The following is a 72,089-nucleotide window of genomic DNA, read 5'->3' as shown; positions in this document are numbered from 1 at the left end:
AGTGTGTGAATTTCGTAACAGAACAATTTAGCAGTGTGTCCCGAACCACAAACTGAATGTTAAAGCGTTAATAGCCTCCGTCACTGACCAAAATCTGCGACCAAAACAATGTAAACATACCGTACCGTCAGTTCCAAAGTCCGAAGCATGGTAGTCACTTGGAAGAAAATGCTCCTTGCACACAATGCTGCAGTTGGTAGCCTTCCAATTCTTCTTCTCCTCCTCCCGCTTCACTGCAGTTTCCCATTGTTTGCGACGATTAGGATCCTTTGGAAATAGATGTCCCGATCGATTCGAACATCCGTAAACACAACAACATGTACTCGGCATTGTACACGCTGTGTACCAAAATGGCAGTGCGTCACTCAAGCGCCTGGCCCCAAATTACCGAGGCGACACCGCGCGGCGCCAAGGGCGATAATTTCAGCAAAGTCGACCATTGAAGCCAATAAAATTTGAGTTGAGTTGAGTTGAGGGGGTTCAGACAAGTCGGAAGTGCAGAATGTCCTCCTCTTCTAACCAAGGACAGGTCGGAAGTGCAGAATGTCTTCCTCTTCTAACTAAGGACAGGTCGGAAGTGCAGAATGTCTTCCTCTTCTAACCAAGGACAGGTCGGAAGTGCAGAATGTCTTCCTCTTCTAACCAAGGACAGGTCGGAAGTGCAGAATGTCTTCCTCTTCTAACCAAGGACAGGTCGGAAGTGCAGAATGTCTTCCTCTTCTAACCAAGGACAGAAAGATACAAGAAACTTTGAACTGCGTTTTTTTTTTTTTTTATCAATTTGTGGTGACGTCAACATGTGATTTCAGACAGAGACCAAGTTTCACAGGCTGAATATTCTTCAGTGTAACTACATGTGAGTTGTTAGAATGAACAAGTGATTTGAGAGACGCAAAGTTATTTTTCATTTTCATTTCATTTTTTCATTACTTTATTGTCCCATTGCTGGGAAATTCGGGTCGCTTCCTCCCAGTGGAAAGCTAGCAGCAACGGAGTCGCGCTACCCAAGTGTCTGCGTGTTTAAGTGTATTCAGCCACCTGCACTTATGGCAGAATGACCAAGGTCTTTTACGTGCCATTGTGATGACACGGGGGTGGGACATGGCTTCCGTCTCTGGGTCTGCACATAAAGTTGACCCGTGTCCGTCCCGGCCCGAATTCGAACCTGCGACCTTTCGATCACAAATCCAGTGCTCTACCAACTGAGCTACCGGTTAAATCATCACCATCATCAATATTCAACTGAAGAGTATTGTTGCATGCGAGTTGTTACTGTTAGAATGAACAATCACAACATGAGAAATGACGGGTGACGGAGGCCGGGTAGCAGTCAACTACGGGAAACTCTATTTATTTGTCAGTATTTATTTTTAACATGATTAAGTCATTTGTGTAGCTGTTCTGTGTGTTCTGGGCCACTGGATCGACTTTGGCCGTTCTCTTGATTGTGTAGCTGTTCTGTGTGTTCTGGGCCACTGGATCGACTTTGGCCGTTCTCTTGATTGTGTAGCTGTTCTGTGTGTTCTGGGCCACTGGATCGACTTTAGCCGTTCTCTTGATTAGCTTTTATGTTCATTGTGTCAAGTGTGCTATTACAAGTTCCACATATATGTTGATTGTGTCAAGTGTGCTATTACAAGTTCCACATACATGTTAACATTGAATGAATTTCCATTTTGAAGTCACTTTATATATATATGTCACAGTAGAAACTAGAATTCAGTAGGATCCGGAATCCTACTAGTAGAGACTGGAATCTCAGTTTCTACTAGTAGATACTGGAATTCCAGTCTCAACTGGACTTTTTCAAGTTCAAACTGGAATTCCAGTATCTACTAGTAGATACCGGAATTCCACTTACAACTGGATTTTTTCCAGTTGAAAGTGGAATTCCGATATCTACTAGTAGAAACTGGAATTCCAGTTTCAACTAACAGCCAGTTCATGTTGGAATTCAGTTCAAATTGGAATTTCGCGATGGAGATGAATGTAGTTTCTTTTTTGTTTAAAATGAACAGTTGACTACTTTATTGAAAGCAAATCCATTGTTTAAAAAGACCCAACACCACAAACTGCATAGTCAAATCAATGAAAATCACATCAGACAACTTCAGGACATGTTCTTGCATTTCTTGCTGTGCGGGTGGCATTTGGTGCCACATGCAAGTTTGGCATCTTTGCACGGACACCTCTTTGTCATGCACGCGCCTGTGCACGTACAGACGGACCTGGCGACAGCTCCACGGTTTTGCCAACCAGTTGATGACCTGGAGGCTTGAATGAGGGACACTTCCTTAAGAGTCTGTGGGTTTACCACATTGAGATGTGGGAGGACCACACTGCTCATGTCCACAAGCTCCACCCCCCGAAACCAGTTTTTAACAATTCCAGTCGGGCAATACACCCGATAGACAGAATCACCGCCCCTCATCTTTGATTCCAGAATCTTGCAGGTCAAGAGCCGCACGTCAGTGTTGGTCCTGTCGGCACTGTGAAACAAATAAAATGCAGTTGTATTTGCAACAGACATTTGCAGTCATTCTTCTTCTTCTCTGTTGGGAAATGTGACATGATAATGTGGCATGTATGTGTACACATTAATCACTGTGTACTAGTGTTTCGACGTTGAAGTGATACAGGAAGAAATTCTGAATAATTCATTGCAAAAACATACACTTGACCCATTTTGACAGGAAAGTTTTTTTTGAAAGTTGACTGCTTCTGAAGAACGGTCAGCACCTGTGAAACAAATGAACTGTAGTTGTATTTGCATCAAATCTGCCATTAATCCCCAGAGTCATTAACCCTTGCCAGTGCACCTCCCGTCTCCTGCATTGTCTATCATTATCAAAATTGTGTTCATCATTAGTTTGTTATGGCTGCAAAAGGGTTAATGTAATGGAATGTTACTCCTATTAATACGACTAATACAGTAATGGGCGTCAACTAGTCCAATGGTTGCATGGCCAATATCTCTAAAACACAAGATTTTTAAAACCAATTCAGATAGAAGCATACCACATACCAGCAGTTGAAGGTCCGGGAGTTGGCAAAGAATTGTTGACTGGCTGCAGAACTGTATCAAAGACCACTTCACTCCACACAGTGATTCTCTCGTCGTCCTCGCAGCTGATGTCACTCTGGCTCCCTGACTGCACAACTGCACTTCTCTGACTCACGGCTGTGTCTTCTTGACTCAGAACTACACGCCCCACATTGTCCAGCCACACTGACTGCACGACTGCACCATCATGATTCAATGACTCAACGACTGCACCTTCCTGACTCAATGACTCGACGACTGCACCTTCCTGACTCAATGACTCGACGACTGCACCTTCCTGACTCAATGACTCAACGACTGCATCTTCCTCACTCACTGACTGCACGACTGCACCTTCCTGACTCAATGACTCGACGACTGCACCTTCCTGACTCAATGACTCGACGACTGCACCTTCCTGACTCAATGACTCAATGACTGCATCTTCCTCACTCACTGACTGCACGACTGCACCTTCCTGCCTCATTGTGGGAAGCATAACAAGCAGATCATTTGGCAAATCTTCTTCACGCACAATACCCTGAGCTGCAAATTCCTCCCAAACAGCTTGGTCCGAACGTGGTTTCTGACCAAATACAAGTTCATACGGTGTTGTCCCAGTTGCACTTGAAACTGATGTGTTGATTGAGTGAACCACAGACTTTAATCCCCTGCTCCATTGTGGGCCATTGGTATCCATCCATTTGCCTAGTTTCAATTGTAGGTCTCCGTTCCCCCTCTCAATGCACCCTGCACACAGTGAAGCAATCCCAGTTGGATACTGTCACCTTAAATAGAGGCCTTTTCAAGCCTAGGCCACTGCACTATGTCTGTAGCCCATATTTCAGGTTGTAAAGCTGATTTATAAAGCTGCTAGAGCAGTTTTAATTTGAGAAGTCGAGTGTATCATTCATCGAAAGGTTCATGGTACTGTCACAGTACCATTAAAGGGGTATGAAAGACCTAAACCGGAAGTAGAATTCCTTGAACGGCAGCTGATACATTACTCTATGAACTCTCATTATCCAGAAAATTAAGCCTGAAAGCCTGGTATTCGCTGAGAAACATCGGAAAACGCAAAATCAAAATAAACAATCCTTATCCGGAAGTGGTAAAAAAACAACGTTTTATTATCAAAAGGGAAGTGTGGCTTCGCGTCGGACATTGAGTTGGAATCTTCCAGGCTTCTCCCATCACATGGGATGATAAGATTCAGCCTTTAGGACCACTTCCGGATAATAATTGTTTAATTTGATTTTGAGTTTTCCGATGTTTCTGAAGTAATACTGGACTTACAGGCTTGAAACTTTGGATAATGAGAGTTGATAAGGTAATGTATCAGCTGCCGTTCAAAGATTTCTACTTCCGGTTTAGGTCTTTCATACCCCTTTAAGTGCCATGACCATTTCGACCATTTGGTATCAATTGAACCGTTATGGTGTGTAGTTTTTGAAAAGTGATGTAGTTGCAGCACTTTAGTACAACATGCCAAATGAACCCCTTGTTGCCCCAAAACGTCAAAATTTTGAAAAGTTCACTCATTCCCCTAATTTTTAAAAATGGCACTGTGTATTTCACTTTAAATGCAGTTAGACAGGCTTAGGAGATCAAACAGACCCAAATCGGTAACGTTGGATAACATATCGTTAATTTTGAAGAAAAAATAAGTTGGAAAAATGAAAAATGGCATTTTTTCCATATTTCACAGACAAGAGGTTAATTTGGACTTTTATGTAAAATTGAGGCACACCAAAATCACTTTTCAAATTTTACACCCCCAGACGGTTAAAATAACATCTATTTATCCATGTTAATCCATAGTTTGACTGATGTGATGAGAACGTTTTACCAAATATTGCTCAAATTCCATAATTTTTTTTAATACTTTTGATATATTCCCAGTCTTAATAACGCAATCCCTTCTCAAAATGCCTTAAAATACATCTGTAAAGGTCAAGGAAGTCAAACAGATTCATAATATGTTTTTAAATTAAAATTCAAAGTGCCGTTTTCCAAAACTAGGGGAATGAGTGAAAACTTCAAAGTTTCCTGGTTTTGGTAACAAGGGGTTAATCTAGCATGTTGTACTAAAGTGCTGCAACTGCGACATTAGTTTTCAAAACCTGGACATCATAGCGGTTCAGTTCATACCCATTTTAGCTTGTTATACCGCCAGTAAAAAAAAAAATCACAATCACAATCACCACTATGGAAATTTTAGATTAGACCTATTGCGTTAAATTTCGGTTTCATATTCCATGTTACCACAGGTAGGTCTGCCTCATTAACCCTTTCACTGCCGGGGTGTTTCAATTCAATGTCAGTAAAATGTGAAAAATGATCCGATTACGAAAAAAGCTGAATGTTTATCTTTTGACAGATGCAACAGACAAAACATGTTACCACCGGTAGGTCTGCCTCATTAACCCTTTCACTGCCGGGGTGTTTCAATGCATGGTCACTCTTCGACAAGAATGTTTTCTCTAACTGGCTAGAGTGCAGGACGGGTATACCCGTCTTGTAGGCACTGTAAGGGTTAATTTTCATTTCTGAAAAAAATACAAATAAAAACGAACACTTACCCTGACTTTCAGGATGTCTTGGGCGTCCATGGATGATCACTGTTCCAGGCCACAGATCACACACTTCACGTATCACGTTCGCCGTGAATTCTCTGCCATTGTCACTCTGCAGGAGGCGTGGTGGTCCAAAGGTGCAGAATTGGTCGAACAGATGACCTGCTACCTCTGCTGCAGTCTTGGATTCCAAGGGATAGGCCCAAGAAAACTTCGAAAAACAGTCCCTTGCATGCAGGATCCATTTAAAGTCCCTGTCAGGCCTGCTGCGGAAGTCAATGAGGTCGATTTGGACTCTGAGTAGAAAAGACAGATTGATCATTGCCTTTCCAGATGGAAGTGATTTCACCACCTGGCGCTGCCTGCAGCTGGGACAGGTCTTCAGGAACACACTGACTGCTGAGTGGTGGACTCCTGCGTAGTTTGCTTTGATTTCCGCCCACGTTTTATCCCTTCCCCCATGGCCAACATGAACGTGACATCGCGCAATTGTCGCAAACAATTCCTCTCTGGTCACAACCGGGCAGTTGGTTTTCTGGCAACATAGCATTGTCCTTGCCCCCACAACTTGTAATTTATAATGCTTTGCACACCTGTACTTGAATTTGGCACCTTCTGGACATTGCTGGCCCTTGTTCAGTTGCAGAGCTTTCACTATTTTTGTGTACTTCTCTTGGGCAATGCAGAAACATTCTCGTTTGCTGTCATCAAGACTCCGTATGTGTGCTTCTAAAAGAGAATAAAACAGAGTTTTCTGATCCTCTGACTCGGACTCCATCTTCAATCTTGACTGCTGTCTGTCACTGACACTTCACTCTGATCAACTGATCAAGACTCACTGTGAATAGAAGGGCCTCGGTTGTTCCATATTACTCTGGCTGGAGAACATTGGTCACTTTATTTGCAACAACAACTCAGATTCACGTGAAGAAGTCATTGTCACATCTAAGCTTTGTTTTCAAGTTGAACCCTCTCTGTGGATATGATCCCAGTTTCTTTTTCAGTTTTCAAATAATTCCAATTTCCATATTACTCTGGCTGGAGAACATTGGTCACTTTATTTGCAACAACAACTCAGATTCACGTGAAGAAGTCATTGTCACATCTAAGCTTTGTTTTCAAGTTGAACCCTCTCTGTGGATATGATCCCAGTTTCTTTTTCAGTTTTCAAATAATTCCAATTTAAACTGAATTCCAACATGAACTGGCTGTTAGTTGAAACTGGAATTCCAGTTTCTACTAGTAGATATCGGAATTCCACTTTCAACTGGAAAAAATCCAGTTGTAAGTGGAATTCCGGTATCTACTAGTAGATACTGGAATTCCAGTTTGAACTTGAAAAAGTCCAGTTGAGACTGGAATTCCAGTATCTACTAGTAGAAACTGAGATTCCAGTCTCTACTAGTAGGATTCCGGATCCTACTGAATTCTAGTTTCCCCTGTGACATATACATGTGTTTTTAACCTGTTGGTTGTGAACTTTCTGTGGGATATCATATGTTTTGTTGACGATGAATTTTGCCTTTCATTCTTCTTCTTCTTGTTGATCACACTCTATATTGTCAGGCCTGACAGCGAGACGAATGATGCTGTATGCCTTTCATTAAACTGTAAATAAAAAATAAAAAATATATTGGAAATTTGCAGTGTTCACCGGTGATTTGTAGACTGCTTATTTTTTTTAACTTTTGTAAATGCATGGTTGTAACACTTTTTAGGAGCAGACCACTCCTTAAATCATCACCATCATCAATATTGATAGTTTATAGTTCAATATCTTTGTACTTGTTAGTTCTGATGACAGAAATTTCTGCATGCTAAAGAATTAAGGAGATTTCTATAGCGCATAACTAAATGCACTATTTACCGTGGAATGCCTGAGAAACAGTCATTAAGAAACCCTGTATGTTGTTGTGCTGTCCGGTATTCTCTGTTCAACCTGCTGTCCAGTATTCTCCTTCGTGTATTGTCATTCTCTGTTCAACCTGCTGTCCGGTATTCTCCTTCGTGTATTGTCATTCTCTGTTCAACCTGCTGTCCAGTATTCTCCTTCGTGTATTGTCATTCTCTGTTCAACCTGCTGTCCAGTATTCTCCTTCGTGTATTGTCATTCTCTGTGCAACCTGCTGTCCAGTATTCTCCTTCAAGTATTGTCATTCTCTGTTCAACCTGCTGTCCAGTATTCTCCTTCGTGTATTGTCATTCTCTGTTCAACCTGCTGTCCGGTATTCTCTGTTCAACCTGCTGTCCAGTATTCTCTGTTCAACCTGCTGTCCAGTATTCTCTGTTCAACCTGCTGTCCAGTATTCTCTGTTCAACCTGCTGTCTGGTATTCTCTGTTCAACCTGCTGTCCAGTATTCTCTGTTCAACCTGCTGTCCGGTATTCTCTGTTCAACCTGCTGTCCAGTATTCTCTGTTCAACCTGCTGTCCGGTATTCTCTGTTCAACCTGCTGTCCAGTATTCTCGGTTCTGTCCAGTATTCTCTGTTCAACCTGCTGTCCAGTATTCTCTGTTCAACCTGCTGTCCGGTATTCTCTGTTCAACCTGCTGTCCAGTACTCTCTGTTCAACCTGCTGTCCAGTATTCTCTGTTCAACCTGCTGTCCAGTATTCTCTGTTCAACCTGCTGTCCAGTATTCTCTGTTCAACCTGCTGTCCAGTATTCTCTGTTCAACCTGCTGTCCAGTATTCTCTGTTCAACCTGCTGTCCGGTATTCTCTGTTCAACCTGCTGTCCAGTATTCTCCTTCGTGTATTGTCATTCTCTGTTCAACCTGCTGTCCAGTATTCTCCTTCGTGTATTGTCATTCTCTGTTCAACCTGCTGTTCAGTATTCTCCTTCAAGTATTGTCATTCTCTGTTCAACCTGCTGTCCAGTATTCTCCTTCGTGTATTGTCATTTTCTGTTCAACCTGCTGTCCGGTATTCTCTGTTCAACCTGCTGTCCAGTATTCTCTGTTCAACCTGCTGTCCAGTATTCTCTGTTCAACCTGCTGTCCAGTATTCTCTGTTCAACCTGCTGTCTGGTATTCTCTGTTCAACCTGCTGTCCAGTATTCTCTGTTCAACCTGCTGTCCAGTATTCTCTGTTCAACTTGCTGTCCAGTATTCTCTGTTCAACCTGCTGTCCAGTATTCTCTGTTCTGTCCAGTATTCTCTGTTCAACCTGCTGTCCAGTATTCTCTGTTCAACCTGCTGTCCGGTATTCTCTGTTCAACCTGCTGTCCAGTATTCTCTGTTCAACCTGCTATCCAGTATTCTCTGTTCAACCTGCTGTCCAGTATTCTCTGTTCAACCTGCTGTCCAGTATTCTCTGTTCAACCTGCTGTCCAGTATTCTCTGTTCAACCTGCTGTCCGGTATTCTCTGTTCAACCTGCTGTCCAGTATTCTCTGTTCAACCTGCTGTCCGGTATTCTCTGTTCAACCTGCTGTCCAGTATTCTCTGTTCAACCTGCTGTCCGGTATTCTCTGTTCAACCTGCTGTCCAGTATTCTCTGTTGCAACCTGCTGTCCGGTATTCTCCTTCGTGTATTGTCATTCTCTGTTCAACCTGCTGTCCGGTATTCTCCTTCGTGTATTGTCATTCTCTGTTCAACCTGCTGTCCGGTATTCTTCTTCGTGTATTGTCATTCTCTGTTCAACCTGCTGTCCAGTATTCTCCTTCGTGTATTGTCATTCTCTGTTCAACCTGCTGTCCGGTATTCTTCTTCGTGTATTGTCATTCTCTGTTCAACCTGCTGTCCGGTATTCTCCTTCGTGTATTGTCATTCTCTGTTCAACCTGCTGTCTAGTATTCTCCTTCGTGTATTGTCATTCTCTGTTCAACCTGAGTTGTTGGGAAGGAGTGTAGCACGTGGTAATGGTTTTGCGTTTATCAGTTTGTACATCTGTCAGTTTTCATCTTTTCTAATTAGTACTACATGTACTGTAATGACAGCTTGTTCATGCAGTGAGGCTTCATTGTTTTGATCATGGGAAGATGGTTGTCTCAAGATAATTACTCACTGTAATATCTAAATCATTGTCATGGTTTTAAATGATAGTACTCTAAACATGTTAAAAACAGAAGAAATAGTAACTCCCCAAATTGTGCTGTCTTTGTCTTGGCCAGTAAAGATTTCTTTGTCTTGGCCAGTAAAGATTTCTTTGTCTTGGCCAGTCAAGATTTCTTTGTTTTTTTTAACATTGCCTCATGTATTTATTTATTTTTTAAGAGTACTAAGTTAACTTATTAAAGAAGTACCTCTTTGTAATTGTCAGAGCTATGTCTTACTCATACTCATTGCAATACTACAGGCAAATCCAGCTAACTCACAAACGATTAAGTCAAAAATTCGCTTAGCACACAAAGAAATTCTGGTCCGGAATTATCCCTCTTTATCTATGTGTACAAAGTACCCTCAGCTCGAAATGGGATTTCTCTTACGTAAGTCGAAAGACGGATAGCACACAACAGAAAGTCAGTCCCAAAGACAAAGTTTACTCTATATTTACTACAGCAACTCGAAACACGAAACTTGGCGTCTCACACTAGCGCATTGTGTAACCTTATTCCCTTCTTCTCTACACGGACGCCACACCGACTGGTCAGTCGGCTCGCAATAAAGTATGAACTGAAGTTAGGAGGGGGCGAGGAGTAAGGAGGGGGCGAGGAGTAAGGAGAATTATCCAACTCCAAGAAAACATTCTGAAAAAGGCAGGGAAGTGGTGACAAGGCAGTGAACGCACTCACCATGCACTGACATCATACGAAAGCAGCCACACAAACACAGCACAGAGGCAGAGGCAGAGGCAGGTGTGCAGATGCTTTGTGAGAATAAGCGTTGAAAACCAGTTTGAATAAAAAAAACCAGCAGATAGAGCCGCATGTCATAATCATTCTTCTTGTCTGGCTTTATTGACTGCATGCCGATCTTGTGGCAGTGACTTTTCACTCTTCAGTCGGACTGTACACAAACCGCTCTCACTTTCCCTCACTGACTACCCTAAGCCCTGACAACTGATCCTTGGAAATTGTTTGGAAGAGTACACCTCTCTATTTCTCTCCAATGCTCTTCCTGCTGACTTCAGTGACACCGGACACCCCACTGAGTTTAGCCAGCTACCCCCCCCCCCCCTCTCTCTCTCTCTCTCCCCCCAGCCATGTACTGTTTGGTGCTGTGGCCAGAGAGGTGTCACCGGCTAATTGAGGCCAGCTGCACCGTGTTCACTCAGAGCAAAACTAGTTGACTGTGTCTAACTTTTGACAAAGCAACACAACTGAAGGGTTCACAGATTAGGTAACCGACTCACTGGTCAAGGCTGCAGGGAAACAAGAGTATCTTGTCAATGAAAGAGGTTACACACAGATACGCGATGCTGAGAACGGTGGCCGATTTTTCACTCTCTTTCTCGGAGGGCCTTCATCATTGCAGGGACTGCTGTAAAGAAATGCTTGCTCAGAAACTAACTCTTTTTGCATTGAAACATGCACCAGAACTGGTGGACACCATCGACAATGTCAAACATGAAATCGAAGCAGTTTGCTTGAGGAAACGGTCGTCAGCAACTCAAACTTCTCTTTTTTTTTTGGAGAAAATCTGAGGTGACTTTCTTTGTGGCCCCGCCCCCTCCCTCTGTAAGGACCCCCCTCCATAAGGACCGATTTTTGTCAACATTTTCAAGGTCGCTAGAGAGGGGTTCCACTGTACTATGACCAAGTCGAAATCTTCAATTTCGTCTTATCCGGATTTGCCTGTATTACTCAAGGTATGTATTCACTGGCTATTTGTGACCAGTATATTTATAAAGTGCATGCAGTGAACAACTTGTACAATGTATACTGTGCACAAAAAATATCGCATAGTTAGTTTGATGAATAATTTTATTGACATTTCATTCTTTCGAACAAACAATACATAAGTCGGACAGAAAAGTTTTTGAGCTTTTTCGATAGATGCATGTCTTTATTTGCTGGACTTTGCAGTTATTCATTGAGCGTGACCTTCACACAAACCAAGGTCAAAGTCAGTAACGAGTATGGCTTCCACGTGAGTCAATTTCAGCCTGGCATCTCCTTGGCATGGAAGCAATGAGTCTTCGCAAAGTCTGTTGGGGAATGTTGTCCCACTCTTGCTGTAAGGCCTGGAAGAGTTGTCTCCTGTTGGGAGGGGCGTTAACTCTCGCATTGAGCTTTCTTCCCAGTTCATCCCATGCAAGTTCAATTGGGTTCAAATCTGGGGAGAGAGAGGGCCAGGGCAGAGTGTTTACGTTGTTGGCGGCCAGGAAGTTTGTGGTGAGTCTGGCGGTGTGGGGTCTGGCGTTATCATGCTGGAACTGAGCCCGTGGCGCGGCCAGGAGGGGCAGGGTGTGTGGCTGCAGAATATCCTGCACGTAGTGCTGGGCGTTCAGGCGGCCTGGAACTTCCACAAACTGTCTCCTGCCAGTGTTGGTGATGGTCCCCCACACCATCACTCCCCCACCACCATGAGGAGGCGCCTCATCTACGCACTGCTGGTGGTAGCGCTCTCCTTGCCTCCTGTACACCCTCCTCCTGCTGTCGTGATGTTGCAGGAGGAAATAAGACTCATTGCTGAAGACAACGTGGCGGCGCCAGTTGTTGGCAAGGGTCCACTGGAGGTGCTGGTTCGCCCACTGCATCCTGGCCTAACAATGGCGGCGAGTCAGGACGTTACCCCGGAGTGGCCTGTAAGCGTGTAGACCAGTTGTATGCAGGCGGTTCCGGACGGTCTGCACGGAGATGCGACGGCCATCAGACAGTGCCCTAGCGGTCACCGAGGCTGACTCAACCGATGCCTGAGATGGGTGACCCGGATGTAGCGATCTTGCGCCTGTGTCGTCACTCTAGGTTGTCCTGGCCTTGGCGCGGGAGCTGACGACCCAGTTTGTTGAAAACGGCGCCAGAGGCGAGAGATGGTGCTCTGGGACACCCGCAGGGCTCTGGCAACCTCGGATTGGCTCTGGCCTGCTTGAAGGCGGCCAAGGGCGTTCTCTCGTACTGAAGCGTTGAGTTGTGACATTTTTCATTTCCTCAGGGAATGGCTGCATCAGTCAGAATTGCTTCGCTTGTTATTGCATAAGTTGGCACATGAGTTCAGCTAACCTTACGCGAAATTTCGAGAGAAATCTAAAAAAAAAACGTGCAGTACAGGAGCACAAAACAACAAAATGTGCTTTTTGGCCTCAAAATGCACATCTTGCACATGCGCGGTGAATGTTGGTCCCTCAATCGACTATCGGGTTCAACTGAACTGCAAAAGCTAGTTTCGAGGCGTTCCAATCAGAATGTTTGTCTGGGACTTAGAACTATTCACCTATGCGATACTTTTTTTGCACAGTATATCATTTTGCGTGATTTGATGTGAGTGATATGAATAAAGTGTGGAAATGGCTGCTTTCTTCCTGTCCATAATTTATTTCAGGACAGAGAGTGTCGTGTGAAGTATGGACAAAATTATTGGACAAAACTGCCACAGCCAACAAGTTAGACAACAATAACACACACAACTCCATGCAAGATGAAAAGTTGGTTCTTTGCTCTTCAAATTATAATATAAACAACTGTAGGCCAGTTGTAAACTGTTTGACATTCTTTGTTATATTCTCCTAAACCACTCATCGTTCAGTAATTTCATTCTTGAAAAAAGATAGTGTCAAAAATAAAATCAGCAAAGCATATTGACGGCAAAGCAGTAGCTTACGATTCATAGATGTACATACATGATCATAAAAGCGGGAACAACAAAACTTCCTGCAGAAAAGCAAAGAAAACAAAAACAGAAACTAATTACTTCTCAAACGCCTGTCTCAAACGCCTGTCTCAAATGCCTGTCTCAAACGCCTGTCTCAAATGCCTGTCTCAAATGCCTGTCTCAAACGCCTGTCTCAAAACTTGCAATCAGAACTAACACTAAACTAGCAACACAATGTACATGTAATGCATGTGATCGGACCCCTTGACAGTCAATACAAGTCAGGTAGTACTTTGTTGGAGACACAACTCAATACATGTACACAGACCAAGGGGAACAACCGCTTGATAGTGTCCTTTGAATTTTCAGCAGGCTGATTGTCTCCCCTGGGAAACATTTTCTTTGTCATACTTTGCATGTTGGGATTTGTTACTGATTATTTTAACTAAATTCTTCCAGCAGTCAAGGGGTTTTACCTTTCTGTACTGGTTGTGTTACATGCATGACGTTTTGTGTCCTTGACGTTTTGACATCACATCATGACACATGTCACTTGTAACATTTTCCACACATCAAGACAGAAAGGAAAAATGCTTGTGAATAACTCTGCTACACAAGTCACACAAACACTACACTCCACTGTCTACTGACATCAGCACACACAGCTCATCTGGGGACAGCTCAAAGTCATAATGCGCCATCACTTTTTTTCAGTGAATTATGACTCTTTAGGTAAACTCAGGGCTTTTTTGTGTGTGCGTCACAATATTGTTTCTAAATAGCTTTCACAACAGAAAGCCTGCCTCGTAGTTTTTGGACGCCTTCTGAAACAAGAGTTACCCAAGCAAGTAAATGTTGCTGTCTTCTAGAGTAATCATAGACGACTTCTGAAACAGATACACTTTGAAACATCCAAACTTTACTGTCTGCAAGAGCCATCAAGCATTGCTTGTTTAGGACGGCTCAAACTCATAATGCTGCAACACAGACTTTTTTTGGAAGGGACAATTTATACTCATAAGTCTGTGAGAGAATGTCTTCACATGACAATGACTCGCTTCTGGTAAATAGCATGACAAATAGGGCACGAGTTGCGGATATCGCCCATGGCAAGCTCTTCCAAAGTCAGCAAGCACGTCTCATGAAAAACATGTGTGCACGAGAGCAGCACCGTTTTTCTGGGGTTTGCCGCTTTCTTTGGCAACTTCTTCATCTCTTTTTTCCCCTTCTTCCTTTGAGTTCGCTTTGTTGCCTTTCCCTAGCCCCGCTTTCTGTCTCGCTGCCTGAGATTTGGTGAGGTTAAGGGAGGCGACTGCTGTGGTGGGACTTGAGAGTGGCTTCCCCTTGCTTTCACCAGCACCTCTGTCGCGGCTGGATGTGGGCGGTGATTTGTCGACCTCGGAGCAGAGACCGGTGTGGCAGATCGGGCACTCCTGGTTTGCCCGCTCCACCGCCTGCAAGTAAGAACAAATATTAAAGAGAATGTCACATATTTTTATTTACTGTGGTTTTATCTAGAGGTACAGCAAATGAAATTGAAACTAAATAAAACTGTCACTTTCTCTGAAGCAGTAGTTACTTTCTCTCAAACCACAGTCAGTTTTCAACCAGATCCATTCCTGCAATAACTGAACTAACAGCTAGATAACAGCTAGCGCCTGTTGTTGTTACCTTACAGTCACTTTAATTGTCTCGTTACCTTACAGTCACTTTAATTGTCTCGTTACCTTACAGTCACTTTAATTGTCTCGTTACCTTACAGTCACTTTAATTGTCTCGTTACCTTACAGTCACTTTAATTGTCTCGTTACCTTACAGTCACTTTAATTGTCTCTTTACCTTACAGTCACTTTAATTGTCTCGTTACCTTACAGTCACTTTAATTGTCTCGTTACCTTACAGTCACTTTAATTGTCTCGTTACCTTACAGTCACTTTAATTGTCTCTTTACCTTACAGTCACTTCAATTGTCTTATTACCTTACAGTCACTTTAATTGTCTCTTTACCTTACAGTCACTTTAATTGTCTCGTTACCTTACAGTCACTTTAATTGTCTCGTTACCTTACAGTCACTTTAATTGTCTCGTTACCTTACAGTCACTTCAATTGTCTTATTACCTTACAGTCACTTTAATTGTCTCTTTACCTTACAGTCACTTTAATTGTCTCGTTACCTTACAGTCACTTTAATTGTCTCGTTACCTTACAGTCACTTTAATTGTCTCTTTACCTTACAGTCACTTTAATTGTCTCTTCCCTTACCTTACAGTCACTTCAATTGTCTCTTCCCTTACCTTACAGTCACTTTAATTGTCTCGTTACCTTACAGTCACTTCAATTGTCTCGTTACCTTACAGTCACTTCAATTGTCTCGTTACCTTACAGTCACTTTAATTGTCTCTTTACCTTACAGTCACTTTAATTGTCTCTTTACCTTACAGTCACTTTAATTGTCTCGTTACCTTACAGTCACTTCAATTGTCTCGTTACCTTACAGTCACTTTATGTCTCTTTACCTTACAGTCACTTTAATTGTCTCTTCCCTTACCTTACAGTCACTTCAATTGTCTCTTCCCTTACCTTACAGTCACTTTAATTGTCTCTTTACCTTACAGTCACTTCAATTGTCTCGTTACCTTACAGTCACTTTAATTGTCTCGTTACCTTACAGTCACTTCAATTGTCTCGTTACCTTACAGTCACTTTAATTGTCTCTTTACCTTACAGTCACTTCAATTGTCTCGTTACCTTACAGTCACTTCAATTGTCTCGTTACCTTACAGTCACTTTAATTGTCTCTTCCCTTACCTTACAGTCACTTTAATTGTCTCTTCCCTTACCTTACAGTCACTTTAATTGTCTCGTTACCTTGAGTTGAATCACGTCCCAGTCGTCTTCGGTGATGACGCGATGTATGGCGTCAAAATGGCGGAAGATGTCACGACTCCTCTCCAGGCTGTTGTCAATCTCATGCAGGAAACTGTTGACGTCAAAGTCACATGATTTGATCATGCGGTCTGTGATGCCTTCCAGCTGAGGACACACAGATATAACACAGAAGATGGTGAATGGTCGGCCATCTCTTGAACTAGCCCTGTGGTCTGTGATACCCCCCAGCTGAGGACAGAAATAACACAGAAGATGGTGAATGGTCGGCCATCTCTTGAACTAGCCCTGTGGTCTGTGATACCCCCCAGCTGAGGACAGAAATAACACAGAAGATGGTGAATGGTCGGCCATCTCTTGAACTAGCCCTGTGGTCTGTGATACCCTCCAGCTGAGGACAGATATAACACAGAAGATGGTGAATGGTCGGCCATCTCTTGAACTAGCCCTGTGGTCTGTGATACCCTCCAGCTGAGGACAGATATAACACAGAAGATGGTGAATGGTCGGCCATCTCTTGAACTAGCCCTGTGGTCTGTGATACCCTCCAGCTGAGGACAGATATAACACAGAAGATGGTGAATGGTCGGCCATCTCTTGAACTAGCCCTGTGGTCTGTGATACCCTCCAGCTGAGGACAGAAATAACACTGTACACAGAAGATGGTGAATGGTCGGCCATCTCTTGAACTAGCCCTGTGGTCTGTGATACCCTCCAGCTGAGGACAGAAATAACACAGAAGATGGTGAATGGTCGGCCATCTCTTGAACTAGCCCTGTGGTCTGTGATACCCTCCAGCTGAGGACAGAAATAACACTGAAGATGGTGAATGGTCGGCCATCTCTTGAACTAGCCCTGTGGTCTGTGATACCCTCCAGCTGGGGACAGAAATAACACAGAAGATGGTGAATGGTTGGCCATCTCTCGAACTAGCCCTGTGGTCTGTGATACCCTCCAGCTGGGGACAGATATAACACAGAAGATGGTGAATGGTCGGCCATCTCTTGAACTAGCCCTGTGGTCTGTGATACCCTCCAGCTGAGGACAGATATAACACAGAAGATGGTGAATGGTCGGCCATCTCTTGAACTAGCCCTGTGGTCTGTGATACCCTCCAGCTGAGGACAGATATAACACAGAAGATGGTGAATGGTCGGCCATCTCTTGAACTAGCCCTGTGGTCTGTGATACCCTCCAGCTGAGGACAGAAATAACACAGAAGATGGTGAATGGTCGGCCATCTCTTGAACTAGCCCTGTGGTCTGTGATACCCTCCAGCTGAGGACAGATATAACACAGAAGATGGTGAATGGTCGGCCATCTCTTGAACTAGCCCTGTGGTCTGTGATACCCTCCAGCTGAGGACAGAAATAACACAGAAGATGGTGAATGGTCGGCCATCTCTTGAACTAGCCCTGTGGTCTGTGATACCCTCCAGCTGAGGACAGAAATAACACAGAAGATGGTGAATGGTTGGCCATCTCTTGAACTAGCCCTGTGGTCTGTGATACCCTCCAGCTGAGGACAGAAATAACACTGAAGATGGTGAATGGTCGGCCATCTCTTGAACTAGCCCTGTGGTCTGTGATACCCTCCAGCTGAGGACAGAAATAACACAGAAGATGGTGAATGGTCGGCCATCTCTTGAACTAGCCCTGTGGTCTGTGATACCCTCCAGCTGAGGACAGAAATAACACTGTACACAGAAGATGGTGAATGGTCGGCCATCTCTTGAACTAGCCCTGTGGTCTGTGATACCCTCCAGCTGAGGACAGAAATAACACAGAAGATGGTGAATGGTCGGCCATCTCTTGAACTAGCCCTGTGGTCTGTGATACCCTCCAGCTGAGGACAGAAATAACACTGTACACAGAAGATGGTGAATGGTCGGCCATCTCTTGAACTAGCCCTGTGGTCTGTGATACCCTCCAGCTGAGGACAGAAATAACACTGTACACAGAAGATGGTGAATGGTCGGCCATCTCTTGAACTAGCCCTGTGGTCTGTGATGCCTTCCAGCTGAGGACAGAAATAACACAGAAGATGGTGAATGGTCGGCCATCTCTTGAACTAGCCCTGTGGTCTGTGATACCCTCCAGCTGAGGACAGAAATAACACAGAAGATGGTGAATGGTCGGCCATCTCTTGAACTAGCCCTGTGGTCTGTGATACCCTCCAGCTGAGGACAGAAATAACACAGAAGATGGTGAATGGTCGGCCATCTCTTGAACTAGCCCTGTGGTCTGTGATACCCTCCAGCTGAGGACAGAAATAACACAGAAGATGGTGATTGGTCGGCCATCTCTTGAACTAGCCCTGTGGTCTGTGATATCCTCCAGCTGAGGACAGAAATAACACAGAAGATGGTGAATGGTCGGCCATCTCTTGAACTAGCCCTGTGGTCTGTGATACCCTCCAGCTGGGGACAGAAATAACACAGAAGATGGTGAATGGTCGGCCATCTCTTGAACTAGCCCTGTGGTCTGTGATACCCTCCAGCTGGGGACAGAAATAACACAGAAGATGGTGAATGGTCGGCCATCTCTCGAACTAGCCCTGTGGACATCACATCAATGCTTAGCAGAACAGTGGACATTTTGTTATGTTTTATGAAGTCTTATATCGCGCGCGTATCTCCAGACTCGGACTCATGGCGCAGGGATCTATTTTGTCATTCCTTCAGTGTGACAAATCTTACCCTGGGCTGAGTCAGGAAATTACAAGATGGTCACCACAACAGGCTGATTATGAAAAAACATGTTGATAAAAAAACAAAACAAAAACACAAAAGAAAAAATCGTTCAGAGTGAATGATAAATTTGAACAAGTGTTGTTTTGTTTGCCATCTTTTGGTATGTCTGTATCCTTGTTTGTTCCCCAGCACATGATACTGGTCTGGCTAGTTTACTTTCTGTTTGTTCCCCAGCACATGATACTGGTCTGGCTATTTTACTTTCTGTTTGTTCCCCAGCACATGATACTGGTCTGGCTAGTTTACTTTCTGTTTGTTCCCCAGCACATGATACTGGTCTGGCTAGTTTACTTTGTTTGTTTTGTTTGTTCTCTCTGTGTAGTGGGAATGTATATACCTTGTCAATGTTTGTTCTCTCTGTTTAGTGGGAATGCATACCTTGTCAATGTTTGTTCTCTCTGTTTAGTGGGAATGCATACCTTGTCAATGTTTGTTCTCTCTGTGTAGTGGGAATGTATGCATACCTTGTCAATGTTTGTTCTCTCTGTGTAGTGGGAATGTATGCATACCTTGTCAATGTTTGTTCTCTCTGTTTAGTGGGAATGCATACCTTGTCAATGTTTGTTCTCTCTCTTTAGTGGGAATGTATCTATACCTTGTCAATGTTTGTTCTCTCTGTGTAGTGGGAATGCATACCTTGTCAATGTTTGTTCTCTCTGTGTAGTGGGAATGTATCTATACCTTGTCAATGTTTGTTCTCTCTGTTTAGTGGGAATGCATACCTTGTCAATGTTTGTTCTCTCTGTGTAGTGGGAATGTATGCATACCTTGTCAATGTTTGTTCTCTCTGTTTAGTGGGAATGCATACCTTGTCAATGTTTGTTCTCTCTCTTTAGTGGGAATGTATCTATACCTTGTCAATGTTTGTTCTCTCTGTGTAGTGGGAATGCATACCTTGTCAATGTTTGTTCTCTCTGTGTAGTGGGAATGTATCTATACCTTGTCAATGTTTGTTCTCTCTGTGTAGTGGGAATGTATCTATACCTTGTCAATGTTTGTTCTCTCTGTGTAGTGGGAATGTATTTATACCTTGTCAATGTTTGTTCTCTCTGTGTAGTGGGAATGTATCTACCTTGTCAATGTTTGTTCTCTCTGTGTAGTGGGAATGCATACCTTGTCAATGTTTGTTCTCTCTGTGTAGTGGGAATGTATCTATACCTTGTCAATGTTTGTTCTCTCTGTGTAGTGGGAATGTATCTATACCTTGTTAATGTTTGTTCTCTCTGTGTAGTGGGAATGTATCTATACCTTGTCAATGTTTGTTCTCTCTGTGTAGTGGGAATGTATATCTATACCTTGTCAATGTTTGTTCTCTCTGTTTAGTGGGAATGCATACCTTGTCAATGTTTGTTCTCTCTGTGTAGTGGGAATGTGTCACGCTTCAATATATCACATAGGCGATTATGAAACGGTTAGTTACTTCTAACTAACTAACCACACCACGATCCACTCTCGCAGTCATACAATTAAATAGAGACAACAAAAGTATAAGTTTCAGACGCCTGTTTATGTAAAAACTCGCCACCTCCCTCGAGACTTCACTCAAAATATGTTCTTTTTACGTTCACAAGACGTAAAAAACTAATGGTCACTGACAAAATGCCAGTTAGAATAGAAAATTATAGTAACACGCTGATCCCGTGTAAAGATAAGAAAATATGACTGTTTTGCTTCTAAAAGTTCAAGTTCATGCAGGTGTCACACACCCCACGTCGTCCCTACTCGAGTATAATCACAGATAACATAAAGACAACGGTGGTCAACGGGGTGCGTAAGACATGGTGCACTTAGCTTTCTTTCGCCACTGGGTGGACGTCCTGTAATTAGTCTTTTAGCCTCCACAAGTGCTCCGTCGAATGAAGTGCTGGTTTAGCGTAGTGACGAAACAGGGAACAGTGGAGGCATCAGGCGCCGCACCCAGTCGCTGGTTAACGGTTTAGCCGGTTCGCTGGTTAGCTGGTTAGCCGGTTCGCTGGTTAGCCGGTGTGCTGGTTAGCGTGTCCCCGCAGAAGGCAGCCCGAACGGAAGTTAGGAAAACGAAGGCTGCAAACAGAAAGCATCGGTGCACTAAACATGTCAGCTACCCCTCACCCTCCACCTTTAAACATGTCATCTTTACATATCTCATCGAGCACGTGGGCCTGCACAAAATCAATGGACTTTTCACAACAACAAAACAGCCGTCTTTTCGTCTTTCTCTCCCTATCTGCAAAAACCATATACAGATTAGTATTTTAGCGTCACAGAGAGCAAATTATGCGCTAACCTGGAGAGAACAACAGAGTATTTCATTCCACAAACACAGACTCGTCAACAGCATTAAATAATGATTTATTACCTCAAACAGCCTATGAATGTAGCACTCTCATGGAAGCAAAACCCGCTTCCTCCCTGGAATGGCCTCTGTTCGTCAACAGTGACAACAACATCCAGAAACCCCTTGTCGAATACTTATGCGAAGAACCATCGCACGACGAAGGAAAGATTTGACGACTCGTCCTCAGCAAAACATGTGCCAGTAAGAAGGTGATAAGTAGAGGTTACATGCCGAGTCTCAGTGATTATTAAAAATAATGGTCGAAGTTGGCGGATCATGAAAAATGCGAGCTTCAGCGAGCTTTTTCATGACCGCGAACTGAGACCATTATTTTTAATAATCACTGAGACGAGGTGTGTAACCTCTTTATTCCTCCTTTCTTCAGTTATTCAAAGAAAACAGGAGTTTTTGTGCGAAAGTTTGATCGAATCCGAATCACTCAACCAGTCAACCTGCGCAGGCGATCGATTAATGCGCGGTTGTATAGTTCCGTGCAAATCATTCCATTCTGTTAACACTTCTTGTCAGTTTCCCTGTTTTAGACTAAAATCAAGTACACAGATATGCTGTTATTCTGCTGTGGCGGTAAAGGCAGATATTGTGTGTTCTGTTTATGTTTTAGTATCGTGTTAGGATAATGTTCTTTCGTCAAATGGGACTAGCAGACGAACTTTTGCACCCGTGTTCGAACGTTAATTACTGTATGAAGTTCAGTTTTCTGGGGAAAATAGTGTATGAAACCGCTTTATGTTGTTTAAATTGATGAGATGTGTGCATTTTGTTGCGTGTGATCTTTTTATAAAATGAAATATTGTTGAAAACTGACCGTCGGATTGCAGTCAGTGTTGTCGAAGAAACTGCGTTAAAAGAAGGGGAACTACTCTTGTCGGCAAGAGTATGAGTTACTTGCCTTGGGAATTTGCTTGTGGTGAACGGTGTGTGCACGGCAGATCTAGATTCAGAAAACAACCTAACTCATGGATTTTATATGGAGATTCATGTGTTCAGGCCTGTAGTTGTTAATTTAAATGTGGTATGTTTGTATTGTTTGCTCCAGAGATGTATATTTCGTACGTATAGAGAGTTCGGAACTTTTCAGTCGCAAAAGTAGTACCAAAACAGAACAGCTTCTCAACCCATTGCGCTATCGAGGATTCAGGCTGTTGCTGGCTCGTTATTTGTTTGGTTGCTGGGTCATTATCGAAAAATAACTAGCTCTACAAGTTTACAGAGGTAAAGAAGCAGAGGGGGGAATAACTTGTATTATTCCCCCCTCTGCTTCTTTACCTCTGTAAACTTGTAGGGGTAGTTATTTTTCGATAATGACCCAGCAACCAAACAAATAACGACCCAGCAACAGCCTGAATCCTCGATAGTGCAATGGGTTGAGAAGCTGTTCTGTTTCGGTACTACTTTTTGCGACTGAAAAGTTCCGAACGCTCTAATGTACGAAGTATACATCTCTGGAGCAAACAATACAAACATACCGCATTTAAATTAACAACTACAGGCCTGAACACATGAATCTCCAAATAAAATCCATGAGTTCGGTTGTTTTCTGAATCTAGATCAGACGTTCATCACAAGCAATTTCCCAAGGCAAGTAACTCATACTTTGTCTAGCGACAAGAGTAGTTCCCCTTCTTTTCACTCAGTTTCTTCGACAACAGACTGCAATCCGACGGTCAGTTTTCAACAATATTTCATTTAATAAACAGATCACACGCAACCAAATGCACACATCTCATCAATTTAAACAACATAAAGCGGTTTCATACACTATTTTCCCCAGAAAACTTAACTTCATACAGTTTTTAACGTTGGAACACGGGTGCAAAAGTTCGTCTGCTAGTCCCATTTGACGAAAGAACATTATCCTAACCGATACAAAAACATATACAGAACACACAATATCTGCCTTTGCCGCCACAGCAGAATAACAACATATCTGTGTACTTGATTTTAGTCCAAAATAGGAAAACTGACAAGAAGGGTTAACAGAATGGAATGATTTGCACGGAACCGCGCATTAATCGATCGCCTGCGCAGGTTGACTGGTTGAGTGAATAGGATTCGATCAAACTTTCGCAAAAAACCTCCTCTTTTCTTTGAATAACTGAAGAAAGGAGGAATAAAGAGGTTACACACCTCGTCTCAGTGATTATCAAAAATAATGGTCTCAGTTCGCGGTCATGAAAAAGCTCGCTAAAGCTCGCATTTTTCATGATCCGCTAACTTCGACCATTATTTTTGATAATCACTGAGACTCGGCATGTAACCTCTACGAAGATCCTCTAGAGTGCCGAATACTCTATTCGGTGAAAACCATCATACTCTATAGACCCCTGTATCGATCCTTCTTCTACGGCCGCTGGGTGTCAAGTGCCCCGTCCTTGTGTCTCAGACAGACAACCTTGAGAATAACACGTGACTGACCTTGTCACATAAAAGGTTCAGCTATCGACAATTCTGCCTCGCCAAGCAAAATTACCCCCGTGAAATGCGTGCAACACGAAACATCCGTGGTCGTCTTGCGCTGTCAGCAAAAACCACATCCGGTGACTGGAAAACAGACGCTTTCCTGTCGCACTGGATCAAGAGAGGGCACCCCACCGAGTGACCTTTTCCTGATCCCTGTCACCTAATCGTGACAGAATGTATCTATACCTTGTCAATGTTTGTTCTCTCTGTTTAGTGGGAATGCATACCTTGTCAATGTTTGTTCTCTCTGTGTAGTGGGAATGTATCTATACCTTGTCAATGTTTGTTCTCTCTGTGTAGTGGGAATGCATACCTTGTCAATGTTTGTTCTCTCTGTTTAGTGGGAATGTATCTATACCTTGTCAATGTTTGTTCTCTCTGTGTAGTGGGAATGTATCTATACCTTGTCAATGTTTGTTCTCTCTGTGTAGTGGGAATGTATCTATACCTTGTCAATGTTTGTTCTCTCTGTGTAGTGGGAATGTATCTATACCTTGTCAATGTTTGTTCTCTCTGTGTAGTGGGAATGTATCTATACCTTGTCAATGTTTGTTCTCTCTGTGTAGTGGGAATGTATCTATACCTTGTCAATGTTTGTTCTCTCTGTGTAGTGGGAATGTATCTATACCTTGTCAATGTTTGTTCTCTCTGTGTAGTGGGAATGTATCTATACCTTGTCAATGTTTGTTCTCTCTGTGTAGTGGGAATGTATCTATACCTTGTCAATGTTTGTTCTCTCTGTGTAGTGGGAATGTATCTATACCTTGTCAATGTTTGTTCTCTCTGTGTAGTGGGAATGTATCTACCTTGTCAATGAAGAACTTTTTGCGCAGTTTTGGGTCTTTGGGTGGCACAGCCTGTCTCAGCTTTTTGTACCACGACCGCACAACATAACCCCTCCACGCCGCCTGGATCCTGGTCCACACAAATAAATACACAATGTTGTGAGACAGGACAAACACATTCATAACATGCATGTTTTTTTTCACTTTATAGCAACCTTCAGTGTCAAGAGCATACATACATTCTCTGTCTCTAATACACACACATGAAAACCTAAACCTGTGAAATTAATCCATTCTTTTGCAATTGTTTACAAATAACTCATTTAGTTACAGATTTTTACTTTGTAACTTAGTTTTTTTTAAATTCAGATAGTGTAAGGGAAGCAACCATGCTTGTTTTCTACAAAAGTAATGTCATTATTACTTCCCTTGAATCAGTCCAGCACAAGTCTGGAATTTTAGCAAATAGCCATTTTTCTGTTCGTTTTTCTGACAGCTAATACAGTGATGTTCACTTCTCTTTGAAATGTGGCAAAACTTTTAATTGAGGTTTTGAATGACTGACAAATCTTGATAGCAGAAAAATACTGGAATTAGTGTCTTCATATTCTCAGGAATTTTATGAGTTATTTTTTTATGTCTGACTAGTAGGTATTGTGTCTGTCGCTCAGTATTTATAAACTTAAAACTCTTGTCGTACAACCAACCTTATGACGCTCTTGAGTTTGAACTCTTTGGCGCCTTCATGAATGACGCGTGTTTGGTACTGCTCGCGTCGACACATAGGGCACGTCTTTTTGCCTGTGTAGCGCTCGAAGGCTTGAAGACACGCCTGTGAAAACACGAACACAGTTATGTCAGACATGCTCCTGGGAAATACACATAAAACAGGGCAGGCAGAAAAGGCAGGGAGGAAACAAAACAAAACAAGAAAATGCATCTGATTCCTCTACTAAAGCTGTCCACACCATGTAAAAAAGTCAGTCTGTTACTCCACCCACACATTTTGTACTTCTTTATTTGAGGGCCCCAAAGGGTTTAAAATCGTGATCGTGATTGGCGTTTTTTGACCTTTCTGTGACCGTGATTGCCGAAATTTCCATTTCTGTGATCGTGATGGGACTTTGCCCGTGATCCGTGATGACAAAAAAATCAAGTCTCGTGATCGTGATCGTCATTTGTTTTCGTGATCGTGATGGGCATTATTGCAAAGCATTTTATTTTCAACGTACATTTTTCACAGCTGTATCACTCTATGATCCTCTATTCGTCAAAGAGCCAATCCCGATTGAAGGGAAGCAACAACACATTCAGAAATATGATTTTGACAGCGATTGCTTCCCTTTAAGAGAACCAATCACACACAAAGAGAGATCAAATCAGAAGGCAAATTGCAAAAGTCTGCATGCCAAACTTCATCCAATGGAAGGGCTTCGTGCAAAAGTTTTGAGTGCATTCAGTCAAATTCGAATTCGAAGATCAAAAATGGCGTGCAGCGGTACTGTCATCGAACTTCTGTTATATTTTGTGGATTCAAGCCAGACCAAAGAAGGCGGCGAGAATGCCTTCCTTGGTGGAAAGGTCAGGCTACGGGTCGGTCTTTCCGAAGACGAAATATCAAGGTATGTTGATCTATGTTGCTCTATGACTGTTCTGAATGTAGGCAAAGATCTTGAAATTTGTTCAAGATCTTTGAGTTTGAGTGAGATCATTGACATTGTCGACATTGCCACGTCCGGCTGTCATTCGCTCAGTGTGACCTCGACTGGCTCGAGATCGAGTCTGCGTGTAGCCAAAACCGAAACTAGAAATGTCTTTTTCATCCCAGCAACGTGGACACGCTTGGCATAGATTCTAATTGTCGCTTCTTTGCATTGAGCTTGGATTTATTTTAGCGCCTGTAAACTTTAATATCAACAATGGGTTAAATTCAGAAACAATGGCGGGGAGACGTGCCAGTTTGGGTCACTTGATCCTCATGTCAAAGACGATCAAAGTCATGTTCGTTGGGGATTTTGTCAGGCATGCTACTTTTCCGGTAATTGCCGGAAATCCGATAAAGCCGTTTTCAAAATCCGGTAATGTCAAATTTATTCCGGTGAAGTTGAAAAATTTCCGCAAAAACGATCCGTGTGAATATCGCGCAACGCGACCGGGCGCCGGTCTCAATGAAGCCAGCGCATAGTTCTGTTGTTTTCACCAGTTTGGAGGTGTGTTGAATGGTGGTGGGGGGAGGCTAAAATGGGATTTTTAACAAGATCACAACACTATTACAGCCCTGAAAATGATGCCCAGAATGCACCAGATTGCACAGATTTTAACCGTTTTTTGAAAAAAAAATTCGGGGGGGCATGCCCCCGGACCCCCCTAGTTGGCTCGCCTGCTTCGCAGGCTCAGGCTTGTGGCTTCACCACTGTCACTGCGCGCTTCTTTCAGGTAAAACCATTTTTGGCCTGTAGCATTCCTGTTTGTTTTTCAAGGCCATGAAACCAGGCGATGGTGTACCTCAAATTGTATGGCAAAGTTGAAAATAAAGAACCCATCACACATACATGTACTTTAATTTCAATCCACCCAATAGTTTTTGAGAAAATGGGACTTACAAGATTTAGCTCTGGAAATGTGAAATTGTGCAAGTATATATTCATGTGTGTGAGTGAGGGTGTGGGAGTTGAATGTTTATGAGTGTAGAGAGAGAGAGAGAGAGAGAGAGAGAGAGAGAGAGAGAGAGAGAGAGAGAGAGAGAGAGAGAGGGTGGAGAGAGAGAGAGAGAGAGAGAGAGAGAGAGAGAGAGAGAGAGAGAGAGAGACTCAGACTCAGACTCAGACTCAGAACTTTATTACAAAAGGATAAAGGTTTTAGGCAAAGCCTATTCTTCCAACCTGTCCTTTATACAACACATAAAGACAGACGCACATTACAAATATAAATTCAATCATATAAAATACAGAAATACATTGTACAGAATGCAACACAATGTGCATTTAAGGAATTACATAAGGAGAACTCAAAAAATTACAAAATTACATTGACATAGTTATACCTTTCATTTGGGAATAAGTTGCTCCGATCAGCTACACATCCGTTAACATTAGTACAAAATGTTTAACAAAATAACAATCGAACAAGACATTTCATTCACGAATGATGTGTGAACGTGACTGTCTCTTAAACATTTTCACTGAAGTTGCATTTCTTATCTGTTGGGGTAAGGAGTTCCAGAGAAACGCTCCCGAGAAGGCTAAACTCGATTTGTAGAGGTCTATGCGAGGTATAGGAGGGATGATTTTGAAAGAGATTGAAAGAGAGAGAGAGAGAGAGAGAGAGAGAGAGAGAGAGAGAGAGAGAGAGAGAGAGAGAGAGAGAGAGAGAGAGAGAGAGAGAGAGAGAGAGAGAGAGAGAGAGAGAGAGAGAGAGAGAGAACAATGAAAACAACATTCTTGTTACTGATTACAAATCATGATATGTATTTCTATGTGTGTATGAAAGAGAATTAAAAAAATAATAATAAAAAATGCAACAGTTCTCACTTTGTGTTGAATAAACAATAGATCCAGAGGAGCGAATTACTGTGTGGTTGTGTTTACTTTGACACGTGCTATCTGTACATGCAACTTTTACCGTGACCGTGATTTGCCACTGGTGTTCGTGATCGTGAAAACAAAAATCAAGGTAACTGTGATCGTGAAAGCTAAAATTTCCCTTCCCGTGATCGTGATGATACCCCCCCTTTGGGGCCCTCATATTTCTTTGTGTAAATCCTGTTTGAAGCCACTGCACTTAAATGACAGTTTGAAATGACAGTTTGAAATGACAGTTTGAAATGACAGTTTGAAATGACAGTTTGAAATGACAGTTTGAAATGACAGTTTGAAATGACAGTGTTAAATGACAGTTTTAAATGACAGTTTTAAATGACAGTTTTAAATGACAGTTTTAAATGACAGTTTTAAATGACAGTGTTAAATGACAGTTTTAAATGACAGTTTGAAATGACAGTTTTAAATGACAGTGTTAAATGACAGTTTTAAATGACAGTTTTAAATGACAGTTTTAAATGACAGTGTTAAATGACAGTTTGAAATGACAGTTTGAAATGACAGTTTGAAATGACAGTTTTAAATGACAGTTTTAAATGACAGTGTTAAATGACAGAGTTAAATGACAGTTTTAAATGACAGTGTTAAATGACAGTTTTAAATGACAGTTTGAAATGACAGTTTTAAATGACAGTTTTAAATGACAGTTTGAAATGACAGTTTGAAATGACAGAGTTAAATGACAGTTTTAAATGACAGTTTTAAATGACAGTTTGAAATGACAGTTTGAAATGACAGTTTAAAATGGCAGTTTGAAATGACAGTTTGAAATGACAGTTTTAAATGACAGTTTCAAATGACAGTTTTAAATGACAGTTTTAAATGACAGTGTAACCGGAGCCCTAGAGAGGGTCCGTATCCTCATTATTTGTTCTCAGGGGGAGGCTGAAGATTGCCGAGGAGAGCAACTATGGTTATCTTACCTTTACTCTGGCCCTATGTAATGTAGCTGCACAATCAGTCTAGTCTATGCCTCGCGTTGTGTTCAATACATGTGCCTACAATACTAGCCGACCTCGGTATTCAGAGGAAACCCTGTGTGTTTCTTAGTGATCTAGACTGTGCGTTACATAAATATTGTGATGTGTGTTTTGGATGTTAGAGTTTGCCACGTACAGTACAGTTTTAACAACACATGTTTACAGCACAACAGTCAAGGAGAGGCAGAAGTTACAATACATGACACGAAAGCAAGCTCACACACTTACGTTCGTTCACCGACACGCGCATGTTCACGCTCACCTCTCGTACGTACAGTGATGTTCACCATAACTCATAGGAAACAGTTACAAGGTTTTATTTTACACTATATTACATGAAAAGCAAGTAAACAAACCCATCAAACAAAGCACCAAACAATCCTTCAATCAGTCTTACCTAGCGTTTACCCCCAACTCCGATTCAGTAGTAACTAGCACCTACGGCTCGTTTCTTACGTATGTTTATCTCATTCCTGTTCTGTTTCACACACAAGACAGACACGGCAACAACACGTAGACTCAACACTGAAAGACAGAACGAACATGCAAACGTTCAGCATTTAAATGCAACGCTGAGAGACAACGATCAAGCAAAACACACAGCATTTGTTCAACGCTGAGAGACAACAAACAAGCAAAACACACAGCATTTGTTCAACGCTGAGAGACAACGATCAAGCAAGACACACAGCATTTGTTCAACGCTGAGAGACAACAAACAAGCAAGACACACAGCATTTGTTCAACGCTGAGAGACAACAAACAAGCAAAACGCACAGCATTTATTCAATGCTGAGAGACAACAAACAAGCAAGACACACAGCATTTGTTCAACGCTGAGAGACAACAAACAAGCAAGACACACAGCATTTGTTCAATGCTGAGAGACAACAAACAAGCAAGACACACAGCATTTGTTCAACGCTGAGAGACAACAAACAAGCAAAACACACAGCATTTGTTCAACGCTGAGAGACAACAAACTCGCAGAGCCGGCCTCTTTTATAGTCTCTCAAAGACTCGGTACTGATCTTCTGTGATCGCTGTGGGCTGGCTGTAAGGGAGGGGATGGGGGTATCTACAGGAAAGGTGGGGGTGACTAGAAGGAAGGTGGGGTCACTGAGTACCTGCAACTCTGAGCTAGTAGGGCTCTCCCGCTACACTCCCCCCTCCTTAGACCTAATGTGCCCTCACATTAGTCAAAACAAATGACTAGACATCAGTAAATGCATCCACAAAATCAAAATAATACATGTTTAAACACAGCAACATCATCAACAATCGAACCCGTTTTTATTAGACAATATTTTGGCAATCAGACAATGCTGCATATCCATGGGAAAACAACCCAAACACAACTACAGCAAAAATCCAATCTTGATCAGTCAATTTTCTCCACAGAGAAAAAGTAACACAATGTCAACACTACCATACAAAATGCAACCTTTATCCCCATCAACCCGTTTAGTTGATAATATAGGATTTCTCTTTCAAGTCAATGTGCGCTCTTGTATGCACAAGCTTAATACTCACAAAGAAACTCTCGCTCACGGCTTTACAGTAAAGGCCTCTTACTATATCACCACGTCATGAGTTGGATACGAGTTCATTACCCAAAATATATGTGTCAACTATAATTCCCGTTCATCAATTGTAGGGGTTTCTGCGCCTAAATCGTAAATAGGTAGCTTTACGGGCCAATGGCACTGAGGGCTTAACTTTGGACTTTTAACCGACTACTACTCAGACTTTACTGATCTCCAGAAATAATATGTGATGAAAATGGGGAAAAATCGCAACAATACACATGGGTTACGATACACTCGCGAGTTTTATGTGCAAGACATTATTTAGCCCAGTTGAATGCTAGTACTAGTAGCATTGTTCATTAGCTGAATCACTCAAATTCAGCCTACCGAGTAAACGATCATTCAAAAAATAAAATCATGTTAATTTCACACAAATACAAAAACAGACACACGCCCGTGATATCGTCAAGCACATCCAACTTGATATAGTACTGTCTTCTCAAAATGTTTCTCAATATTGAGTAATCCCATTTGTCTATATCAAACTCACATACTGAAAGCTGCCCTTTAAAACATCAGCAGTTCATGACAAACCCCGCTTAGGTTTTAATGGCATAAGTGTCTCCAGAACGTGACACAATTGAAAAAATGTACAAAATCTCATTGCGTATACCATATAATTATTCCTGAACATCATGACTCACAACCGAAACTTGAACTACGCGTTTACCGTAGTTGTAACGCGAAGAGGTAGGGCCGTCAAAAGAGCCTTCGACTGCACCTTTCTAACGTGTATAATTAAATTTACCATACAATTCCTGGCTTCCCTTCGCTGGAGACGGCTCTGGTGGTGACACATCGAACTCGTCGAGGAGTTCTTCCAGCGAAAAGTCGGCGCAGGTCAGGACGTCGTCTTCAACCACGCACGGGGAAGTGGGTAGGCTGGCATCGGGGCTTGGGGTCCGGGACACAGGTGGGCTTTCCTCTTGGGGTGTGGTTGGGGCCTCGTCCTTCTCTCCGGGGTGAGCCGCTGGCAGGGTAGCGACCACACCTTTCGGCCTGGTGCCACCCTGGTGATGTCGCCTCTGGTGCCGCCGCAGTTGACACCCAGTGGTCAGCCATATCTCGCACTCGCCGCACTGAAACTTTTTTGCGGAGGTTACTGCAGTCCAGCTCGGCTTCCGCAATTACGAGTTCTGCCACTGCAAAAATGTATGAGGATGGTGATGATGACAATGATCACGAAGGTGGTTATGAGGGTGAATACCGGTTAGGGGGTCTGACTGTCCTTCCCGCCCTAGTGTTGATGATAGGCCGTTCCCCGTCACTCTCCCCACTCCATTCACTCTCATTCTCACTCTCGTCTTCACTGCTTTCTGGCTCGTCACTCCCACTCTCTGGCAAATTCCTCCCTTCATAAGGTTTAGTGTCGTTAATATGAATTACTAGCGTCTTCCCAAGTCCCTCAATTTTAACAGCACTTTCACCAACCCTTTTCACAACTTTGTAGGGCCCCGTCCACCCCAGACCAAGTTTTTGTTTAGCTTTTGGCGGGTACCATCTCCAGACCCAATCTCCTGGTTCTACCTCCCTGAGTTTACAGTTCTGGTCATGATAGTGTTTCTGTTTCTGTACGCTAACTTCTGACTGTTCCCGTACAAAACAGAATACCTTTTCTAAGGTGTTCTTTACCCACTCCACATACTCGACTGGACACAGAGGCGCGTCACTCACAGGGAACGTACCCAGCTCTACAGTTAAGGGGAGATTGATTTCTCTACCGAACATAACCAGATTTGGTGTACACTGTGTTGACTGATGAACAGTCGCCCTGTATGCTAGCATAATCAAATCCAAGTGGTCGCTCCAGTCGTCCCTCTGCTCATTTACGTAAGCTGACAGCATCTGCTGTATAGTACGGTTTTGTCTTTCGACCATCCCATCGCTTTGTGGATGATAAGGAGTGGTTCGAGTTTTATCTGCCCCTAGCGCTGTGCACAAGTGCTGGAACAAATGAGACTCAAACTCCCTCCCTTGATCCGTATGGATTGTCAAAGGTACCCCAAATCTGCAGATGAACTCTGTGAGAAGTTTGTCTCCTACGGACCGGGCGGTGTGATCGACCAAACAGTATGCTTCTGCGTACTTGGTGTAGTAATCTTCTACCACCATAATGTACTCGTACCCATCATGAGACATAGGTAAGGGACCCATAATGTCAATAGCTATCCTTTCTAAAGGCATCCCCACGTTCACATGTCGCATAGGAAGCTTGGCTCTACCTGGACCTGGTTTTCTTCGTGCACACATGTCACATTGTCTACACCACCTAGCAACATCCTCTGCCATACCTGGCCAGTACACGTGACGCTTCACGCTTGCTAGTGTTCTGTCACGACCAAGGTGACCAGCGGTCCTATCGTCATGCGACATCGTCAACACTTTCTGTCTAACTCCAGCTGGAGCAACCAACAGAAATGTCTCTTGCTTTGTAAGTTTATCCTCTGACACAACGTACAACAACCCATCCACTACCCTCAGGTTTTCCCAATGAGCTATGAGCGTTCTGATAGCCGAGCTGTATTGTGAAACTTCGTTCTTTGGAGGCTTGTCTTCTCTCTTCTTCAGAGCTAACAGAATGCTTGTCACTTGATCCCCCTGTTGGAGCATAACCATCTCCTCATGAGACCATACAGAAAACCAATTACTCCTACAGGGCCAAGACCTTGGTAACCGAGGAACACTATCAGAGTCACTGCCCGACCTCTCGGGGTCAATACCTGTCTGAATGCCAACTCGTTCCTTCCCTATCACTAGAGATCTACCACATCCGTCTCCCTGCCCACCAGGACAAAATGTAGAAGACTGAACAGACTTCGGGGTTTCCTCTTCCGCCTTATCTGCCCTGACCAGTACATCCCTCCCCCACTGAGTAGTTTCGTCTTCACTTACGACCTCAGGGTCAACCAACGGAACTTCCTCGCCTTGCGGCGAGCCAAAGTTTCTTTGCGTAACGCCGGCTAAACCCCTGTCAGCTAAGTTCCGGTCCCTCGCATCACTACGAGTTACTACCCTCACTGGTTTCTGATTACACTGACTGCACTCTTCTCTCTGACAACGCTTCCGCGGAATTCTCGACAATCCATCAGCATTCCCATGCGCAACACCTTTCCTGTGCTCTATCTGGAAATCATAGGTGTCCAGCGAAGCTATCCACCTAGCCACAATCCCCTCGGGCTGTTTAAAGTTCTTTAACCACTTCAGTGAACTATGGTCTGTGCGAACCAAAAACGGCCTTCCCCAAAGATAGTGAGAAAAATGTTTCACGAATATCACCACAGCTAACAGTTCTCTGTATGTTGTACAGTAGTTTTGTCTAGTTTTGCTCAAAGCAGAACTTGCGTAAGCAATGACTTTCTCTTCCCCATCTTGAATCTGTGACAGAACCGCGCCGATCGCGGTTGCACTAGCATCAGTGTCGAGCACAAATTTGCCTTCCCTAGTAGGGTACGCCAACACGGGGGCAGAAACTAATGCTTGCTTCAATCTTTCAAAAGCTTTCTGACACTTCTCACACCACACGAACTTCTGATTCTTCTTTGTCAAATTTGTCAACGGGCTTGCTATTTCAGCAAAGCCAGAAATGTACTTTCTGTAGTACGAAGTAGTTCCTAAGAACGAACGAACTTCTGTCACACAAGTTGGCACAGGCCAACTCGCTACTGCCTCAACTTTCGATTTCTCGCAAGTCGTCCCGTCACGTTTCACAGTATGTCCTAAAAAGGTACATTCATCTTGGAACAACGAACATTTTGAGGGTTTCAGCTTGAGATTTGCATCTCTGAATTTCTGCAGTACCATTCTGAGATTTTCTAGTGCCCCGTCGTCTGTCTTTCCGAGACAAATGACATCATCAATGTAGACTAGACACCTTTCAAACAAAATACCACTAAGAACTAACTCCATTAGCCTTTCAAATGTCGCAGGACTGTTGCAGAGCCCGAACGGCATAACCTTGAACTGATAGAGGCCCTTGTGCGTTGCAAACGCAGTCTTTTGTTTATCTCTTTCATCCATCTCTACCTGGAAGAAACCTTGGGCTAAGTCTAAAGTTGAAAACCAACGCGACCCAGACAAAGCGTCGAGCGAATCTCCGATGTGCGGTAGCGGATAAGCGTCTTTCCTTGTTAGTTCATTCAGTTTCCTGTAATCGACACAGAACCTGACAGACCCATCTTTCTTTCTAACCAAAACAACATTGGCTGCCCACGGACTGTCACTAGGCTCTATGACATCTTCTTTCAACATCTTCTCTAACTCTCTGTCAACCATCTCTTTCTGTGCTATAGGCAGACGTCTAGGGGGCAACTTCACAGGCCTATTTTCTCCAGTATCAATCGTATGACGCACTTTTGTAGTTCTACCAAGCTGACCATCTGGACTCATGAAAACATCTTGAAACTCAATCAAAGTATCTCTCAGTTACGTCCTCATGCCCTCGCTGACTTCTGAAGAGACATTAGTAAGCAAACTTTCAAGGTGACCGGGTAACCTGTCAGAAACGTTCTTTTCTTTTACTTCACCATCTTTCGACAATGAATTCAAAGAGACGGCAGTTTCTACTGTGGCAATGACAGCATTTGCTTTAACTGTTATTTCCTTGTTTGAGAGGTTGGTGACAGGAACAAAAATCTCATCCTTACATACTCGTACTAAGCACCTGGGAACTTCGAGATTTGTCTCTTCCTTGAAACTGTCTAGGCCTTCAACTAATCCATCAGCTTTATCTTTAAACCTGGACCGAACAAGGAAACCTCTGACAAACGCCTCAGACCTAGGTGGCACAATGACTGTGTCACACACCTGCACCCTCGCACACGTGTCGGTCACTTCTCTTTTCAACAAAACCGTCTGGTCTCCTATCTTCAAGGAGCCCTGTGCCAAATCCAACAAACACGAATGTTTCTGCATGAAATCTGTCTCTAGAATGCCTTCACAATTCCCGATGTCCCCAACAACGACATTGTGCGAAAAAATCGCATCACCTATCCCCAAAGATAGCGTAACTTCACCCAAAATGTTCAAACTCTGACCACTAGCAGTACAAAGATTAAACTTACTTGTTTTCAGCGTAGACTGCGTCCCTCTTCCTGCTCTCTCAAAGACTGAAGTGCTAATGACGGTGGCAGCAGAACCACTATCTGCCAAGAAGTCAATAGCCGTACTCTCTCTCTCTAATCTAACCGGTACCAATAAACATCCGGTCTTTGACAGAACACACAAACGCGGTCCTCCCTCCCTTGTAGGAATAAGTGATTCGGCATCTGTTGCTCGGACAATACCCCTAATCGATCCTTCATCTCCCTGTGTTTGTGCTCGGGCTGAGTCTGGAAGCGATGCCGTAGACCCAGCCCCGGCTAGTTTCCCTGACCCCCTGACCTGTCTACGTTAGTGCCTTGCCCATTGTCTCTGGGTCCCTGTTTCGGACAGCCTCTAGAGTAATGGCCCCTGAAACCACACCTGTAACAAGTGACTGAATCCATGTTTCTAGCTCTGTGTCCCTCTTTCCCAGATTTTGCAAATTTTTCCAGGGTCGCAGCTACCTGTTCGCTCATGGTTGTGAAAGCTTTCAAGACAATAGCAAGCGGCTCACTACTATTCTCCGTACTTTGTTCAGCGATGCTTCGGACAGGAACGTTTTCTTGGTTTTCTGGTTTTCTGCCATCAAACCTGTTATCGAAGGACTCGAACTCGCTGGCTAATGCAATAGCTTCATGTATCGAGGAGGGGTGGTTAAATTGTACGTGCCTTCTCAGGTCTTTTGAAGGGAGACCGCCGACAAATTGGTCAATTACAATTGTTTCCCTTGCCTCATGGGGCATTCTCGGGTATGCGCTGGACGCAATTCGATTTAGAGCGAACCCATACTCAGTCACACTCTCCTCTTTCTTTTTGAATCTAGACCTGAATTCTACACGCCGGAGGTTTTCCTTCTCGGCGGGATCAAATCTTCGCCCCAGGGCTGTTTTTATTGCGTCATAGTCCTCCAACTCATCAAAGCCAAGTTCTTGCAACACCTGCTGTGCGTTTCCCCTGAGCGACATAGCAAGGTTCACCCCCTTCTCGGTGTAGTCCCAGCCGTTCCATCTAGAGCAAGTTTCAAAGTGGCAGAGCCAATCTTTCAAGTCAATTTTTGTGCCTGCGAACACTTCTGGGAACCTTTCTTTCCGGCTGCGAAACGAACTGTTGTTCAGAAATGTGTTGTTAAAAGACCTGTTATTTGCCCTCTGACTCACATTTGACCTTTTTCGCGAACAGCGACTATTGCAGCTGCTGGACGAGCTTTTTTCATCACTACTGCTGGAAGAGTAAGAAACATTGCTCCTACGTTTCGAACTTCTTTTCACCCGTTTTGGAACTCTACTGTTCTGCGTCAACCAACTTGGCACCAAAAGCCGAAGAAAGCCTAAAACAGCACCCATCTTGCCAAGTCACAAGAACACACAAAACACGACTGTACGTGATGAAAACGCTTCTGCAAAACTCTAACAATCGCCAAACACCTCTTTTGTAACCTAGACACTAACAAAATCCTACTGTCACGGGATGATTTTGAAACAGAAACACAAAAAATCCTGGTTCACGGCATCAATTTGTAACCGGAGCCCTAGAGAGGGTCCGTATCCTCATTATTTGTTCTCAGGGGGAGGCTGAAGATTGCCGAGGAGAGCAACTATGGTTATCTTACCTTTACTCTGGCCCTATGTAATGTAGCTGCACAATCAGTCTAGTCTATGCCTCGCGTTGTGTTCAATACATGTGCCTACAATACTAGCCGACCTCGGTATTCAGAGGAAACCCTGTGTGTTTCTTAGTGATCTAGACTGTGCGTTACATAAATATTGTGATGTGTGTTTTGGATGTTAGAGTTTGCCACGTACAGTACAGTTTTAACAACACATGTTTACAGCACAACAGTCAAGGAGAGGCAGAAGTTACAATACATGACACGAAAGCAAGCTCACACACTTACGTTCGTTCACCGACACGCGCATGTTCACGCTCACCTCTCGTACGTACAGTGATGTTCACCATAACTCATAGGAAACAGTTACAAGGTTTTATTTTACACTATATTACATGAAAAGCAAGTAAACAAACCCATCAAACAAAGCACCAAACAATCCTTCAATCAATTTTACCTAGCGTTTACCCCCAACTCCGATTCAGTAGTAACTAGCACCTACGGCTCCTTTCTTACGTTGTAACTCCCCTAAGTTTTGGGAGAGGTATATGAATACCTTTTATCGTACAAAACACTCAGACACAATCAACCACTCTTACTCTAATCACTGACTCCACACCCAGGCAACATTCAAACCAAAGTTTATTATTTACACACACGACAACACCGCATTCACATTCACATCCAATCACAATCGCTCAAAATCAAAGATAGATGAAGAAGGAAGAATTATCTTAAAGTTTAACAAAACAAAATGGCTATAAGAATTTATAACTTGATACTAAAAGAACTGTAAATATCCCTAAATATTACCACCTACCACCTTAATTCCCTGATCCCGAAAAATCAAAAAGTCTCTTTATAAATCTATCTCAACTCAAAATCCGCTTATCTTCACCTACAGTAATCAATTAACCCCGTTATTTATTAACTAACTATTATTTCTAACTTACATTTACACTAATACCTCGTGATAGGGACTACCAACGTTTCTGCTACACTGCCTTCAACCTTGATGCAAAAGATCACCGCCAAACGCAGCTACACATGAAACCCGTAGGCCCAGCCACCAGTAATACTAATTAACTTAACTTTAAATAACAAAACCCTCAATTCTCTTCCACTTATTTCAACACAATAAATGGTACAAACATTAATTCATCAATAACACATTCACATTAATCCACCACGTAACAACCTTACTTCATAACAACAAATTACCATATCACTACATACTTTTCTCTTCGTGCGTAATGATCATGACGTTTCACAACCAAGTCCAGTTCACATCTCGCCGAACCACAAAATCAACGTCGCTCAAAGAAAACAATAAAGACACTCCAAATTAGTCCCGTTAAAATGTAATTTACCAGGCCTGGTACTAAGTTAATAACCTAATATTTAATTAATAGTCAATTTCTACCTAGTTTCCTCTAACACTTGCAAAATCTCTATGTCTTTAATGTGTTTAAACTCACTTATAGGTCACAATGCTTATTGAAGCCACAGCTGCATAACTCAAGGCACACAGATGCCATAATATATTCTTGTGCACAGACTGCTCGTGGCAATAGAATGCCAGCACCTTCCACCACTTTACCCACTGACGGTGGGCCACCTCACCTCCACAGCTCACACTTGCGACACACCGGTGGCCAAACACCCCACCAACTAACACGCCTTCCTCCCGGGTATAGAGCCGGAAGCCTCTTGCACCCGGAAACTCATGCTGTCTCTTGTGTCGTTCGTCTCTCCTGGCTTGGACTCTCCCACAGCCCCGCTTCTGTGCTTGAACGCTGTCGTAGGAACAAAGCCAAGTATAACTACTTGTTCCCCCAACAATACTTAATTATCTCCCCTTACCCACAAAGTCCATAAATTGACTCTCCTAACAACAATATCTCCTTCATTTGACTTCCCATAATTATCAATTCTCATCAACTTACTAAGTCCCCTCTTTACTTAATTACTCACTAATTACCATAACTAACTACTTAATTAACCACCCTGGCCATCTCATCAAAGTTACTATTTAACTTTAACCACAACATCACTGTCAAATACCAGAGTCCCAACATAATCAATTATGTAATAATTCTTACACTTTCCACTCACTTAAATACCTAATTATAGCCTTTACTTTTATACACTTGTAAATACACCATCATCAATATAAATGTTCAAAGTATTTACAACTCCCATTCCACCAAATCAAAACAACATGGCTGCCCCCATAATAAACAATTCCTATTCCATTATTTGACCCAACCATTTACAAGCAGCCCCTTCACAACCACGCCACTTCCCTCACACCTTATGAATTTAAGTCATATTACATAGTGGCACCTCGTTCTTCCCTCTTTCCCTAACCGTGATGACGTCACATATTTACAACCAACCCCCCGTCTTCTGTCTTGACAGTGAACTCCCGTTTACACCTCCCGTACCTCGTGTTCACTTTTCCGTACTTGCACCTACTACACGACTCTTTCTCTGGAGTTAACGCTCTCTACCTTAAATTCACCCTCCATAAAATAAATCCTTCCCACACATAAGTTCACTCGCAGCAACTGCTGACACCTCTTTTCTTCTCTCCACCAGCCTACTCGCTCTCCACACTTCTTGCACAATAAAAAACTGTCCACCCCCTTTCCCTCGTTTCCCATTCCCCCTCTCCCCTTTCTACCCCCGACACCCAACACATAAAATGACACCAACCAAGGAAACTAAAAACTAAACCTCTCTCATACACAAACACTACCGAACCAACAAATTTTGACCCTGAGCACGGAAGGAGAGAAAAACTACAGAATTTCAACACACCTTGCCGTTCGAGGACTGACCACCCGTAGAAACCCTTGAAGCCACACCAAGACAGCTGGAACACAACTTGTCTCCGGGGTTGTATAAAACATCAACACGCCGGTCGGCCGGATAGAGCATTCACATCAACCATCCGTTTCCTTCACAGTTTTACACAGCAGTGACCTTCGAGCCTGTGACTCGTTCACGCACCACGCAACACCACGTGCGTGAATACCCTCCCGCGATTGGCTGTCCATATCCACGGACACACACTGAGTCACTGTATAGGCACTCATCTAAGCCAAAACCGCACGAAACCCAGCTCATGCACGAATTACAAAATAAGTCATGGCTGGACTTGGGCAGAGTTTGTGACAAACCCCCCACCCAAGTACAAAACACCCTGTATTGAACCAAAAACCACACACCTCTGACCAATGCCAGGAATCCTAATACGTGTAATCAAACCATAACTCCCCTGAACTAAAACACTACACAACTCTACTGACATCCATGGACTTGCAACATGATCCAGCCCACCAAAATCAGTCCATTTTGATGGTTCAATGCTCCCCACATCTGGTTACTCTTCCGAGCGACTGAGCAAGTCGGCCCCCACGTTGTCTCTTCCAGGAATCGCCTGGATGGTATACATGTAGGGTTGCAGAGCCAACGCCCACCGCATCAACCTCTTGTTAGTCGCCTTCAAACCCTCCAGGTACTCTAAGGGTTTGTGGTCGGACTGAATGCAGAAAGGTTTTCCGTAGAGGTACGGGCCAAACTTCCGCACCCCCCACACCACCGCCAAGCACTCGCGCTCGATGGTACTGTAGTTACGCTCCGCTGGCAGCAACTTTTTGCTCGCACAGGCCACCATCTGCATCCCGTCCCCCTGGTCTTGGAGTAGCATCGCCCCCAACCCAACACCGGATGCATCTGTGCGAAGAGTGAAAGGCACGGAGAAATCCGGCAGCTTGCACACCGGCTCTGTGGATAACTTCACTTTCAGCGTATCAAGGGCCACCTGCATAGGCTTCGTCCATCTGACCTTGTTGGGCTGTGACTTCTTGGTTGCGTCTGTCAGCGGAAGTGCAATGTCCGCAAAACCCGGCACAAATCGACGGTAGAATCCGGCTAGTCCTAGGAAGGATCGGATCTGCCGCTTTGTTGTTGGCCTGGGCATCTTCGCTATCTTGTCCATCTTCCCCTCCTCGGGTTGAATCACTCCATTTCCCACCATGTGTCCCAAGTACTCCAGGCGTTTAAACCCCAAGTAACACTTGGATGGTCGAGCTGACAACGATGCTTCCTGCAGCCGCTGGAATAAAGCTCTGAGACACTCCAAATGACGCTCCACGGTTTCAGTTGCCACTAATATGTCGTCAATGAAATTGTCGATCTCGATCATGTCGAGAGGGCTCAACAGACTCCTCATCATCCTTGAAAAGATGGCTCCTGACGTCTTCAACCCAAACGGCATCACCGTCCACTGGTAACACCCCTGCGGTGTCGTGAATGCGGTCTTGGGCTTGTCTTCTGCCGCCATAGGGATCTGCCAGTATCCTTTTGCCAGATCTATCTTGGATAGATATTTCGCCTTGCTGAGCTTGGCGAACATGGCCTCCATGTTTGGCATAGGTTCGGCGTCAAACTCCACTATCTTGTTCAAACGGCGGTAGTCGGAGCAGAACCTCTTTTTCCCGTCTTTCTTCTCCACGATCACGATTGGAGAGCTGTACGGGGACACCGACGGTTCAATGACCCCCATCTTCAACATCGCGTCGACTTCTTTGGCGATAATGTCCCGCGTCGTGAATGGCAAGGGGAACTGACGGACCCTAACTGGTTCGTCATGCGCCAACCGCATGCTACACTCTGCCAGCGACGTCCTCCGTGGCATATCAGTGATGACATCCTTGTTGTCCTTGAGGATTTCCTTGATCCCTATATGCAGTTCTGGCGTCTCTGGATCCAAGTGCACATCCTCGATCGTTTCCTCTGACGTCAGTGGTATCAACGGAATGTCTTCGTGAGATGACTGCACTGTTTCCCACTCCTCCCCTTCATCCACCACACACACCGTTGCTATCGCTGCAGGCCGCTCCACATACTTCTTCAGCATGTTGGCGTGGAACAATTTCTGCTTGGGCCCTATCCTGATGCGGTAGTCACACTCGCCCACTCTTTCCTCCACGACGTAGGGTCCTCGCCAAGCCATCTCCAACTTGTTTTTCTTGAGAGGCAGGAGTAGAAGAGCGCGATCTCCAGCCTCGAAGGTTCGGCGTTTGGCCCCGCGGTCGTAGTGCTTCTTCTGGCGCACTGCTTCCTCACACAGATGTTCCCTAGCAATTTTGCATGTTTCCTCTATTCGGTCCCGGAGGTTCAACACGTACTCGGACGCAGTCTGCGCTTCCTTCCCGTCTTCTCCTTCTTTTGTCCAGAGATCCCTCAAGATGGCCATGGGTCCCCTCACCGTACGGCCGTACAGCAACTCAAATGGGGAGAACCCAGTACTTTCCTGCGGAACCTCCCTGTATGCGAACAAGACACCTGGGATAAACCGATCCCATGTCTTAGGGTCCTCCACACACAATTTCTTGATCATGGCTTTCAATGTGCCATTAAACCTTTCAACCAAGCCGTTGCATTGCGCATGGTACGGCGTAGTGGTTCGTCCCTTGACGGCGAGCAACCGGTGAACTTCTCGCATGACGGCCCCGGTGAACTGTCCACCCTGGTCCGACAGGACCTCCTTGGGTATTCCCAACCTCGTCCACATTGTCCACAGCGCTTCAGCCACCTTCTCTGCCTCAATGGACTTAAGTGCCACAGCCTCGGGGTAGCGCGTCGCATAGTCCACCATCACCAGGATGAATCTCGCCCCACTGTCAGCTGCCGGCTTGATCGGCCCCACCAAATCCACCGCCACCTTCTCAAATGGAGCATTGGGCAGAGGCATTTGCCCAAGCGGCACTTTGGCAACTCGTCCCTTCGGCGTGACTTTTTGGCATCGGTCGCAGGACTGACAGTATCGTCGCACGTCTTCGCACAGGCCTGGCCAATAAAAATCTGCCCATAGACGTTCGCGGGTCTTCTTGGTTCCCAGATGTCCTGCCATGGGTGTGTCGTGGGCGAACTTGAGTAGTCCTTTCCTCAAGGATCTGGGAACGCATATTTGTGAACACTCCAATTTCTTCTCCCGATAAACCCTCTTTAGTATCCCACGAGACATCTTGAACTCCACCATGCCCTTTCCTGCTTGTATCTGTTTCCCTTCCTTGGCCAGTCGTTTTGCGCGCACGAGTGTTTCATCTTCTTGTTGCAAGACTTTCAGCTGATCCGGAGTCACTTGCAGCCCTTCAATCTGCACCACCACCACCGGTTTCACCGGCCGTGTACCTGCTTCAGCCTGTGCTCTGGTTGTCACTGCCGCACACAAAGCCCGTCTGGGATACATCGATACTTCCACCCAGTCTCCGCTCGTAAGCTGGGCCAGGTTTCCCAGGAAAATGTCAGGCCTGATGTTGTCGTTCACGATGGCAAGAATCCTCTCACAGATGTACGGCGATTCTACGTCAACCCATGCTAAGGGATACGTCTTTGTGCAGTCTAAGTCGGCAAACTCTACGTGCACTGTCCCGCTGGTGTAATCCTCAGGCCTAACAAATGCAGCCTTTACCATGGTCTTGTCTGCTCCCGAATCACGTAGACTGATTGCGTCTCTCCCGTTAACCTTGCACCTTCCCATCGGCCGAAATGGAATTTTCTCGCAGTCTTTGCACAACGGCTCTGACGGCTCGGAAGATCTCGTCTGGTCATCTTGCTCGGTCGTCATGCAGGCGTTCGCGGTACACTCCCTGGCAATGTGTCCCGTCTTATTGCACCGGTGACATATCACCCGATTGTTGTATTCCCGATTCCAGTTCGTCTTTTTGTTCCTGCTGCCCTCTACTGGCCTCACTTGGCCCTCTGACTGCTCTGCCTGTTCCCCCGATCCCACTCCGGTCTTGGTACTCCCGTTGCTTGTAGTCTTCTCCTTTTTCTTTTCCTCCTCGTCCATTTGGCCCCCGATGTTACGTTTTGCGTTGAACAATCTGGCGTCCCGTTTTGATTCCAAGTGAGTGAACGCTAACACCGCCGCTTCCTTGGCTGTAGCTGGCTTTTTATCGCTGACGTACTGGAACAGCTCACCCCGGAAATTTGACATCAACTGTTCTCTCAGGATCAGGTCATACAGCCGGTCATAGTCTCCCGCACACTGTGACATCGCTATCCATTGATCCAACAGGGTCTGCAGCCGACGACTAAACTGTACAAAGTTCTCGTCCCCTTGCTTTGTGATGTTTCTGAATTCCCGGCGGTAGTGTTCTGGAGTATGATGGAACTCTTCTAACAGCGCAACCTTGAGCATATCGTAGTCGCTGGCATCCTCGGGAGTCATCCGTAGATATGCTCTCTCTGCGCGACCCTTCAATTGGTCTGCTAATCGACCTGCCCATGTCGCCCTACTCCACCTGTGTGTTGTCGCTGTTCGCTCGAAGTGGAGGAGGTAGTCGTCAATGTTGACAGAGTCATCACAGAAGGACATCTTTACCCGGTATTTGTCAAAACTCGGTTCTCTCTCAGTCCCCCCTGTGCGCAGAGCTAACTCCTCTTTCCACCTCGCCTCACTTGCTTGCAGTTCCTCTTCCCGTATGCGACGCTCCTCCTGGCGTCGCTCTGCCTCATCTCTTCTTTCTTCTCCTGAAGTTCTCGTTCCTCTTTACGTCGGGCCTCTTCTTCTTGGCGTCTGGCCTCTATCTCTTCCCTACGCTGGGCTGCTTCTGCTTGGCGTCGAGCTTCTTCTTTCTTCTCCTGAAGTTCTCGTTCCTCTTTGCGTTGTCGCCGCTCTTCCTTCCGCAACTTCGCCTGCGCCACTCTCTCCTCGACGATGGCCGCCTCCCTGCGCACTTGGGCCATCACAAACTGGGCCAACGTCGCCCCTTGCAAACCCAAGCTTTCACCCTGACTACGGAACCGTGCTAACTCCCTGTCTACCGACTCATCGTCAAACCCATTAGAACCTTGGCCCATGATCGGCGACACTCCCCTTACAGCTTGGCCCTCACCGTACCCCATCGCCAAACGCTGCGCCCCAACAGACCTCGGCCCCAACAATCCTGGCGTCACCAAAGACCTCTCCATCCTCGGCGTAGAAACCGCACCCGGTGTACTACCCGTAGCCAACAACGTCGCACCACCACTTGGTACAGTGAACCGAGGAGGGGTTACCACCAGGGATGCAGCCGCAGACGTCGCTGGAACCTTCTCCTCCATCCTAGCCGCCCGCCTCAACTGACGCTCATCCCGATCTGAATTCGACATCTCCTTGACAAACCAACCTCACCTTGACCCCAACTCCAAAGATGATCGCCCACACCAACCGCGGACAGAATAATACAAAGCAACAACCACAATAGAACTTACCCAAACAGCCAGCTGACAACCTTGGTAGAGTGAGATCCGAGTGATCAGTTCGGACCCCAGGTGTGCTCAAACTCACTCGTTCTCTCTCCTTCCTCTACCGGGTCAAAATAGCCACCCAGGCTTAAAGCCTTTAAGTCGCCCGCCAACCGCCCACGCTAGTCCTCATTCATACCCTTTCATCACTGATTCACACGAGTCACGGCCCTTACTTCCCGATGCTATCTAAACCCTTCCTAATCCCCGAAATGAAACTCCTATCCCACCGCTGCCACCATTGTAACTCCCCTAAGTTTTGGGAGAGGTATATGAATACCTTTTATCGTACAAAACACTCAGACACAATCAACCACTCTTACTCTAATCACTGACTCCACACCCAGGCAACATTCAAACCAAAGTTTATTATTTACACACACGACAACACCGCATTCACATTCACATCCAATCACAATCGCTCAAAATCAAAGATAGATGAAGAAGGAAGAATTATCTTAAAGTTTAACAAAACAAAATGGCTATAAGAATTTATAACTTGATACTAAAAGAACTGTAAATATCCCTAAATATTACCACCTACCACCTTAATTCCCTGATCCCGAAAAATCAAAAAGTCTCTTTATAAATCTATCTCAACTCAAAATCCGCTTATCTTCACCTACAGTAATCAATTAACCCCGTTATTTATTAACTAACTATTATTTCTAACTTACATTTACACTAATACCTCGTGATAGGGACTACCAACGTTTCTGCTACACTGCCTTCAACCTTGATGCAAAAGATCAACGCCAAACGCAGCTCCACATGAAACCAGTAGGCCCAGCCACCATTAATACTAATTAACTTAACTTTAAATAACAAAACCCTCAATTCTCTTCCACTTATTTCAACACAATAAATGGTACGAACATTAATTCATCAATAACACATTCACATTAATCCACCACGTAACAACCTTACTTCATAACAACAAATTACCATATCACTACATACTTTTCTCTTCGTGCGTAATGATCACGACGTTTCACAACCAAGTCCAGTTCACATCTCGCCGATCCACAAAATCAACGTCGCTCAAAGAAACCAATAAAGACACTTCAAATTAGTCCCGTTAAAATGTAATTAACCAGGCCTGGTACTAGGTTAATAACCTAATATTCAATTAATAGTCAATTTCTACCTAGTTTCCTCTAACACTTGCAAAATCTCTATGTCTTTAATGTGTTTAAACTCACTTATAGGTCACAATGCTTATTGAAGCCACAGCTGCATAACTCAAGGCACACAGATGCCATAATATATTCTTGTGCACATACTGCTTGTGGCAATAGAATGCCAGCCCCTTCCACCACTTTACCCACTGACGGTGGGCCACCTCACCTCCACAGCTCACACTTGCGACACACCGGTGGTTAAACACCCCACCAACTAACACGCCTTCCTCCCGGGTATAGAGCCGGAAGCTTCCTGCACCCGGAAACTCATGCTGTCTCTCGTGTCGTTCGTCTCTCCTGGCTTGGACTCTCCCACAGCCCCGCTTCTGTGCTTGAACGCTGTCGTAGGAACAAAGCCAAGTATAACTACTTGTTCCCCCAACAATACTTCAATTATCTCCCCTTACCCACAAAGTCCATAAATTGACTCTAACAACAATATCTCCCTCATTAGATTTCCCATAATTATCAATTTCCATCAACTTACGAAGTCCCCTCTTTACTTAATTACTCATTAATTACCATAATTAACTACTTAATTAACCACCCTGGCCATCTCATCAAAGTTACTATTTAACTTTAACCACAACATCATTATCAAAATACCAGAGTCCCAACATGACCAATTATGTAATAATTCTTACAATTCCCACTCACTTAAATACCTAATTACAGCTTTTACTTTTATACAATTGTAAATACACCATCATCAATATAAATGTTCAAAGTATTTACAACTCCCATTTCACCAAATCAAAACAACATGGCTGCCCCCATAATAAACAATTCCTATTCCATTATTTGACCCAACCATTTACAAGCAGCCCCTTCACAACAACGCCACTTCCCTCACACCTTATGAATTTAAGTCATATTACATAGTGGCACCTCGTTCTTCCCTCTTTCCCTAACCGTGATGACGTCACATATTTACAACCAACCCCCCCGTCTTCTGTCTTGACGGTGAACTCCCGTTTACACCTCCCGTACCTCGTGTTCACTTTTCCGTACTTGCACCTACTACACGACTCATTCTCTGGAGTTAACGCTCTCTACCTTAAATTCACCCTCCATAAAATAAATCCTTCCCACACATAAGTTCACTCGCAGCAACTGCTGACACCTCTTTTCTTCTCTCCACCAGCCTACTCGCTCTCCACACTTCTTGCACAATAAAAAACTGTCCACCCCCTTTCCCTCGTTTCCCATTCCCCCTCTCCCCTTTCTACCCCAGACACCCTACACATAAAATGACACCAACCAAGGAAACTAAAAACTAAAACTCTCTCATACACAAACACTACCGAACCAACAAATTTTGACCCTGAGCACGGAAGGAGAGAAAAACTACAGAATTTCAACACACCTTGCCGTTCGAGGACTGACCACCCGTAGAAACCCTTGAAGCCACACCAAGACAGCTGGAACACAACTTGTCTCCGGGGTTGTACACAACATCAACACGCCGGTCGGCCGGATAGAGCATTCACATCAACCATCCGTTTCCTTCACAGTTTTACACAGTAGTGACCTTCGAGCCTGTGACTCGTTCACGCACCACGCAACACCACGTGCGTGAATACCCTCCCGCGATTGGCTGTCCATATCCACGGACACACACTAAGTCACTGTATAGGCACTCATCTAAGCCAAAACCGCACGAAACCCAGCTCATGCACGAATTACAAAATAAGTCATGGCTGGACTTGGGCAGAGTTTGTGACATACGTATGCTTATCTCATTCCTGCTCTGTTTCACACACAAGACAGACACGGCAACAACACGTAGACTCAACACTGAAAGACAGAACGAACATGCAAACGTTCAGCATTTAAATGCAACGCTGAAAGACAACGATCACTGAAGCAAGACACACAGCATTTGTTCAACGCTGAGAGACAACGATCAAGCAAAACACACAGCATTTGTTCAACGCTGAGAGACAACAAACAAGCAAGACACACAGCATTTGTTCAACGCTGAGAGACAACAAACAAGCAAAACACACAGCATTTGTTCAACGCTGAGAGACAACGAACAAGCAAGACACACAGCATTTGTTCAACGCTGAGAGACAACAAACAAGCAAAACACACAGCATTTGTTCAACGCTGAGAGACAACGAACAAGCAAAACACACAGCATTTGTTCAACGCTGAGAAACAACGATCAAGCAAGACACACAGCATTTGTTCAACGCTGAGAAACAACGATCAAGCAAAACACACAGCATTTGTTCAACGCTGAGAAACAACGATCAAGCAAGACACACAGCATTTCTTCAACGCTGAGAGACAACAAACAAGCAAGACACACAGCATTTGTTCAACGCTGAGAGACAACGATCAAGCAACACACACAGCATTTGTTCAACGCTGAGAGACAACAAACAAGCAAGACACACAGCATTTGTTCAACGCTGAGAGACAACAAACAAGCAAGACACACAGCATTTGTTCAACGCTGAGAGACAACAAACAAGCAAGACACACAGCATTTGTTCAACGCTGAGAGACAACGATCAAGCAAAACACACAGCATTTGCAAAACACACAGCATTTATTCAACGCTGAGAAACAAAACGAACTACGAAACAGAGACAGAGTACACACTTGTGCAGCGTGTAAGAAAGAGATAAAAAGACGAGGGAAAGAGAGCAAGCACTTATTCAGCGCTGACTCACGAGACTCGCAGAGCCGGCCTCTTTTATAGTCTCTCAAAGACTCGGTACTGATCTTCTGTGATCGCTGTGGGCTGGCTGTAAGGGAGGGGATGGGGGTATCTACAGGAAAGGTGGGGGTGACTAGAAGGAAGGTGGGGTCACTGAGTACCTGCAACTCTGAGCTAGTAGGGCTCTCCCGCTACAACAGTTTTAAATGACAGTGTTAAATGACAGTTTTAAATGACAGTGTTAAATGACAGTTTGAAATGACAGTTTCAAATGACAGTTTCAAATGACAGTTTTAAATGACAGTTTTAAATGACACTTTGAAATGACAGTTTGAAATGACAGTTTGAAATGACAGTTTGAAATGACAGTTTCAAATGACAGTTTCAAATGACAGTTTCACACAGGAAAAGGTTTCTGTATCATTGAGTGTGCTCTTGTCAGCTGTTTCAGACTCTCAATTAATGTGAAGGAAATTAACAATGGAAACATCACGATACATGGAGGGCAGAAACATCACGATACATGGAGGGCAGAAACATCACGATACATGGAGGGCAGAAACATCACGATACATGGAGGGCAGAAACATCACGATACATGGAGGGCAGAAACATCACGATACATGGAGGGCAGAAACATCACGATACATGGAGGGCAGAAACATCACGATACATGGAGGGCAGAAACATCACGATACATGGAGAGCAGAAACATCACGATACATGGAGGGCAGAAACATCACGATACATGGAGGGCAGAAACATCACGATACATGGAGGGCAGAAACATCACGATACATGGAGGGCAGAAAAAAAAGTTGACTTGCTCTATAAAAAACATGGCTGCATGATAGCAAGACCTGCAAGTAGAAAAATCAAAGTTCAACCACATTTCCATGAAATCAGAATGGACAAACATATCCTATGATGATCAATGACAAAATCAAAATACAATATTTCTTTCACATCTTTCATTTGCAAGACTCTCTGTCTTTCTGCCTGTCAGTCTGTTTGTGTCCTTGTTTGTCTGTCTGCCTGTCAGTCTGTTTGTCTCCTTGTTTGTCTGTCTGCCTGTCAGTCTGTTTGTCTCCTTGTTTGTCTGTCTGCCTGTCAGTCTGTTTGTCTCCTTGTTTGTCTGTCTGCCTGTCAGTCTGTTTGTGTCCTTGTTTGTCTGTCTGCCTGTCAGTCTGTTTGTCTCCTTGTTTGTCTGTCTGCCTGTCAGTCTGTTTGTCTCCTTGTTTGTCTGTCTGCCTGTCAGTCTGTTTGTCTCCTTGTTTGTCTTTCTGCCTGTCTGTCTGTGTCCTTGTTTGTCTGTCTGCCTGTCAGTCTGTTTGTGTCCTTGTTTGTCTTTCTGCCTGTCAGTCTGTTTGTCTCCTTGTTTGTCTTTCTGCCTGTCAGTCTGTTTGTCTCCTTGTTTGTCTGTCTGCCTGTCAGTCTGTTTGTGTCCTTGTTTGTCTTTCTGCCTGTCAGTCTGTTTGTCTCCTTGTTTGTCTGTCTGCCTGTCAGTCTGTTTGTGTCCTTGTTTGTCTTTCTGCCAATCTGTCTGTCTGTGTCTTCTTTTTCTCTCTCTTGCTCTCTCTCTATCTCTCTCTCACACACACACACACACACACACACACACACACACACACACACACACATACACACACTCCACACACACACTCACACACACACACCTGCTGCTGCAGTCCAAAGTCCTCTTTACAGATGACGCATGGCTCCTTGGAGTCGTCCCGGGCATTGGATTTGGCCTTGGCATTGGTCCACTCAGCCTCAGATAAATGCTGACCAGGTGCGTCTACCAGTCCCAACTTTTGAGCTGAGCCATGAAATACAATACAATACAATACAACAATACAATACAATACAATAACTTTATTAATCTCTAAAAGAGGTGCTGACTTTCGTTTGTGCATTGTTGATGGTGAATGCATGTTAATTTTTTTTTAATATACTTTCTTATGTGATAACCAATGTGCTATATTTTCTCAGGACAAAGAACAAATGTTTATTTTGAATGTTTTATGTATGTTATTATTACGGACACAAACGCTCAGCAATGCAATTTCTCTTTTAGAGATTAATAAAGTTATTGTATTGTATTGTATTGTATTGTATTGCAAACTCATGTGGATAAATACAGTAATCGAAAGGCGCGCACTTTGCAACAAGAGTGGGTTTTTTTCACTTAAGAATGCATTCTCTATATATGATGCGAACCATTCTCTATATATGATGCGAACCATTCTCTATATATGATGCAAACCATTCTCCATATATGATGCGAACCATTCTCTATATATGATGCGAACCATTCTCTATATATGATGCGAACCATTCTCTATATATGATGCAAACCATTCTCTATATATGATGCGAACCATTCTCTATATATGATGCGAACCATTCTCTATATATGATGCGAACCATTCTCTATATATGATGCGAACCATTCTCTATATATGATGCGAACCATTCTCTATATATGATGCGAACCATTCTCTATATATGATGCGAACCATTCTCTATATATGATGCGAACCATTCTCTATATATGATGCGAACCATTCTCTATATATGATGCGAACCATTCTCTATATATGATGCGAACCATTCTCTATATATGATGCGAACCATTCTCTATATATGATGCGAACCATTCTCTATATATGATGCGAACCATTCTCTATATATGATGCGAACCATTCTCTATATATGATGCGAACCATTCTCTATATATGATGCGAACCATTCTCTATAAATGATGCGAACCATTCTCTATATATGATGCGAACCATTCTCTATATATGATGCGAACCATTCTCTATATATGATGCGAACCATTCTCTATATATGATGCGAACCATTCTCTATATATGATGCGAATCATTCTCTATATATGATGCGAACCATTCTCTATATATGATGCGAACCATTCTCTATCATTCTCTATATATGATGCGAACCAGACGCTGATGTGTCAAAAGTAAAGACAGGTTCGTGGAAGATATTCACTGGGTATTCTGTGAATGCACGCTTTGTATTTTGATTTATGTTTTTATAATCTGAGTAATAAGACGCCAGCCGGTATGGGGTGCAGTGTGTCGTAATTGCAAACAAAGGTGTATGACTGAGCCAACACAAATGTATAGTTTTTCAACCAGATCAAGGCAGTTTTTTTTACAAAATCAATCACTTTATTAAAAAAAAATAGCCCTGTCGGATCTGTTCTGAATTACAACGAGTTTTGCCGTGCATGCTCTTAAAATGACATGATTATAATAATCCCGCTTTCGATATCTACGGCGCGGTGGACACCAACTTCAGTCGAAACGTCGAAAGCACACCTGAGAACCATATATAAAATGACTCGCACTGTAAAGTTATCTAAAAGATCTTACTTTCAAAATGCCCATTTTTACATTTAGTCAAGTTTTGACTAAATGTTTTAACATAGAGGGGGAATCGAAACGAGGGTCGTGGTGTGTGTGTGTGTGTGTGTGTGTGTGTGTGTGTGTGTGTGTGTGTGTGTGTGTGTGTGTGTGTGTGTGTGTGTGTGTGTGTGTGTGCGTGCGTGCGTGTAGAGCGATTCAGACCAAACTACCGGACCGATCTTTATGAAATTTTACACGAGAGTTCCTGGGATTGGATATCCCCGTTTTTTTCTTTTTTTCGATAAATACCTTTGATGACGTCATATCCGGCTTTTTGTAAAAGTTGAGGCGGCACTGTCACACCCTCATTTTTTAATCAAATTGATTGAAATTTGGCCAAGCAATCTTCGACGAAGGCCGGACTTCGGTATTGCATTTCAGCTTGGTGGCTTAACAATTAATTAATGACTTTGGTCATTAAAAATCTGAAAATTGTAAAAAAAAAGAATTTTTTATAAAAGGATCCAAATGTACGTTCATCTTATTCCTCATCATTTTCTGAATCTAAAAACATATAAATATGTTATATTTGGATTAAAAACAAGCTCTGAAAATTAAAAATATAAAAATAATTATCAAAATTAAATTGTCCAAATCAATTTAAAAACACTTTCATCTTATTCCTTGTCGGTCCCTGATTCCAAAAACATATAGATATGATATGTTTGGATTAAAAACACGCTCAAAAAGTTAAAACGAAGAGTGGTACAGAAAAGCGTGCGCTATCCTTCTCAGCGCTACTACTACCCCGCTCTTCTTGTCAATTTCACTGCCTTTGTCATGAGGGGTGGACTGACGATGCTACGAGTATACGGTCTTGCTGAAAAATTGCATTACCTTCAGTTTCATTCTGTGAGTTCGACAGCTTGACTAAATGTTGTATTTTCGCCTTACGCGACTTGTTGATTATTCTCGTATATTCCGGTCGATTATCATTGTGTGCCGCAAACGTCTGTATCACTTAAAAGCGACTACTCGGTGCTTGTCCACACTTACAATGATCACACTCATAAAGCCAAAAACAAATGTACTGCTAAGGCCAAAAAAAAAAATAGGTCTGTTTACGGTAACCCGACCGACCCTAGTTTTTTCGCGCGACCCTAGACTTTTTTTTGGCATTTGGGAAAAAAATAAAAAAAAATCTTGTTTTTTTGGCAAAATAACGTAAAAATATGGTTTTTTGGAAAAAAAAAAAAAAAAAAAAAAAAAACAATCCCGACCTACCGACCCTATTTTTTTGGCCTATGTTACCGTAAACAGACCTATTTTTTTTTTTGGCCTAACGTTCCGAAATTCAAATTAAAAAATCCAATTTGAATGGTAGGTAATTGTAACGTTAAATTATTGACAAAACAAAATGACACATGTACCGACTAGTACGTCGAGACACATGTACCGACTAGTACGTCGAGACACATGTACCGACTAGTACGTCGAGACACATGTACCGACTAGTACGTCGAGACACATGTACCGACTAGTACGTCGACCCAGTTGTCTTTTAAGTAGACAGAAAGATAAACACTTATGATACAAGTAAAGAACTTATCCAAGCTGGAGAAGACAATCTGAGATAAGTTCTTTCTTTGTATTATAAGTGTGTGTCTGTCTGTCTACTTAAAAGACCACTAGGTCGACGTTCTCAGTGTAGATGTAACGTTCTAATTACCTACCATTCTTGTTTTTGTATCACACCCATAGGTCCGCTTTTAGTATTTACTGGATAGGAAAAATACTACGATTTTTAGCATTACAAAGAAGACAAAATTCTAATAGATCCCTTGACTTTGGGGTAGCGCGACTCTGTTGTTGCTAACTTTCCACTGGGAGGAAGCGACCTGAATTTCAGTTCCAGTGATTGAAAAAAAATAAAGTAATACACAAAATTTAAAACAAATTCTCCTTGACTTTGGGGAAGCGCGACTCTGTTGCTGCTAGCTTTCCACTGGGAGGAAGCGACCCGAATTTCCCAGCGATGGAACAATAAAGTAATGGTATTTTTAGTATTTACTGGATAGGTAAAATACTACGATTTTTAGCATAACAAAGAAGACAAAAATTCTAATAGATCCCTTGGGTAGCGCGACTCTGTTGCTGCTAACTTTCCACTGGGAGGAAGCGACCCGAATTTCCCAGCGATGGGACAATAAAGTAATGAAACAAAAAATCAAAAAAATTTAATAGATCCCTTGACTTTGGAGATGACAAGAAAATATCGGGCGCCCCGTGATTTGTAAAACATTTGTTACAAAACACGGGGCGCGCCCCGTGATTTATAAAATGTTTTACTTTTATTCAAATCACGGGTTAACATACGCCGCCTAACTCTAGTATTGCACAAATGCAGTCAACCATACGTATTGGCTCCACTGGGAGGAAGCGACCCGAATTTCCCAGCGATCTTTATTTGGTGTTTAACGTCGTTTTCAACCACGAAGGTTATATCGCGACGAGGGAAAGGGGGGAGATGGGATAGGGGAAAGGGGGGAGATGGGATAGAGCCACTTGTTAAGTGTTTCTTGTTCACAAAAGCACTAATCAAAAAATTGCTCCAGGGGCTTGCAACGTAGTACAATATATTATGACCTTACTGGGAGAATGCAAGTTTCCAGTACAAAGGACTAAACATTTCTTACATACTGCTTGACTAAAATCTTTACAAATATTGACTATATTCTATACAAGAACCACTTAACAAGGGTAAAAGGAGAAACAGAATCCGTTAGTCGCCTCTTACGACATGCGGGGTGCAGAGAAATAAGGATGTGGAAAAGAAGACTTTTGGTAAGTGAAATAAAGGTGATGGATCCAGTCAGGTAGAAATAAGACAACAAGAAAAGAATTGGAAAACTGCAGGGAATAGTAGGTGAAAGGACTGGTAAGGCAGAAACAAGACAAAAGAAGAGAAGTAAAGGGGTGGGGTAGCTCTGTTTAAACGCTCCCGCCGCGTGAAGGCGACCCCATGGGAGCAACAATTAATAAAAAGTTATAAAATTTGCAGTACCGGCACGGTTGGCCTAGTGGAAAGGCGTCCGCCCCGTGATCGGGAGGTCGTGGCTTCGAACCCCGGCCGGGTCATACCTAAGACCCTAACCCTGGTCAACCTCACCAATATTAGTATGTCATTCAACCCTACTCAAAAAGTTATGAACCGATTTTAAATCTCTTTTCAGGGATAGTAAAGCTTAATGAGGTCTACATCTCCTGTAAGTTTCATTGCCAAACCCTAATTAGTTTAGCGGGTATTCCCGAAAAACCACAGGGTCAGTGCTAATATCGGTGTTCATGGCCTAACCGTAAAAACTTAAAGTCCAAATTAAAAATATCCTTGATTTTCTGCGGCCTGTTTTAACCCCGCACATGATCATAAAATAACATTTGACATATGAAAAAAAATATTTTGGTCATGAAATATATCCGGGGTAGATTATAGTGATTTTCTATGTAAGTGGACATGTTGGTGACATTTTGGTCACTTTTTTCAAAATTGATATTTTTGGTATACAAGTATATATCAATCGATTCTATATCAAAAATGAATGTGTTCTGTGCAAAAAACTCATTCCGGGTCAAATTAGGTCAAAAGTTTTTGACAAAGTTATTTTAGTCATAAACAACACCGATATTTACCCTGGCCGAAAACTAATCTATAAATAGCTCAGCTGTTTTTCAAGATAGAAACTTGTACCTTATATGTTTTTTCATCTACGCATCATTCTCAACACGATGGTATCAATTTTAATTTAAAAAAATTAAAACCAATTTTTAAAATTTTTGACCATTCACTACACCTTCACCGTTCAAGATACACATTTGTTCCTTCTTTCAGAAATGCAAAATTCATCAACAGCTACCTCCTACAACAAACAGAAATCAAATCCAATAAATCAATCAAAAGTTATGACATCAAGAAAAAATGAACACCAATATTAGTGACTTGTTCACGTTTCAACCCTAAAAAAATGGTTGCCAGGGTCAAGCATTTCCACTTAATTCTCAAAGGGCTGTGTTATCCATGTTAAATGGCATTACAAATAAGGCACAATTTCAAAATATCTCAGCTCTAACTTTATTTTTCAACCTTTGAGAGCCATAAAACAATTAAAGCTTTCTTTTGCCTGTTACAGCCTAATGCATAGTCATAGGGTGGTCAAACAAAAATAATATGCATAAGAAAAAGGCCAGGATCATGATTACAAAGAAAAAAACCCACTTAAATCAATATTAAAAATTTTAGCTTTTTGAGTTGAGTGAATTTTTTTTAAGTCCAATTTAGTCTTGGACTACACCAATATTAGGGTTAGGATCAACCCTGAGATTGTAAAAAATAATCATAACAAGAAATTCCTCCGAGGTAGGAAAAACACCCCCGTCCTTACCATTCTCACTGCCACCAACTGAGAAGGTTATTTCCCTTTGACCAATAATATGTCCCTCTATAAATCCTTGTAGAATCTTAATCCACCAATAACTCCCTAACCGTGTGTTTGACTGGTCCCAATTTTTGTAAGGACCGTCTCAGGAATGTATAGAACCTGTTCACCAAGTTTGGTGACGATCGATCGGTCCGTTCATTCTTGAGATCTATATGCGAACACAAACACACAAACAAACAAACACATCGACCGAATCCTATACACACCCCTATACCGGGGGTGTAAAAATCAGTGCTTGTTCTTCTATGACTTTTAAGTGCACATACCAGTCTGTAAAAGTAGCGGCTACAATATCAAGGGTTGAAATCGTGAAAATAAAAAAAATCCTTCTTTGACCCAAAATCAGCATTTACTTTCATATGACATTAAGTGTCAAAATTTAACCTAGGATTAGGGTTAGGGTTCCAATTTGTTGCTTGCATTGTACTGAATCAATTTCTATCCATGCACACATGCAAAAAAATGGACATGGAATTTATTAGAATTTTTTCCAATTTTGGGGGTTGAAACATGACAAAGTCAACTAATATTGGTGTAAATCGTAAGACGGTTTTTTTGGCGCCAACGCTATTAAAGAGAGACAAGTGATTGCTTGAAGTAATTTGTACATCATTTAAAGTGTTGAAACTTGAAAAATACAATCTAAACAAGGGTTAGCGCCACTGTTGTAATTTTTTGACTTTTTCATTAATATTGGTGTAGAACATGACTATTTTCAAACTCAGTAAAACATACATATCTAATGATTGGATAGGCCTAGAGAGAAAAGCTAAAGTGATTTGGAATCATCATTGTATGCTCTACCAAACCCTGTTCGACCCTAGGGGTTTTTAAAAAAAATCTCAAAAATTCTCAAAAAACTTGAGGTGTTGAGAAGTTGCATCTTGAAACGACCTGTTGCTGCATTTTTAGCTATATCTTTCTCAAATATATTTTTCGTGTTTTTTCTTTTCAGAGACAGGTAGGTAGTCATGCAAAGAAGGCACCCTGTGATTTTCAAGGAAATCTAATGATAAATATAGCTCTTAAGTCGACTTTTTGGAGCTCTAGGGTTAGACTAATGTTTACTAATATTGGTGTAAATTTAAAGAAGGTTTTTTTGTCTTCATTTTTTTTTGTCATTAAACATTGTTTTCACCAAAACTAACATGGGCATTGTGTAAAGATGCATTTTATGTACCTTCTCTGCCAAAGGGAACTTGATTTGACTAAAAATAGACTTTCAGTGAACTTAACAAGCACGCCCCCGCCTCCAGGCGCAAGGTGTCCTCAAGAAAGGTGACTCCGTGGTTTGGTCTCCTTGGCGATGAACTACTCCAGGCTAAGAAAGAACGGCGTCGTGCCGAGAGAGAGTGGAAGGTATCTGGTCTGACAGTGTATGAACAATTGTACAGAAAAGCCAAGAATTTTGTGACCTTCATTGTTCACAAAGCAAAGTCCATGTTCTACACCACTCAGATAGCCCAGGCGAAATCAAGCAAAGAGCTGTATCACATTACCAACGATCTTTGTGCTAGATCTAGCGCTAGTCTGCTTCCCACTGTGTACCCTTCAGCGTCCCTCCCTGATGTGTTCTCCAACTACTTTGTGACTAAGGTAGAAAAGTTAAGAGATGACCTCGACTCCCAGCCCTCTGTTCCTCATCCCCTTGGAACACCGTTCAGTGGCGATCCTCTAGCATCGTTCACCCCTGTCACTGAATCAGAAGTCCGGAAGATCTTGACTAGCTCTGCCCCTAAAACGTGTGATCTTGACCCGATCCCAACCTCCTTGCTCTTTGAATGTCTAGATGTGGTGCTCCCCACCATTACAAAGATTGTGAATGACTCCCTCGCTTCTGGATCTTTCCCGGATATCCACAAAACCGCTCTTGTTACCCCACTGTTGAAGAAATCTACACTGGACCACAATGAGTTGAAAAACTTTCGGCCTGTCAGTAACCTGTCTTTCGTTTCTAAAATAATAGAAAAGGTAGTTCTGTCTCAGCTTTCTGCTCACCTCACATCCAACAATCTGTTCAACCCTCTGCAGTCTGCATATCGGTCTGGGCACAGTACGGAAACAGCTTTAGTGAAAATTGTAAATGACCTCTTACTCGCTTTAGACAAAGGAAAAGTTGCCATCCTGACGCTGCTCGACTTGTCGGCAGCGTTCGATACCATTGATCATGGTCTCCTCATCAGCCGTTTAGAACACGTTTTTGGCGTTAGTGATTCTGTCCTTCTCTGGTTCTCCTCCTACTTGTCCAACCGTACCCAGACTGTCTCCATAAACAATAGCACCTCTGATCCTGCTCTGCTACGCTACGGCGTGCCTCAGGGTTCGGTCCTAGGGCCGGTATTGTTTGTGTTATACACCACACCCCTCGCTGACATCATGGCCTCACACTCAGTTCTCCATCATTCTTATGCAGATGATACGCAACTTCAGAAGTCTGCTGATCTCAAGAGTTTCGACTCTGATGCACTCAATGCAAGAATGCATCCTGGACGTTAAATCCTGGATGACATTTAACAAGCTAAAATTAAATGATGAGAAAACGGAAGTCATGGCTGCCTCCTCTCCACGCATGTCTACCTCCATCCAGCTCCCAGAGTCCATCACAATAGGCAATGCAGTTGTCCCCTTCTCGGTTTCAGTGAAGAACTTGGGTGTCACACTAGACTCCCACCTAACTATGAACGCACAGGTACAAAACATCACTCGTGCCGTCAACTTTGAACTCCGCCGTATTGGCTCGATACGCCATTACCTTTCTAAAGAAGCAGCTCTGACTCTAGTCTCTGCATTCATTCTTTCCAGACTGGACTATTGTAATGCACTGCTGTATGGCTGCCCCCAGTACCTCCTAAACAGGTTACAGAAATTGCAGAACAATGCTGCACGCCTGGTCCTCAGAGTCCGCAAGTCCGAACACATTTCCCCTCATCTCCAAGCACTGCACTGGCTTCCAATAGAGTCACGCATCAAATATAAAATCGCATGCCTATCCTATGGTGCACGCACACAGACAGGACCCGCATACCTCACAGACATGACTCAGACATACACACCGGGCAGGACACTCCGCTCCTCAGCAGACACCTCTATCCTTTCCACTCCGAGAGTCAACACTAAATCTGCCTGCCAAACGGTTGTGTGACGTGTCTAGTGTGTTGGCGAAGTGTCTTGTGCTTGTCACTTCTCGCTTTCAGCCCTCACCGCTGGCTAGCACCGTCTGTCCTTTTTAGGACAATGCGAAAAGAGAGCAGAATGCGTCAGTCTCTCCTGCCAGTACAATAACCTCTCCACAACAAGCCCTATGTAGTGCCTCCATCGCGGCGACAGGCGTAAACTGGGTACCGCAAGGCCCCAGGCTAGACTACAAGGACTCGGAGGAGGTTGGCCCCTAGACGTGCGGCATGCGGGCCCACCGGTGTGTGGAAATGCCCAGGTGCCCACGAACCAACCTCCAGCTATGGGTCAAATAGCCGGGCAGGATAGGCTCGTCAACCCTGGCAGGCAGCTATCCTAAGAGAAGACCACTCTGAATTCAAAACGAGGGTAGAGGAGGCTCATCATCCATGGAAGGAAACTCGTCTAGGAGAAGGAAAACTCCGAAATGAAACCCACGCAGTCCCTCGAAGACGGAACGGCACTGGCCTTTTTTAGGCGGGGAGCAGACCGGGTGCCTACGCTATCCTCGACAAATGGTTGTGTCATCAACGAATCAACGTGATGGTGTCGTCTTCATGGATCGCAGCCAGGTGAAGACGGTGCCGGGCCCTCAGCCTCAAAGGGGCCCACCCAATGCGACTGGCGACTCCCACCCATCTGACGTGGCCGGGGATGGGCGGAGTAGAGCTACCGGCTACCAGATCAAAGTCATGCACTGGAATGCTGAGGGGGTGAGGAACAAGAAAATTGACCTTCAGAATTTTCTGAAGCAACAAAATATTGATGTTTGCTGCATGCAGGAAACACATCTGAACAGCAGTCACCGTTTCTCCATTCGAGGGTATGAAACTTTTCGACATGACAGAGCATCAGGACACAAAGGTGGTGTTATCATTCTCGTCAAAAACTCGATGGCCGCAGCGGAGATTTATCGATCCCAGGATGGTGCCACAGAGTGCCTAGGAGTCTGTCTCCTTGCCGGGAAGAAGCCCCTTGCCATCTTCAACGTCTATTCCCCACCAGCCAAGCAGCTTGATCCTCACAACATACCGATTCTCCCCGATCGTTGTCTCATCACGGGCGACTTCAACAGTCACTCCCCGAGTTGGGGCTATCGACAGATCGACAGTAAGGGTGAGGAGGTAGAAGACTGGATGCTCACCAACCAACTGACTCTTCTCAACCAACCAGATGACCCGTGCACTTACTACTCCAGAGCTTGGCGAACCACTAGTAGCCCTGATCTTGCCATCGCCACGGACGATGTTGCCAAGGGGTGGGTTGCATGAGAGAACTCAAATTCCAAGCTCAAACGGTTCGACTTTACTCTAAAGCTTGCTCTGTTAAGAATCCGCAAAGCACGAAACGAAGTCGGGGTGCATGAGCCGTCTTTAGGGCCGACTCAACAGAGAAAGAGGGCAAGTCGACGTTGTCGACCTACTTAGAGCGTTAGTGGGAGATTCCATGACGTCACGGGAAATGTGGTCAGCAACAGCCAATGCAAACTGCAGTCTAGTAGGTTCGCGGGAAAAGGGCGCATCAGAGACCGTCTGTTACACAATAATGTACTCTGCGGCATCTGGGCGCATTCAAGCATGCACAGGAAGCGCGCGCTCATACCAACACGGGAGATGCCGTGTGTAGTACAAAGTAGAGCGTACGGCGTTATAGTACTATTTTGTGCATTGTGCATGTTGGATCGAGTAGAAGAAAAATAAAGATTGTCTTCTTGATCTTGAATCGCTCTCTACTGTAAAGGTAAACATCGACCAAAAATTAAAAAAGTAAATACAAAAAGAAGATAAAAATACAGTAATTACAAAAAAAACACGAATTATATCAAAATAAAAAATGAAGTAAAAACAAAATAGAAGGAAAAGACAAAATCATATAATTTGAGACTAATTTTTTTTTTTAAATAAATAAATAAAATTTTAAACATCAAATTATAAAACACTTATAACTATAGAGACAGCATTAGGTAACAAAAGATGATTTCTAACAAATAAAAAAAAGACAACAAAATATAAATATATTAATGATTGAATAAATAAATACATACATATTTCAACAAATAAAAAAAATTAAAAAAATGATTTCACCCTAAAGAAAACAAAAACAAAAACCTTTTGGTTGCCGGGCACAGATGAAGTAAACAAGAAAATTGTCTAACTCCGTCGCGTTGGTGCGACCTATTATAGCACCAAATGATAAAAGGTTTTAAAACATCATCTTGCAAGCGGCAACTGGCTGGTTAAGTCTGTTATCTCTGCCAAGCTCAGCGTTAAGCCTGGGGGGGAGCAGGCTCAAAGTTAAGCAAAAAACGCTGTGCTCAACGAACGTAAGACCGCTCATGCACCCCGGTTTTCGCGCTTTCCGCGTAAAGTCAACCATCTCAACTTTGAGCACATTTCCTCCCAGCTTAAGTCGTCTCATGCAACCCACCCCAGATCACCACACGGGAAGTGAGTTCGCAGTTGGGGGGAAGTGACCACAAGCCTGTCATTCTCAACATGAACGAAGAGAGAAACACCACCACCCAAAAGCAAACACCAAGATGGAACTACAAGAAGGCCAAATGGGGGATGTTCCAACAACTACTGGACAAAAACTGCAGGAAACTGGACTTCAAAGACCAGAACCTGAACCAACATGCTGAACTCTTCTGTCAAGCTGTCTTGAAGGCAGCGAAAAACTCAATTCCGAGAGGCTCCAGAAAGAATTACAAACCAGGATGGAACTCCCACCTACAACAACTCCATGACATGCTCAGCTCCGCCAGAGAAGCCATGGAACTCAACCCTACTGATGAAAACGTCACAGCCCACAACAGAGCCAGAGCAGAATTCACCAGAGAGAAGCTCCAGCAGCTTCGCAACAGTTGGCACGAGAAAACCCAGTCTCTCAACATGGAAAAGGACACAACAAAACTGTGGCAGCTCGCACACACTCTCAACGATGATGTCCAGGAAAGAAAACAAACAGTCCTAGAACTCGATGGAGAGCTTCAAACAGGGAAAAAAGCAGCCAACACTCTTGCCAACATGTACCAGGAAACCAGTACAGTCAAGTTGCCAAGAGACAGAACAAAAGCAGTCCGAGAAGCCATCCGACAACCCTCAGAGAAGGGCGCCAACAGCAGCTGCATGTACGATCCCATCCGTCTGGACGAGCTGGAAGCCGCCATCAAGGCGCTGAAATGCAAGAAGGCCCCAGGCCCTGATGGAATCAGCAATGACATGCTTAAACACATGGGAACCATCGCCAAGAAAACCCTTTTGTTGCTCTTCAACGAGTCCTGGAAATCAACAACAGTACCAGCCATGTGGAAGAAAGCCCACATAGTCCCTATCCACAAGAAGGGAAAGAACAAGAAAGACCCCAAGAGCTACAGACCCATCAGCTTGATCAGCTGCCTCGGTAAGCTGATGGAGAGAATCCTCAACAGAAGACTGATCTGGCACCTCGAGACAAACAGCATGTTGACCCCAACCCAAACAGGCTACCGAAAGAATCGAAGCACGGAAGACCAGCTGGCTCTCCTAGCGCAGGAAATCGAGACTGCCTTCCAGGAGAAGAAGAAAGTGGTGAGCGTGTTCTTCGATTTATCGGCTGCTTTTGACAAAGTGTGGCGAGAGGGCTTGCTCCTGAAGATACACCAAGCTGGAATCACAGGGCGGATGTTCGGATGGATCAAGTCGTTCCTCCACGAGAGATCGGCAAAGGTTCTCCTTGATGGACATGAAAGCGTGAGCGTCAAGATGAGAGAGGGCGTGCCGCAGGGCGGAGTTATCTCCCCTACGTTATTCCTTGTCTATATCAACGACATCACCACCTCCATTCCCAGACTGGTTTCCAACACGCTGCACGCAGATGACTTAGCAGTCTGGCACGCTTCAGAGCATACCACCACAGCAGCCTACAGACTCCAACAGAGCGTCGACAGTATCAAGAAGTGGACTGACGACTGGGGACTTGAAATCAACCGAGTCAAAACCGTCTCCACTGTCTTCAGCTTGTCGACCTCCAAGGAGAAAGTTCAGCTCAAGCTGGGTGACACTGTCCTGCCCCAAGTAGACACTCCAACTTTCCTGGGTGTGAAGCTTGACCGGCGCCTGTCCTGGAAGCCACACATAGAGGACATGGAATCCAGAGGCATCAAAAGGCTCGCCCTCATGAGAAAGTTGTCAGGCACAACATGGGGTGCAAACTCCAAAATCCTGAAGAAAGTCTATACAGGAACTGTCAGACCCGTGCTTGAATATGCTTCAAGCTCATGGAACACAGCAGCCAAGACCAACAAAACCAGACTAGACAAGGTACAGAACCTTGGTCTCAGAACTATACTTGGTGCAATGAAGACGACACCCATTACAGAAATGGAAAAGACTGCGTCAGTTCAGCCCCTGGAAGCCAGAAGAGAAGAAAAACTCCTCATCCAAGGAGAAAAGATGAAACGTCTCGAGAGCCACCCACTCCATGACAAGCTCCAAGCACTTACCAAAAACCGCCTCAAGCGCCAAAGTCTGAACCATCAGATAAAGGAGCAGCAAAGAAACAATGCTGACATTCTGACTCCAAGCCCGACCCAGTGTGAGCCTCTGACCAGCACAGATTGGACTCCACAACGCCTAGGAGCGGAAATCAGAACAAGCATTCCAGGCGTCACCTCCAAACAGAACCAAAGTGACGCCGCTCTGAGAGCCCTGGCGCTGGACGAAATCCACCAACGCTATCCAGCCAGCAAGTGGACTCTTGCCTACACTGATGGCTCAGCAGAGGATGCAACGAGGAATGGAGGTAGCGGAGCATACATCTTGCAGCCCAAGAAGCCCCCAACAACACTGTCAGCTCCAAGCGGAGCCCTCAGCTCCAATTTCAAAGCTGAGGTCAACGCGCTCTCCCTTGCAGCAAGCTTCCTCAACTCAGTGGAAGAAACACCAAAGAACACTGTCTTCCTGACCGACTCAGTCTCTGCACTACAAGCCCTCGAATCCAGCAACACAGACCAGAGCTTGGAAGAGCTGAAGCACCAGATCAGCACCCTCGCCAGGAAGTCCACAGTCGTCCTTCAGTGGATACCAGCACACTGCGGAATCTCTGGTAACGAGAAGGCAGACGAGCTCGCCAAGAATGGCAGCAAGATGGAACAGCCAAACCACTGCCAGTCATATCGAGAGGCAAAGACCCTCATAAAACACAGATGGAAAGAGAAATTCACCAACAAAACTTCTGGCTACAAGCCACAAAAAGACCCCCTCCATCTCCTAAGCCGTGCTGAGCAGGCTATCATCTTCCGCCTCCGCACTGGACACTGCTGCCTCAAAGCACACCTAAGGAGGATAGGTGTAGCAGAGTCTGCCACATGTGACTGTGGAGAGGGAGATCAGACTCCAGAACATGTTCTCCAAGCATGTCCCCTCCTCGACCAACTGCGGATCCAGACATGGCCTGACCCAACAGATCTGAGGACCAAAATGTGGGGAGCACTGGAGGACCTGGAAAGAACGTCCATGTTCATGGCATCCTCCAGATTCCGAGTCTGACACAACCGTCAAAAACTACGAACACTAAATCTTTTGGTGAGCGCTCTTTTTCTGTTTCTGCTCCTCTCGTCTGGAACTCTCTCCCTGTCACTCTTCGTCACTCTGCCTCCTCTGGCTCTTTCCGCACAGGCCTGAAAACGCATCTTTTTTCACTTGCATACACATGATACCCCCCCCCCCCCCCCCCTGCGTGCATGGAGTGTTTTGAATTTGTATGTATATATATGGCTTTTTCTCATTCCGTTGCTTTGTCATGTTTTTTCATTTGAGTTTTGAGTATTGTTTGCATGGAGTTCGGTATTAATTTTGCTTGTATGGTTTTGCTTGTATGACTTTGTTTTGTCTTTACCCTGTTTGCTTGGTCTTGCGTGCTTGGAGTGTGTTAAGCTTTTGTGTTTGCTTGCATGGAGTATGCTGAGTATGCTATGTTATGTAGATTGTGGGTCTTGTTCATTGTGTATGGTTTTATTATTAGTTATGTTAATTCTAGTTATTGTAAAGCGCATTGAGCATATATATGATTATGCGCTATAGCAAATGTCCATTATTATTATTATTATTATTAACAAGATGTGGTCTTTCTTTTGTTTATACTGATGAGAGTTTTGCTTACCCAAAGCCCATATTTTCAAAAAGTGCCTCATTTGGGCCTTTATAAAACATAATTGAGAGCCAGGTATTGAAGTGACCTAGAAATGTCTAACCCTGAGCTCATGATATTTTTTGTGCCTAACGTTTCTAATATTGGTGAGGTTCATTCTTTCACTTCTTGTGACGTCACTTTTAGGTTTCAAACACCTATATTTTCAAAAAGTGCCTCATTTGGGGTTTTATTAAACATAGTTGAGAGCCAGCTATGCAGGTGACCTAGAAATGTCTAACCCCAGAGCTTGATTTTTCTGGTCCTAACTTGCTAATATTGGTGTAAATCTATATAGCAATACTAAAATGACCACATAATGGTCAGTTTTTAATGAAAAGATCTGAAGATCACTATGTGCCTTCTTTGAACACTTCCAGTAAAGCCCAGTCAATGATTTTGAGAATACATCAAATTTAAGGTGTATATATTTTTTTGCAAAGTGTTTTTTTATTTGTGAATTTGTAATATGGTTAACTTAATATTTGTCTGTGTTTATGTATTTCGTCGGTTATTGTTTTTGTGTGTTTATGTCCAACACCACACTGTAATATTTCATTACTGGGAAAATAAAGTATGTTTGACTTGAATTGAATTAAAGTTGTTCTTTCCTATTGAAATCAGAATGTAGTGCTATCACACACACACACACAAACACACGCACACACACACCCACACCCACACCCACACCCAGACCCACACACGCTCACGCACATGCTAGCTCAATCTACAGGCATTGCACACACTTTCACACTGAAAATCAACATCACACACGCATTCCTGCGAACAGAAAGAGAAAGTTTTTGCAAAAGCTTCTTTCAAAGAGTCAAATTTATTTGTTCTAGCAAATCAACATCAGTTGGGCTGTGATCCTCTGGCAAGCCCCCACCTGTTCTGCAAACATATCGGAAAGACGAGTAAGACAAATGTAAATGACAGTGGCACTAGAAATCTGAATGTTGTCTTTAAGTTTAAACCTAAATCTTGGACACTAACATACCAACGCTCATATTCGCACAAGAACAGAAACACACACGCACACACACACACACGCACACACACACACACACACACACACACGCGCGCACACATGCACGCACACACACACGCACACACACAAACACACACGCACACACAAACGCACGCACGCAAGCACACACACACATACATACATACATACATACACACACACACACACAAACACACACACACACACACACACACACAAACACACACACACACACACGCACGCACACACAAACGCACGCACGCAAGTAGCTGTGTACTTACTGAGCCACGCCTAGCGCGCAGCGGGGCGCGGCCACATTCCAGAATTGCGTCTGGCATCACTGACCCAGTGGGCAGCGCTGGCTGTGTACCTGTGTACTTAGCTATGACGCTGCTGCTGTGCTGTGTAGTAGTGATCCATCACTTATAGCCGGCCGGCAAGAAGTAACCACGTGCGTGTGTTGTTTAACAGCAGCAAGCAGCTACTTTCGAATCAGTGAGTCTCTTATATTACTAATTGTTCATTTGTTTTGTAGAAAACATCATAGTCTTCAACCTTTTGTTTGAAGTTTAAACTTTACTTGACTTTAATAGTTGTGTGTTTTTGCGGAAAAAAACAGGTTTGATTAGACTGGCTTTGTTTAACAAGTACTTGCCAAGTGTAGTGACCATTGTTCAAGACTGTGTTTTGTATTTTTCTTTTCAGTGGATTCAACAACTTTTTACAAGCAGAATGCCAAAGGGGGGGGGGGGGGCAAGGGGTGGGAGAGGTAGAGGTAGACGGGGAGGAGGCAGGGTGGGGAGTAGGGGGGCTGGGAGAGTGAGGGTGCTGGAGGAGAGTGATGGGACGAAGGAGATTTCAGTGGGGAGGGGGTGCAACTTTGCTGTCACGTTGCATCATGTCGCCATCTGAGATTAGTGCGATTATGGCTAGGGAGAAGAAGAGGACAGAGGGGGGAAGGGGGGCAAAGACTGCGGGTCGGAAGGGGGGGGGGGGAGAATATGACAGCGAAGGGGAGAGAGAGCGCAGGTGGGGAGGAGATGGGAGAGAGTGAGGAGGGGGGTTTCTTTAAGGGAGACAGAGGTGAGGGGAGAGAGTGAGGAGGGGGGGTTTCTTTAAGGGAGACAGAGGTGAGGGGAGAGAGAGCGCAGGTGGGGAGGAGATGGGAGAGAGTGAGGAGGGGGGTTTCTTTAAGGGAGACAGAGGTGAGGGGAGAGAGAGCGCAGGTGGGGAGGAGATGGGAGAGAGTGAGGAGGGGGGTTTCTTTAAGGGAGACAGAGGTGAGGGGAGAGAGAGCGCAGGTGGGGAGGAGATGGGAGAGAGTGAGGAGGGGGGTTTCTTTAAGGGAGACAGAGGTGAGGGGAGAGAGAGCGCAGGTGGGGAGGAGGTGGGAGAGAGTGAGGAGGGGGGTTTCTTTAAGGGAGACAGAGGTGAGGGGAGAGAGAGCGCAGGTGGGGAGGAGATGGGAGAGAGTGAGGAGGGGGGTTTCTTTAAGGGAGACAGAGGTGAGGGGAGAGAGAGCGCAGGTGGGGAGGAGGTGGGAGAGAGTGAGGAGGGGGGGTTTCTTTAAGGGAGACAGAGGTGAGGGGAGAGAGAGCGCAGGTGGGGAGGAGATGGGAGAGAGTGAGGAGGGGGGTTTTCTTTAAGGGAGACAGAGGTGAGGGGAGAGAGAGCGCAGGTGGGGAGGAGGTGGGAGAGAGTGAGGAGGGGGGTTTCTTTAAGGGAGACAGAGGTGAGGGGAGAGAGAGCGCAGGTGGGGAGGAGGTGGGAGAGAGTGAGGAGGGGGGTTTCTTTAAGGGAGACAGAGGTGAGGGGAGAGAGAGCGCAGGTGGGGAGGAGATGGGAGAGAGTGAGGAGGGGGGTTTTCTTTAAGGGAGACAGAGCTGAGGAGCAGATGGAGATGGCAGAGGATGATGGAGACAGTGTTTATTCTGAAGTCTACGAAGGTGAACATGCATCTATCTTTTTGTCTGTCTGCCTATCTGCCTGTCTCTGTCTGTCTGTCTATTTATTTGTCTGTGTAATTGTCTATGAGTCTTATTATGTGTGCGTGATTCTTTAGGCACGCAATTATTGAGTATTCTGCTGACAAAAACAGAAGAAAAAAACAAAACAACACAATACAAACACTGTGTTTTTACAACGTTTGCAAGTTTATTAATCAAAATATTGACACTATTTAGTCTTTAGCGATCTTGTGTATGGATTTAATGTATAGTCAATGCATAGTCAAGAAAAACGTACTGTTTGAATTTGACAACAGTGTTTAGTTTTTATCCGAGTTGATGCTTAAATTTGTTTTTGTCCACAGGAGAACCCCGCACTGAAGCCTTTTTTGACATGATTGCGGACAGCGAGGAGAGTGAAGAGGAGATGTGGGATGAGTCGGAGCGGATGACTTTGGTGAGCCAGGTTCTTTCTCTGTCCTTTCTTTTCTGTTAGTCTTAGTTGTTGTTTTCTTCTTTATGTCTGGCACATATCCCACTGCCAGGTAGATGTCCCAGATTCCATTTAACAAAGAACACATTTCTTTCAGATAAAGATCCAAATTATGATGAGACTGCTGAGGAGTGCCAATTGGAAGAGGAGCAGTTGGCAGACCGTCGCCGAATGGAGATTGACGCATTTATCACGGGGTGAGTTGTTGTTTTCCTTAGCCAGTTTTACTTCACTTTATGTTGAAGTAACGGGGTGATTAACGTCTATGTATTGCTTAAAGTTATCATTTCATTCATGGATTGCTTTGACATGGAAACTGATAATGCATTATTCCAATATTTCCTTTTTGCATTCCTCTGGTTGAGGAGGAGGTCACTGCCATACCACATGCAGACAAGCCCAGGAAGACAGCCAGTGGGACGGGACACGGAAAGAAGAGGTGTGAAGCTATATGTACACAAGTATATACACTATACATTTGACATGTATTTGTACGCTTCATGATCGAATCTTGAAATTGTTTATATCCACATACTAATAATCTTGTTCTTGTCTTAGGCCCAAGAAAAGGTGCCCACTCCCACACTGCTCAGCACGAGTCATTAGGATGACAGACCACATTGTGGGGAGGCACAAGGTGCCTCGTCCAGAGGCCAGAGAATGGTTTAAGCTGGATGGGGCCCGGGAAACAAAGATGCCTGTAAGCAAGCACACTTCAATTTCATCTTTGTGTCTATTGTTGTCTTTTTATTATTCTCTCTTTTACACGTGTATAGTCCGCTGTCTAGCTGTGAGTGCGTTTTCATGATTTTTCTTTCTTTTGCATGACTAATCATCATCAGTCTTGCATTTGTTTTTGTTTCACCAGAGGTCCAAGTGCAACATCTGCGGGACGCTGCAGACGAACATGGGCCAGCACTTGTCCCGGAAACATGGCCACTCCCAGAAAGCAACATCCGCTTCCAAAGGTACAAATAACTCTTTTTGAGTCACTGCAGTAAAACTGACTCCATGTAATAGGTCTGTCAGGCCCTTGCCAACCACCTTAACCCTGGGCTTTTCTAGGAAAATTCAAAAGCGACTGGGTTTAAATTGTGTGTGGTTGTAACCCCCAAATGAGCTTTGCACTTTGAAATCTGTTTTGGTGACACTTTTCAGTGTCAAAAGTGACATTTTGCTTTTCTAGTTGATCTTTTGGACTTACACATACAGAAAGTGGAATTTGATGTTTTTAAATCAGCACACAAATCGTCTTTCCTTATCTGATTCATCTGCATTATTATCTTATGTTGTAGGGACAGGGTCCCGCAAGCCCTCAGGAGGAGGCTGCAACATCCCGACATGGATACCCAAGTCAGTCCTCAACAGTAAGCAAACTTTATGTACTTATTTATGTGCTGTACTCTTCTGTGTCTGTAGTATTTTTTTTATCTTTTTTCTTTTTTTTTTGTTGTTGTTAGTTTTGAACACTAAGACTAATTAGTATCACAAAAAATATGTATTTAATAATGCTTTGTAATTCTTGTAGGAGACCTCTGGGCGCAATTTTTGACCTGGCTTGTTGAGGATAAGCGCATGGGGGAACTGGAAGCCATTCGCACCGCGAAGCAAGTCTTGATGTGGTTTCAGGCAGTTGATATTAAAGTGAACCTCCACCGCCTGTTCCGAAAAGCGACCAGTGACAACGACTACATAGCCAAGACGTACTTCGATATCAACATCCTTCCCTTGGTAAGGGAAGTGGAGGTTGACAACAGGAAAGGGTCGAATGTGGTCAACAAAGTGAACCGTGTCAAGGTAAGATTTCTCGGCTATAAAATTCACAAATAAACACTGCTTGTTTAAAATTATTAACTGAGTGTTTGTAAGTTGTTGTTTGTAAGTAGAG

At 43.9% G+C, this 72,089-nt stretch overlaps 4 protein-coding genes and 1 long non-coding RNA gene across 6 annotated transcripts in view; all 5 read right to left on the bottom strand.

Annotated features, from left to right (window-relative positions):
- The window catches only part of LOC138955305 (uncharacterized), a 2,552-nt gene extending 2,094 nt beyond the window's left edge, over positions 1–458 (bottom strand). Inside the window, exon 1 of one of the 2 annotated variants that reach the window (XR_011452182.1) lies at positions 121–257. Coding sequence is in view for 1 of the 2 variants with exons in the window: in XM_070326931.1 (XP_070183032.1) it covers positions 126–330 (205 nt within the window). In the remaining variant the exon portion in view is untranslated. Of the gene's footprint in view, positions 1–120 lie in introns of both variants that reach the window. The other variant, XM_070326931.1, reaches the window with a different exon arrangement.
- A 2,127-nt stretch (positions 459–2,585) lies between these two features.
- On the bottom strand, positions 2,586–7,075 carry LOC138955304 (KRAB-A domain-containing protein 2-like). Its single transcript, XM_070326930.1, has 3 exons — positions 5,626–7,075; positions 3,026–3,793; positions 2,586–2,739 (listed from the first exon to the last, which is right to left on the bottom strand). The coding sequence occupies exons 1-3, from the start codon at positions 6,395–6,397 to the stop codon at positions 2,612–2,614; spliced, it is 1,668 nt and encodes a 555-aa protein (XP_070183031.1). The 5' UTR covers positions 6,398–7,075; the 3' UTR covers positions 2,586–2,611.
- Positions 7,076–13,719: 6,644 nt separating this feature from the next.
- On the bottom strand, positions 13,720–51,655 carry LOC138955302 (RING finger protein 32-like). Its single transcript, XM_070326928.1, has 7 exons — positions 51,218–51,655; positions 50,369–50,401; positions 25,240–25,364; positions 24,554–24,662; positions 16,180–16,344; positions 14,574–14,764; positions 13,720–14,542 (listed from the first exon to the last, which is right to left on the bottom strand). The coding sequence occupies exons 1-7, from the start codon at positions 51,473–51,475 to the stop codon at positions 14,350–14,352; spliced, it is 1,074 nt and encodes a 357-aa protein (XP_070183029.1). The 5' UTR covers positions 51,476–51,655; the 3' UTR covers positions 13,720–14,349.
- Positions 38,011–44,908, bottom strand: LOC138955303 (uncharacterized). The gene is made up of 2 exons (XM_070326929.1): positions 40,209–44,908; positions 38,011–39,181 (listed from the first exon to the last, which is right to left on the bottom strand). Exon 1 carries the CDS (start codon positions 44,776–44,778, stop codon positions 40,774–40,776), a length of 4,005 nt encoding a protein of 1,334 aa, XP_070183030.1. The 5' UTR covers positions 44,779–44,908; the 3' UTR covers positions 38,011–39,181; positions 40,209–40,773.
- A 15,910-nt stretch (positions 51,656–67,565) lies between the features above and the next one.
- On the bottom strand, positions 67,566–68,502 carry LOC138955307 (uncharacterized). Its single transcript, XR_011452185.1, has 2 exons — positions 68,044–68,502; positions 67,566–67,647 (listed from the first exon to the last, which is right to left on the bottom strand). It is a non-coding gene; the product is annotated as an uncharacterized lncRNA (long non-coding RNA).
- Between the last annotated feature and the right edge of the window lie 3,587 nt (positions 68,503–72,089).

Source organism: Littorina saxatilis, unplaced genomic scaffold (assembly GCF_037325665.1).
Source record: "Littorina saxatilis isolate snail1 unplaced genomic scaffold, US_GU_Lsax_2.0 scaffold_294, whole genome shotgun sequence".
NCBI classification, from domain to species: domain Eukaryota; kingdom Metazoa; phylum Mollusca; class Gastropoda; order Littorinimorpha; family Littorinidae; genus Littorina; species Littorina saxatilis.
The sequence above is the reverse complement of the archived record's forward strand: the minus strand, read 5'-3'. Positions and strand labels throughout refer to the sequence as shown.

Excerpts from the sequence above, each read along its gene's own strand:
- LOC138955304 (XM_070326930.1), bottom strand. The coding sequence starts at position 6,397 with ATGGAGTCCGAGTCAGAGGATCAGAAAACTCTGTTTTATTCTCTTTTA. Across the intron at positions 3,794-5,625 it reads AAGACATCCTGAAAGTCAGG|GGTGCATTGAGAGGGGGAAC; the intron begins GTAAGTGTTCGT and ends CACTGTGTGCAG. Across the intron at positions 2,740-3,025 it reads TCCCGGACCTTCAACTGCTG|GTGCTGACCGTTCTTCAGAA; the intron begins GTATGTGGTATG and ends TTTGTTTCACAG.
- LOC138955303 (XM_070326929.1), bottom strand. The coding sequence starts at position 44,778 with ATGTCCTTCTGTGATGACTCTGTCAACATTGACGACTACCTCCTCCAC.
- LOC138955302 (XM_070326928.1), bottom strand. The coding sequence starts at position 51,475 with ATGCATTCACCATCAACAATGCACAAACGAAAGTCAGCACCTCTTTTA. Across the intron at positions 25,365-50,368 it reads GCAGCCATGTTTTTTATAGA|GCGTGTCTTCAAGCCTTCGA; the intron begins GCAAGTCAACTT and ends GTGTTTTCACAG. Across the intron at positions 14,765-16,179 it reads GGGACGTGATTCAACTCAAG|GCGGTGGAGCGGGCAAACCA; the intron begins GTAACGAGACAA and ends TCTTACTTGCAG.